Source organism: Nicotiana tomentosiformis, chromosome 4 (assembly GCF_000390325.3).
Source record: "Nicotiana tomentosiformis chromosome 4, ASM39032v3, whole genome shotgun sequence".
NCBI classification, from domain to species: domain Eukaryota; kingdom Viridiplantae; phylum Streptophyta; class Magnoliopsida; order Solanales; family Solanaceae; genus Nicotiana; species Nicotiana tomentosiformis.
In genome coordinates this window covers 83,836,351-83,908,439 of record NC_090815.1, presented here as the reverse complement: position 1 = coordinate 83,908,439, position 72,089 = coordinate 83,836,351, and the positions used below count along the sequence as shown (strand labels likewise).

General features: G+C 38.4%; 1 protein-coding gene and 1 long non-coding RNA gene across 2 annotated transcripts; both read left to right on the top strand.

Annotated features, from left to right (window-relative positions):
• Window positions 1-27,267: 27,267 nt before the first annotated feature.
• Window positions 27,268-66,788, top strand: LOC104104701 (uncharacterized). Its single transcript, XR_011415497.1, has 4 exons — window positions 27,268-27,674; window positions 52,825-52,882; window positions 52,966-53,034; window positions 66,248-66,788. It is a non-coding gene; the product is annotated as an uncharacterized lncRNA (long non-coding RNA).
• Window positions 66,789-68,874: 2,086 nt separating this feature from the next.
• LOC104104704 (uncharacterized) lies at window positions 68,875-69,803 on the top strand. Its single transcript, XM_070201273.1, has 2 exons — window positions 68,875-69,225; window positions 69,309-69,803. The coding sequence occupies exons 1-2, from the start codon at window positions 68,875-68,877 to the stop codon at window positions 69,801-69,803; spliced, it is 846 nt and encodes a 281-aa protein (XP_070057374.1).
• The last annotated feature ends 2,286 nt before the right edge of the window (window positions 69,804-72,089 follow it).

Below are 72,089 nucleotides of genomic sequence, written 5' to 3'. Positions count from 1 at the left end.
AAATATGACCAAATGAACAAACTATCGATATCAAATTTTTTTGCCCAGTTGTTCTGCCTCGTTTCGTGTGACAAATGATCCCCAAACTTGATTTTGATACCTCTAATGGATTTCTTGTCAAAATTCCAGTCAAGTTAGACTTTTGAATCACTCCATTTGACATTATAATGAAGGAGATATGTTGGTTTCAATTGCAGATTTTAAATACGAATTCAGTGGCAATTTCGTAATTACTTTGGAAAATAATCTAGCCACCCAATTCTTAGTAAAATGATTATAAATTCCTTATACGATATCGAAACTTGATGATTCCAGTTGCTATGGTTCCAAAATTTATGATACGGATCTAATGCTTCAATCAAAATAGAAATTGGAACGCATTTGCTTAATGTGGTATCATTTATTCTTGAAGAAACGAAGTCGAAACATAAAAAAAAACAAGTGCAACACAACCCAAACATATCCCAAACTCACCCGAGCCTCTCGGAACCCTGTCCGAACATACCAACAAGTCCCATAACATAACATTGACTTACTCCAGGCCTCAAATCATGCATAACAACATCGAAACGACGAATCATACATCAAATCAAACTTAATGAACTTTTAAACTTTCAACTTTCATAACTCGCCCCGAAATATATTAAATCAACTCGGAATGAACTCAAATTTTGTACACAAGTCCCAAATAACATAACGAAGCTATTGCAATCCACAAAACCACAATTCGAACCCGATATCCTCAAAGTCAACTCTCGGCCAAACTTATGAACTTTTCAAACCTTCAAATTTCCAACTTTCGCCAATTAGTGTCGAAACCTTTTTGAAATATCCAAATGCAAATTCGGGCATACGCCCGAGTCCAAAATCACCATACGGACCTAACAAAACCATCAAAACTCTAATCCGATGTCCAATACTAAAAAGTCAAACTTGGCCAACTCTTCCAACTCTAAAGTTTCAATCATGACATTCATTCTTCCAAATCAATTCCGAATAACATGAAAACCAAAACCGACGATTCACACAAGTCATAATACAACATATGATGTTGCTAAATACTTCAAATAGCTTAACGGAATACATATTCTCAAAACGATCGGTCGGCTCTTTACACATCTCATAGAATCAGGAGTCATGAAAACATGAGCAACTAGAGTACGACATATATGGTGTGAAACAAAGTACAACTGTCTGAGACTAAGTAAATAGTAAAATGGAGAAATAAGGGGACTTCAAGGCTGCGGACGTTGTGCATATATACCTCAAGTCTTCGAGTGTCATTGGATCCGAGCAGAACACCACCAGATGCCGTTGGGACCAACATCAGTATCTACACAAGAGGTGCAGAAGTGTAACATGAGTACAACCGTCCCAATGTACTATGTAAGTGTTGAGCCTAACCTCGACGAGGTAGTGACGAGGCTATGACAAGACACCTACGTAAAATCATGTACATATATAAATATAAAGCAACAAAAATAACAAGTAGAACAATAAATTTAATTAGGAGGGGGCATGCGAAAGGGGAAATATCATAAGAACGACAAGAGCGAGGTCACCAAATAATATCTTTCGAAATAAGCAATATGTAACCAAGTAAAACACAAATCCAGGAATCAAATAAGGCAATAAAATAAAGATGACACGACATCATCCTTCGTATTTTTACTCTCATCCTCACCATGTAATATCATAAATAAAATGACACGACATCACCCTTCGTGTTTTTACTCTATGGCACGACATCATCCTTCATGCTTTAAATCCCTACAACCTCTCAATATATGATGATGAATGCAAATAAGGCATGACAACACCATTCGTGCTTTTCACTCTTCCTAACCAAGCAACAATACAAATTCGAATAACAAATGAAAGGCGAAAAGCAATTTCACTTCAATTATAGTGTCAAGATAATAAACTCAACTTCCAAAATTTCTAACACATTCAAAATAAACAATAAATATGAGGCGAGTAATTAAAAAGTAATATTCCAACCTAAGCATGGAGAACATAGTCAATGAAACAATATAATACAAAGAAATAATTCCACCCGCATGTTTTAACCCAATGACAACACATATATACTCGTCACCTCACTTATACGTCATTCCCACACATAATACACGTAGCAAATAGACCAACAAGTCCTAGTCCCTCAAGTCAAGGTTAACCACGACACTATCACTCCTCAACCAAATCAAGGCACAACCGCGGCTTTTTCTTTAGAATTAGCATCCAAACCAATCAAATCTAGCCAAATATAGTTCAAAAAATTTAAAATAGGCTTTAGAAATTACCTATGAGTAAAAAAAGATTCAATATTTAATGATTTTAGAAAAAAGTCAACTCCAGACTCGCTTGGTCAAAACCTGATATTCAAACCAAAACTCAATTACTCATTCACCCTCGAGCTCGGTTATGTAATTAGTTTCGAAATCCGACCTCAATTTGAGGTATAAATCTCATTTTCTCGAAATCCCCAATTTCTACCTAAATCCCTAATTTCTAGCATGAAAAATCATAGATTAAAGGTTAAAATCAATGGGTGTTTATGAAAATATAATGAAACAAGTAAAAATCTACCAACCAATAAAGTTGGGATGAAAAACCTCTTCAAAACCACCTCTAGGCCGAGTTCAAGCTTGAAAATGGTGAAAAATGACTCAAATCCCGACTTTGGAATGTTTAAATCACTGAGCGTCAGGTGTTCTTTGCGTTTGCGAAGCACCTGACGCGATCGCGATACACAGTGGCCAAAAGGCCTGCGCGTTCGCGTAGGCTTGCTCCCCCTACCTTCGCGTTCGTGTGCCAAGGACCGTGTTCGCGAAGAGTAACGCCTGACTCCCCCTCCCAGATCCTACAACCCATCGCATCTGCGGGAGGAAGGTCGCGTTCGCGAAGGGTAAACCCCTCATTACTTCGCGTTTGTGACCAACTTCTCGTGTTCGCGAAGAAAAGAATCGTCTCGGCCCCAATTTTCCCTTCACGGTCGCAAAGCACAAGGCATCAGACACCATCAACAGTCAAAAACCGACAACTTTCTAAGTTCAAAATGGTCCGTCGCATATCTAAAATTCACCCGAGCCCCTCGGGGCTCCAAACCAAACAAGCACATAAGTGTAATAACATCATACGAACTCGCTCGCGCATGCGATCAAAATACCAAAATAACACTTAGAACTATCGAATCAAACATCAAAATGCATGAAATTTTCAAAGAAACTCAAGAACTCAAAAATCACAACCGAGCGTCCGATTCCTATCAAACCAACTCCGATTTGCACCAAATTTTGCAGACAAGTTTCAAATAACAAAATGAACCTATAACAAGTGCTAAAACTAAAATCCGAACCCGATAGTCATAAAGTCAACTTACGGTCAAACCTAGAAATTTTTCAAACCTTCAAATTACTAGCTTTCAGCAAAACAAATCAAATCAAGTTAAGGACTTCTGAATTCAATTCTGGGCATATGCCCAAGTACAAAATACGATACGGACCCACCAGGATCGTCAAAATATTGATCTGGGATAGTTTGCATAAAATATTGATCGTAGTCAACTCAAGTTGTTTTTAAAGCCAAAAATCATATTTTCTTCAATTTTTCACATAAAATCTTTCTGGAAAAAGTCACAGACTGCGCATGCAAATCGAGAAATACTAAATGAAACTAATAGAGGTCTTGAAACACGAAAATAAAGGCTAGTACTCAAAACGACATATTGGATCGTCACAATTCTCTCTTGTGTTTTTTGCTGAGTATTTAAAACATTTCAAGGTATTCAAGTAAACTTTATCTACTTATTTTTGTCTTTCAAGGGGAAAACTAAATTACAACCTTTGTATCTTAAAAATTAGTCGAGTCAATTTTAAGAGTTTAAATATAATAATTATGTTTGCCAAAGGGAGAATATTGACATTTTTTTATTAGTGATTTGGTACCCATATCAACTTCCAGATAATTTTTACTTCTATTGCCAGAGGAAAAAATGACTAATAAGCCAACGTATTATTTGGATGGTTGTTACCCATCCTATCGTATTGTATTGTTGCCCCAAATACAATATTTATTTTGACTGTTAATATAAAACTAATTGTATCGTATTATTAAATTTATTGTTCCGGAATAATGAAAAACCCATTTTATAAAACAACCAAATCGATATAATGGGATTGTTTCCTATTACGCTCATACTTATTATCCATATTTTTATTTTACTCTTCACCCTATTATTTATGTTACTTCACCTAACTACATACTTAGTCTCCATTCTTCTATCGTGCACTATTTTGGTTAGTCCCCCCCCCCTCCCCCCCCCCCCCACAATCTTTGTATTTTTATCTCATCTATGATCTTTGCAAACTTTTTGCTAATTTTAAGTACATATATAATTTGCTCAGGTTTCTGCTATTCGAAACTACATGTATTTCTTTTACCAATGATCATATTTTTTAATTTTCCTTATTGTGTTGAAACTATATTTAATTTTTGAGATTTTTATTTGTATGAAGTAAGATTTTCTCTATGTTCTGGTAATATCAACTTAGTAGGTTGACACCGCCTGAAACGACAAGAATTTTAAACATGAAGTGCATGGCTTGTAACAACCATCCATGTACAAATCTATGAACCATGACGTGTTACTGATACAGAATTATCCTAACAATTGTTGTCAAACTTTTCAATATTAATTTTTGGATAACTTCATGTGAAGTACAGTACGTAGCCTCTCTAGATGAAACCAGTAATATTGTTCCAATTAGTTTAAATACTTGAAGTGGAGTTCAGCCACATGGAGTAGTGAGATTCTTTAATAGCATCAAGATATTAAATGTTAGATTGATTCGTGTGAAGTTTACACGAAGAGCTTTTATGCTGAAATATTATTCTATTGAGTTTCTGGCTTTGAATAGAATTCTCTTTTTTGTACAATCCTATTTGCATGTATCTGGTTTCTCCTTTCATGCTTAACGATGTGTTCTATGAAGAAGGGTTCTATTTTCGGTTCATATTTACTTTTACATAGTTAATTGGTTGATGCATCTCACTTAACTTTATTATAGATGACTGATCGGAATAATTAAAATAATACACAAATATTGAGACAAGTGAGCTTTTTATCTGCATATGTTGCTTGCTTAGTAGTTATTTGATTTTAGACTTATGTACGTGAAATTGTAAATGATTGACGTACGATCGCACATGATACAACTGGAAAGTGAATAAGTTAGAGATGAATTGTTGAGTCATTTATTCTCAACTGAACTTTATCTTAATATTATAAGAATAACCCCTTTAGCTTTTACTGGTTTATGTAAGATGTTAGTTAGAGAGGGTGATCTTAGACCAACACTTCAAGCTACAGTTGAAGAGCAAGTTGCAAAAACACTTTACTTGTTAGCACATAATGTGATGAATCGCGAGTTAACTTTTATCTTTCGACGATATGGGCAGTCCGTCAGTCAGCATTTTCATATTGTCCTGCGAGCGATCTTGGGGCTATATGAAAAATTTATTAAACAATCTGATGGCTCCAAAGTTCCTTCTGAAATTGCCAACAACCCATGATTTTATCCATATTTTAAGATGAACACAATTATAATTTTATTAAATTTTTAGCTAAATTCAAGATTGTTTGTATATAATTCATTATTATAATGTTAAGATTGTACTGGTGCAATTGATGGAGCACATATACGTGTTAAAGTTCCACAAAGTGAATCACTCAAATACTATGGAAGAAAAAATTATCCAACACAAAATGTATTGACTGCATGCACATTTGATTTAAAATTCACATATATATTAGTTCGATGGGAAAGGACAACATCTGATTCAATAATCATGAAGGAAGCGTTAAAAGATAAGACCAACTAAAACTTTTAGAAGTTAAATGTTTCATATATTTATCTCGGTAGAAGAAGATGTGATGAATAAATAATTGAAGCTTGTATTTTTATATCTTTAGGAAAATACTCCCGTGTTGATGCTGAATTGATATTGAGAAGTGGACTTATTACTCCTTATCGGGGGAGTGATATCACTTGAAAGAGTATTCAAGAAATCCATCTCGAAATCCTCGTGAATTATTAATCTGCGGCACACATCTATGCGTAATGCTATTGAACGTGCTTTGGGAGTTTTTAAGAAAAGATTTCCTATAATTTCTAGTTCAGTTGAGCCATCATATAGTGTTGAAACCCAAAAGCTTATTATTTTTGCATGTTGTGTTTTGCACAACTACTTAAAGAGGTGCAGATCCAAATGATGAGTTACTTGCACAAAATTTAGCAAGTGTTATGACACCTTTCAAAATGAGATAAGCGAGCTTGCATGTGATTCCAGCACAAATATGTGAAATGTTGAATTTGAAGTATGAGATCAATTAATACAGGTAAATTTATTTTTAGTAGTTTTGTTCTTCTTTTTTCATCTTATAATGTTTATCTCATTTTCTTCATTATTGTGTTGTACTTTTTTTTTTTGTCTAGGTTAAGCATGAAGTTGTTGAATGGAGGAACAAGACGATTAAAAATTATGATAAGCTAATTGAGCTAGATGGAAGGGATAGAGCTACTGAAAAATATGCTGAGACTGAACGAGACATGGTAAGAAGGGGTGCTCGTAATAATTTGAGAAGATCAAATGATAGTTCATTGACTATTAATGAGATAGATGATCTAATTTTCAAGAAATGTTGCCTTCGTGGAAAATACCGAAGACCATGGACAACATGAACAATTGTCATGACTCAACTCTCAACAAGTCGTGATGGCGCCTATCACGGTACTAGGCAAGCTTACAATCATAAAATTAACTACGCATTTTATATTAAAAGCATGATGTGATAAGTTTAACAATGAAAAATTCTCATAAATAACCGATAAGCACAACTGCGACTCAATTACAAAATCTCCCAAAATCCGGGTAACACCGAGTACATGAGCTACTAAGTGTCAACACAATCTAAATCTCTAATACAATTGTTTCAAAGATAGAACAATACAAAATAAACTGAAAGGAAGGAAAGTTGAGGCATGCAGACGTCATAACAACTACCTCAATAATCTCCAAGCAGATACTGCACCAAGCCTAGCAACCACCGTGCCCAGAAGTACCTGGATCTGCACACGAAGTGTAGAGTGTAGTATGAGTGCAACCGACCTAATGTACTCAATAAGTAACAGGACTAACCTTGGGATGAAGTAGTGACGAACTCAAAAAGGTACAATCCAAATCCTGATAATAATAGTACAGATATAACATGGAAATGATAATAATAACTCAAAGAAATACCATAATCAATTCGTACACAGTGCAGAAATGTAGACATGTTTTTAAGTTTAACAATTTAAGCTCAACATTGATAAAATATGCCAAGTATAACTGACATGAGGAATGTTACATCTCTATGTCTACATGTCAAATGTGCATGTCACATGTAGTGCATCACAATAGTAAACTCATGTACTCACACTCTCAGAGTACTCAATCTCACTATCTCGCACTCCCACTCATTATACTTGCATCATTCTAAACTTCTTTTAGGATCAACTGAGCCATATAAACTATACATGGAATACATAATATAATATAACTATAACAACATGTACAAACAAGGCCAATGAAAGTGGCACCTTCCTCCCTTATATTACATATATATATATTTCATAGACCGTCCTTAGTGTTCACATATCATATTATACACATATGTGTCTCATAGACCGTTCACAGTGTTCACTTACACAATACAAATACACCTATTTAAGGGCTTGGAAATACGAAATGAATATGATGAATCATAGCAACAATAAATGGGCTTAGATAGCCGTTAACGTTAGGCAAATTTCATAGCAACAATAAATGGGCTTAGATAGCCGTTAACGTTAAGCAAATTTATTTAGAGCTTTCATTAACATTTATAGATATTCAGTATGGGATCCTCTATAACCACCTTCACACAAAGTGGCCCTGTCGCCTCACCCTAACATATGCGGTGGAGGTGTATCACAATACCACAATTCCTATACAAAGCGGCCCCACCGCCTCACCCCAATATATGCGTGTGGAGGTGTATCACAATACCACAATCCCTATACAAAGCGGCCCTACCGCCTCACCCTAATATATGCGGGTGGAGGTGTATTCCACAATACCACAATCCCTACACAAAGCGGTCATGCCGCCTCACCCCAATATATGCGGGTAGAGATGTATTCCACAATACCACAATCCCTATACAAAGCGGTCATGTCGCCTCACCCCAATATATGCGGGAGGAGGTGTATCACAATACCATAATCCATACAAAAAATGGCCCTAATGCCCCACCCCAATATATGCGGGTGGAGGTGTATTACACCATACCACAATCCCTACACAAAGCGGTCATGCCGCCTCACCCCAATATATACATGTGAAGATGTATTCCACAATACCATAATCCTTACACAAAGCGGTCATTCCGACTCACCCCAATATATGCGGGTGGGGGTGTATCACAATACCATAATTCCTACAAAAAGCGGCCCTACCGCCTCACCCCAATATATGCGGGTTGAGGTGTATTGCACAATACCACAATCCCTGCACAAAGCGGTCATGCCGCCTCACCCCAATATATGCAGGTGAAGGTGTATTCCACAATATCACAATCCTTACACAAAGCGGTCATGCTGCTTCACCCCAATATATGCGGGTGGAGGTGTATTCCCAGTCACAATACCATGTATAAACTCAAAGAGACGTAGTTTGTCATTACAATTAAGGTCATAATTTCTCATATCATTGGAATACTTCATGTTCATGCTCATCATGGAGAAACACAACTCATTACATTAGCACATGCATGGTAAATCAATAAGTCGATTTCAATGGCACATGGGCCCAATTTCTTTTTCTTAAGGTTCATCATCATCTAACAAAGGGCATATCCCTTCCATCTCATTATTCACTCCCTTGACCTCTTTAGGTCATTAGCTAGGTTCGTGACTCTTGGGGACTTAACAATCGAAGTTATTTACATACATTATTTCGGAAACATACAACTATAGTTGAAACCATTGGGACATACAACACTTCATAATTCTCATTCAAGCAACGACCATATTTTATATTCGTACTATCACTTACTTGTAATTGCCATGGGTGATCATACAATATTAAGAGCATTTAGAACAGTTAGGAACATCATAGTCTTTACTCGCAAGAACGTATGGGCTTATAACACATTGGAAATAAAAGTATAAATACGTACATCTCATAACCTTTCACACCATATATCACTTAATCTGTACTTTCAACCACTTACAATATTATTATTTCATTGGCTCTCTTGGCCATACATATGATTCTTCTTTCATGGCACAATGGACGTATTACATATTCCATACTTTCATATATTTCCTTTCATGGATCATCATCATAAATATCAACATATATAATATTCTGAAAATCACAACTTTAAGTTCATTAGTAATGAAAACTTTAAACACAATGGATTCCTTTCCAAAAAATGAAGTAAAATGATTGGCAATCGAAGCACAAGTTAAAATCATAAACAAGTAACACATCATTTATTCTTGAAATACTTTTTTCCCATAAAGGACCATGCATAATTTTCACTCACGAATATGTAAGAATGCAAAACACATTGAAAATACTCACTAAACATAGCATTGGCTAAAACAGCCACATATGGGCATCATTTGAGTTCATAAGCTTTTAGGCAATTCTATTTTCAAAGTCAATATTGAAATAGTTGAATCAAACCTCATTTCATAATCTTTCTCACATCATCTCATTTCATTGGCACCATTGGCCACAAATATAACTTTTACTCTTGGCACGTTGGCCATACTTTATATCCCAATTCACTTATTTCACTTCCAACCATCTTTATAGGTTATCAACAATAAGACATCAAGACTTTAGGTACACATATGAGCAATTAAGAGTCTTAAGCATATTAAATTTTCTCTCACAATTTGACATCATAACCTTCATTTGAAACACCACTCAAAGACATAGCATTTTAATACACATGTCATTCTTGAACACATTCCCAAAAGATAACATAGTGTGATAGGAACATTCGGAACACGTTTTGAATACATAATTCTCGATACTTTGCTTATTCGGGACATTCTAATTTATTGGGAACAACCTGGAACATAGAATAAGGAACTTGAGACATCTATACTTGAAACTTACGGGAACATCATTGAATTCAATTCTAAGAAGGAAGTTTAGCCAACATACCTCACTTTGAGCTTTTCTTAAATTACTATAACATTCTGGAAATTCTAGCAATCTCAATCTATTTTGAGATATAACAAAATTGAACCATAATTAGGAAGATATTCGTATTTTCAGCTCATTTGAACATTTTATCAAATACTAGGTGTGCAAATTTGACTACAAGGTTCTTCTACAAGATTTTCTTCATTTCACAACCCAATCTTTACTTATTTGAGCTCAACAATCTTCCCACAAACTTTATTGGTACATGCATGTAAAAATAATACTCTTACACCCAAAAATCATACTTCTAATCAACCATCTTCTACCTAAATCCGAAATTGAAAACTAGGGTATGGAACCTTACCTCTTAGATGAAGAACTTGAGGGATTTCTTGTTGGATTTCAATGCTTGAGCAAGAATTGATGAACAAGGGCTTAGAAATTCCTCCTCTAACTCTAGGTAACTTTCCCCCTCTCTAAAATATCATATCATCCATCCAAAATGACCCCAATATCGTTTATAGGATCTAGGGTCGGGTTATGAAATTAGAGAAACGGACCCTCAAAAATCCGGACCGAGTTACAGACCAGGCTAGGCATGATCTGTAGAGAGCTACAGACCAAGCTTCGCGAGCTCTGTAGCGAGCTACAGACCAGGCTTAGCAAGTGATATAGCACGGTCTAGCACACTACAGACCTGGCTTCGCGAGGGTTATAGCACGGTCTAGCACACTACAGACCTGGCTTCGCGAGGGTTATAGCACTGTCACATTCTTCCATCCTTTGTTTATTTGGTCATAACTTCTTGTAGGAGTGTCCAAATGACGAACGGGTTGAAGCGTTAGAAACTAGACTCAAAGGGCTTTAATTTGAAAGGTATACCACCTCCTAAGTCATTGTAGTTCAGTAGCTGCATGCATTTGAAGTAGGATCATGTGCGAATTGATACATCTTTTCCACTTAATGTATCCAACTTGTTTCATACGAATTCTTGCCATTCACAAAACTCCTTAGTATGTTCCAACACACCTTAAACATATATTTTACATTTTAAAATAATTTGGTTCTATCCCATGGGTCTCCTTTAATACTCGAACACGTTATTCTCAAATACCGTTGGCGCACTTTAAAATCTTAAATCATTAGGAAATGTTTAACTGGGCCTTATAGGTACCTGCGCGCACTGCTGGTATGTCAGACTTCGGAGGGGCAAATCCTGCCCAAGAGCTAATATAAAGCCAATATGGTCTACTACGAAGTGCAACCCTATCCCATAGTAATAGATAAAGCATATAAGGCCTGCTGCGACGTACAACCCGATCCATAATAATAATATGTATAAAGCCAAGAAGGTCTGTTGCGGCGTGCATCCCGATCCATAAACCTCACTAACAACACTACTCTCATGCCCCAACTGAGTTATCAATATCTCCAGTCTCTTAGGCTCACAAATCTTATGCCAATCAGCCCAAATAATGATAATATGATGTAACAATAAGAAACAACAAAGACTGAGATATGATATGCAAATGATGGATGTGATTGAGTACATAATTGCAACTTAAGCAAATAATTCAACAACAGGAATGACCTTAGTGAGCCCAACAGAATAAATATATAACGTAAATATGAATTCTAACATGAATTGCAACTAAATTACTGTAACACGTAGGGATTACATGAATAGCAACAAGGTTTGATAACTACACGATACCACATCATTAACCAAGTCATAATTACCACAATGCACGCCCACACGCCCGTCATCAAGCATGCGTGTCGTCTCAACACCAACCACATAACACGTATTTCAAGGATTCATCTCCTTAGTACCAAGTTTAGAAGTGTTACTTACCTCAAACCGCGCAAATCTCAACTCCAATGTGCCATTGCCTCGCGAATCGGCCTACGAACGACTCGAATCTAGTTACAAACAACTTAATACAATCATACAAGCTATAGAAATTGATTCCATACGATAAGCTAAGTTCTTTAACAAAAGTCAAAAAGTTAACCCCAAGCTCACGTCTCGGAAACCGGCAAAATTTATAAAATTCAAACACCCATTCAATAACGAGTGCAACTATACCAAAATTATCCAATTCTGACCACAAATTGACCTTCAAACCTCTAAATCTCACTCTCAAATCCCTCGTCCAAAGTTCCCCAAATGTCACCTCAAAAACACCTAATCTAGGTGGGAAATTCAATGCATATTCAACGCTAATGAATAAAAATGACCAAAAGGTTCTTACCTCTTGAAATCTAATAAAACCCCTCTCAAAAATCGCCACTAGCTGAGCTTGCAAAGTCCACAAATGAAGATAACTCGAAACCCTTTCGAATTATAACATTGCCAGAACTTTTGCACCTGCGATACCTCATCCGCTTTTGCGGTAAAATTTTTGCACCTGCGGAACTTACTTAAGCTCCACCTCTCCGCTTATGCGCCCTAAAGTCTGCACATGCGGCATCGCTCCTGCGTGTGCCAACCACATTTACGGATGCGCTTCTGCGCAGAAGAGTCCGTTTCTGTGGAAACACCTATCCATCTCACATCTTACTCAATTACGCTTTTGCGACCTCCTCCCCGCAGAAGCGACTCCGCTTCTGCAGATACCCTTTCGCATCTATGATCCAACAACCCCAGCTCACTTCTGTATCTGTGCATTGCCAGCCGCATCTGCGGCTTCGCACCTGCCAAATGAAGAAAACTCGGAACCCATTCGAATTTTAACACTGCTAGAACTTTCGCACTTGCGATCCCTCATATGTTTCTGTGGAACTGCATTTGCGGTAAAAACTCTGCACCTGCAAAACTCACTTAAACTCTGCCTCTTCGCTTCTGTGCCCTGAAGACCGCACCTATGGCATCGCTTTTGTGTGTGCCAAGCGCATATGAGGACGCGCTTCTGCGCACAAGAGTCTGCTTCTGCGGAAACACCTAGCCATCTCACATCCCACTCAATTCCGCTTCTGTAGATACTGAGCTATGGTTCCAAATTTACGATACGGATATAATGGTTTAGTCGAAACATGAATCAAATGTCGTTTGCTCAATATGGTAACCTTTATGCCCAAATCGACGTCGAAACTGAAAACAATCACCATACAACCCAAAACTTATCCAAAACTAATCGTACTTTAACCAAACTTTGTGGACATGTCCAAAATCATCATACAAACTTATTGGAATAATTAAAACCTGATTCCCAGTCTGTTTACCAAAAAGTCAAACCTTGGTCAACTCTTCCAACTTAAAGTTTCTAAAATGAGAATCATTCTTCCAAATAAATCTCGAACCCCTCGAAAACTGAAACCAACTATACACACAAGTCATAATACATAATACGAGGCTACTCAAAGTCTCAAACCACCGAATGGAACGCTAAAGCTTAAACGACTAGTCGGATCATTATAAATAAAAATATGATTTAACAATAAGTGACAACATAGACTGAGATATGATATGCAAATGATGGATGTTATTAATTATAAGTTTCAATGATGAAAAATAATATATCACATTTGGTGAAGGATCACAATGAATAAAATAAAGTAATAAATAAGCAATACCAGTCAAGAATAGATTAGGGAAATAATATATTAATGGGAGCTCTAAAACCAACACAAGGAAAAGAATCATTGATTAGCGCTGAAAAAGGAAGAAGCAGCGGAGATCCGGAAGAAGATTTAATTAGTGATTATGTAAATGATTGGCGGAAGCTATTACTGGAAGGTTCCAAATCAAAGGGAAACGAGATCACAAAGGGATGCACTGAAGATCGCTGAAGCTGGAAATCAAGGGATCTATCACAAATCACTCAAGTAATGAAAAGATATGTCTAGCGAATGAAAAGCTCGTCAAGACCACAAATCAAGGAAGATCAACGGAAATGTAAACTTATTCTTGAAAATAATCAATCTATGATTCCTTTCAAGGATTAACTCCCTTGGGTTTGCAATCTCTCAAGATTCACGAGTCAAGAAGGCCTCATGAAGTGTATATATACATATGTTCCAGACTTGAAGAGGACATACTTTGAATGAACCATTTTCACTCCTTTTGTTCTACTCCAAACAAGCATTGTAGTTCTTATAGATCTGATGTGTAATTAGTGAGAGAAGAAAAAGAGATAAACACTGGTGCGACATTATATCAATAAGAGAAAAGTAACATAGAGATCAAAATGTTGGTGCAAAGCTACATCAACCATTATGTACTCAAGAAACTTCGATCACTGAAAGACAACACCCTTGCAACCTAAGGGGACTGGAGTAGGATTCACATTGAATCCGAACCAGTATAAAATTCTGGTATCTTTATTTCCTGTATTTTATTTCTGCATTACTATTATCCTATTTTTATTTCCAGTCGACTAATTGGTAAACTAGTCAACAACTTATAATACATTTTTTAAATAGGCAATTCACCCTCTCTTGTACTTTCAGACGTGACTGAGTACATAATTGCAATTTAGGCAAATAATTCAACAGCAGAAATGACCTCAGTGGGTTCCAACAGAATAAGCATATAACTAAACGTGATTTCTAACATTGATCGCATCTCAATTACTCTAACACGTAGGGATTACATGAATAACAACAAGGTTTTACAACTACATGGTACCACAAAATCAACCAAGTCATAATTACCACAGTGCACTCCCACACGCCCGTCACCTAAAATGTGAGTCACCTCAACACCAATCACATAACACGTATTTCGGGGATTTATACCCTCAGTACCAAGTTTAGAAGTGTTACTTACCTCAAACCGCGCAAATCATAACTCCAACATGCCCTTGCCACGCGAATCGGCCTCCGAACGACTCAGATCTAGTCACAAACAATTGTTTATAATTAACACAAGCTATAGGAATTGATTCCATACGATAAAATTAAGTGTTTTAACCAAAGTCAAAAAGTCAACCCATGGACCCACATCTCGGAACCCGGCAAAATTTATAAAATTCGAACACCCATTCAATAACAAGTCCAACCATACCAAAATTATCCAATTTCGATCACAAATCGACCTTCAAACCTCTAAATCTCACTCTCAAATCCCTAGTCCAAAGTTCCCCAAATTTCACCTAAAAAATACCTAATCTAGGTGGAAAATTCAATGGGTATTCAATGTTAATGAATACAAATGACCAAAAGTTGCTTAACTCTTGAAATATAGTGAAACCCCTCTCAAAAATCGCCACTAGCCGAGCTTGTAAAGTCCAAAAATGAAGAAAACTCGAAACCTTTTCGAATTATAACATTGCCAGAACTTTCGCACCTGCAATCCCTCTTTCGTTTTTGTGGAACCGCATTTGCGGTAAAAACTCTGCACCTGCAAAACTCACTTAAGCTCCGATTCTACGCCTTGAAGACCGCACCTGCGGCATCGCTCATGTGTGTGCAAAGTGCATATGTGGACGCACTTCTACGCATAAGAATTCGTTTCTGCGGAAACACCTGGCCATCTCACATCTCACTCAATTCCGCTTCTGCGACCTCCTCCTCGCAGAAGCGACTCCGCTTCTGTAGATACCCTATCACATCTATGATGTAACAACCCCCATCTTACCTCTGCATTTGTGGCTCCGCACCTGCGGCCAAATTCACGCATGTGCGGTTGCTCTAGACCTGATCACACTAGCACTTCCACAAGTCCAAAATTCAATCCGTTCCAACCCGAATCACACCCGAGGCCCCCGTGACCCCATCCAAACATACCAACAAGTCCTAAATCATGATACGAACTTAGTTGAAACCTCAAATCACATCAAATAAATATCGAAAATACGAATCACACCCCAATTCAAGCCTAAAGAACTATTTTTTTGATGAAGTAATATGTTTTATTAAGAAGGCATCAAGAAGATGCAAAGTTACAAGAGGCACATGAGCTAAATAAACTACAGATTACAGGAGAATATTGTTTGCCCCCAAACAAAGTCTCAATCTAGGACAAGAGAGCTAATATAGTCCCAAAGGTGCCCTGTGCTATTTACGGGGGATAACTTTGTCCAACAAAAAAGGTTGAGCAGACATTTATATTTGAGTATATGGTTTGGGGTTGAGGTGTCATTAAAGCATCTTCTATTCCTCTCGTTCCATAAACACCAAAAAATAGTTGCAGGGATCATAAGCTAGGTCTTTTTGATGACCTTATCAACCTCCCAAAGACTCCAGCTCATATGTGCCTCTCTCAGGGTCTGTGGCATTACCCAACTTAGACTAAAAATACAAAAGAGCATGTTCCATAGGTCTGTGGCTACTGGGCAGTGTAGAAGTAGGTGATTAATTATTTTCTGGTGTCTCCTACAAAGATAACATCTGTTGACCAGCTGAAATCCCCTTCTGCATAGGTTATCTTGTGTTAAATAGGCTTCGTGAAGGGCAATCCAGTTGAAGCATGTCACCTTCATAGGTAATTTTGTCCTCCATATCAATTTCCAAGGCCATGAATGCAATACCTGATTCTGATTGTTAAGTTGCCTATAGCAATCTTTAACAGTATAAAGACCTTTACATCCCCATCTCATGCTGTCTGGAACATTCTCATCAATGTTGTAGGCCTCTAATTTTGCTAGCATTTCCATCAAGTCTCCTATCTCCCAGTCTTGAACAGATCTTCTGAGCTGCACATCCCAATTATCATTTGCTCTGTTATGAGCAATAGAAGAATTCTTGTCCAAGGCAATGTTGAATAAGCTAGGATAGTCCTCTATGAGAGTAGTGTTGTTTAGCCATTTATCCTTCCAAAACTTAATATGACATCCATTGCCTGGTTTGAAATGAATATTCTGAAAAAATACATTCCCCAGTTTACTAATATGCTTCCAGGGCCCTACTCCATGGGATGCACTAACAGTTTTGGTGCTCCAATTGTCTTTAATCCCATATTTTGCATTGATCACCTTTTTCCATAGACTTGGTTCACATGTGCAATATCTCTATAGTCATTTCATTAGCAAACCTTTATTGTGCGTGTCTAGATCTTTGACCCCCAATCCACCTTTGCATTTAGGTTGTAAGACCTTATCCCATTTAATCAAGTGATACTTATGAGAACTGTTGTTTTCTTCCCATAAAAAGTCCCTCCTGATCTTGTCCAGCCTTTTAAGAACCTTTTTAGGGATGGAAAACAATGACTTGACAAAAGTGGGTATACTATCAAGCACGCTACTGATGAGAGTGAGTCTTCCTCCCATAGAGAGGTATTGTTATTTCCATGAAGCCAGTCTTTTCTCAAAATTCTCCACTACACCATTCCAGATATCACAACTTTTGAATTTAGTTCTCAGGGGAAGCCCCAAATAGGTGGTAGGCAATGACCCTATATTGCAACCGATGATCCCTGACAACTCCTCAATGTTGCTCACCCGATTGACTGGATATATAATACTTTTTTGCTTGTTGATGTAAAGTCCAGATAATGCTTCGAATAGCTGGAGTGTAAGATTTAGGTACATGATTTGGACTCTATCTGCCTCACAGAAGATCAGTGTGTCATCAGCATATAATAAATGGGAGATAGTGACTGAGTTTCCAATATTTGTGCCTACACTGAATCCTTGGATCCATTGCATCTATCTTGCTTTTTCCATCATTTTACTTAAACCCTCCATGGCTAGTATGAATAGGAAGGGGGAAAGAGGATCCCCTTGCCTAATTCCTTTCTGTGGTGAAAAGAAACCAACATGACCTCTATTGATTAAGACTGAGTACTTGACCGTAGATATACTGTATTTGATCCACTTTAACCATTTGTCTCCAAACCCTATTCTCCTCAAAATAGATAGCAAGTAAGACTAGTTTAATTGATCAAATGCCTTTTCTATATCCAGTTTACACATAACACCAGGTGTGTCAGTTTTAAACCTCTAATCCAACACTTCATTAGCTATGAGATTTGCATCAGTAATATGTCTGTGTTTAATGAAAGCATTTTGATGAGAAGAGACCAGCTTCCCAATAACCTTTTTCAGTCTTTCTGCTAACACCTTGGCCACAATCTTATAAACACTACCAGTAAGGCTTATTGGTCTGTAATCCCTAAGCTCAATGGCTCCCTTCTTCTTAGGTATCAAGGCAATGAAAGAGGCATTGCATGATCTCTCCATGTAACAGTGCTGCTGGAAATGATTTAGTGCTTCCATAATCTCTGCTTTGATGAAATCCCATGACTTATGAAAGAAGGCAATGGTAAAACCATCTGGACCTGGGGCTTTTATCTGGGGCACATGATTGAATGATAGCATAAATTTCATCTTCCTCAAAACCTTTTTCAAGTAGCTCATTTTCCTCCTCTGATATTCTGGCAACATCTTCAAAGTTGGAAGATGGTCTCCACTCTTCCTTCTCTGTGTAAAGAGCTTGGTAATAGTTTAATATCTCCCCCTTGATCAATTTTTTATCTTTTGTAATCTCATTGTTTATCTTGAGCTTGTTAATTGAGTTTCATCTCCTAGAAGAGTTGGCCAAAGACTGAAAGTATTTAGTGTTCCTGTCCCCTTCTTTTAACCATAAGCATCTAGATTTTTGCCTCCAAGAAATATCTTCAGCTTTAGCAATCTCTTCCAACTCCATTCTTAGAGTCAGAAACCTTTGTTTTTCTACTTGAGTTGGAGCTCTGCTTTCAGTTGCTTGTTCTAAGGCTAAGAGTTCATCAAGAGCCCTGTTTCTCTTAGTGTCTAATCTGCCGTAAACTTCTTTGTTCCATTTGGAGATGTCCTTCTTCAAGCTCCTCAACTTTTGAATTAGAACAAAGTCTGGGTTGCCACTTATTGTGTAATTTTGCCACCATCCTTTCACCATATCAATGAATCCCTCTCTTTGAAGCCACATGTTTTCAAATTTAAAGTAAGATGTTGTTGAGTCCCATTCTCCACTTTCTAGCAATAAAGGTTTGTGATCTGAGATGACTTTAGGGAATGCTAGTTGCTTGATGGCTCTAAAACTTTCATTTCATTCTGTAGAGACCAAGAACCTGTCAATTCTTGAGGCTTGAAAAATATCCTCCCCTCTCGACCAGGTCTATTGGGCTCCATGTAATGGCAAATCCATTAGTTGCAGGTCCTCTATAGATTCAGAGAAGCATCTCATAGCTTTGGTCCTTCTATAACAGTTCAATCTTTTAGATTCATACATACATACATTGAAATCCCCTCCAACAACCCATTGTTCCTCCCAAATACCTCTGACTGATCCCAATTCCTGCCAAAATTCTTTCCTTTCAGCATTGGAGAGAGGACCATAAACACCTGTAAACCCCCATATGAAGTCCTCTTGAAGGCTTTCAAGAAAGCAAGTATTAGTAAAGCATCCCTGGTGAGAGTCAATACACCTCCACAATCTCTTATCCCATAGAATAAGAATGCCACCCCTAGTGCCACTAGCCTTCACCTCTGCCCATTCAGCCCACCCATTCCCTCAAATTTGGTAAAGCATATTGGTTGGGATGTTCTCCATTTTAGTTTCTTGGAGACACAGAATATCAGCTTTCCACTTTCTAACTAGTGATGTGATAGTGCTCCTTTTATCCGTGTCATTGAGACCCCTAATATTCCAGCTTAGAATTTTAACCTTCATCTGGAAAGAGACTTGCCTTGCCTGCCCCTTTCCTTTTTATTCCTTCCTTCATAGTTGATGCCATAGATTAAGTTCTGAACCTCAGTTTCCCCTTTTTTCCTCCCTTTCCCCTTCTTACTAGTTGAATAGGGTGATCCCCTTTGTTGTAATTGAACCTGTCTTTTCTGGTCCATTCTCATGATTAAGTCAAAAATTTCGTGCTCAAATCCCGCTCCATTGATCCCTAAAGCCTTGCATACTTTACCCAACACCAATTTGGTCCATTTGGAGGTTTCTACTACTGTAGGTTGTTGAATTCCTTGTTGGAATCCCTGTAATTCTAGTTGTTCGTCATCGTGCCATGGTAGAGAAAGTGACTCTGTGTATGAATCTGTTTTTGAGTGCACTAATGCAGTAGAGGTAACATCAGACCATCCCATTTGTTGAGGTAGACCCCATAAATTAGAAAGAACATTTTCCGATTCATCATCAACTTCTGAGTGTGTTACATGGATTGCATGCGTTACTGCTTCAGAGAATGGCACTATGGATTGGGTCTGCTGACAGAAGGTTAAAGAAGAAGATGGAATAGCAATGTTGGGATTAAGCCGTAGATCCTGTAGAGGCCCTTTAGCGCTCCATACCTGATTAATAGTGGGTTTAGTTGCCTTCATTATTTGTTGGGCCTTCTTTTTGGGGCTTTGTAATAATTAAAAGATTGGCCTACCATATTTTCTTTAATGACTCCTGAGGTGCTCCCTTTATTGGGCCTGCTTTGGCTAATACTATTATTATTAGCCCGTTTATGGAGAAGGGATGGAAGATGGCCCAAAAGGTTTGAATTAAAGTTACCCTTTGACAGTTGTCCCCCCACGTGCAGCTGTCCCCCCCATGTACAGCTGTCCCCCCACATGCTTTGAACTGACAGAAAACCCTTCATGTTCCCCTAAACCCATCGCCTTAGTTTTGGCCTCTGTTTTTGCATCGGCTGGCCGGAAAGGTTTTGGCGACGCTGCTACCTCCTTCAGAATTGATATTTCGAAACTCCAATACTCCACATCGAGCTTTATCTTATTTGAACATTCATTATTACCATTGTTAACAAAGATTCTTGCCCAGAGATAGTGATTCTGATGCCTAGTATCTTCGTCAATGTCTATGAAGCTACCACACATGTCGCCAATGATTCTATATGTCTCGAGTTTCCAAGCATTAATGGGAATTCCGAAAGCCTTAATCCATTTTTGACCAGATCTCTGTGAGGCTAACTCAGTGCCCGCCACCGGCAACCACCACTCCAATGAAAGGCATCGACCGTTCGAGAACCAATCTCCAGCATGGACTCTCATTGCTTCTTTTCTTGATGGAAATTCGAAGAGAAATTGATTGTAGGACATTGGAGTTACTTTCAGACCCTCACAAACCTTCCACCTATTCAGAAACCATTTTTGTATCACCTCATGGTTGGGGCTGTAGTTGAAGGGATCATTGAGAGTGCCAACTAAGCACCTTGAGAGAAAATAGTGATTCCCGTCTTCTGCGCGTTGGTTAACTGTATTTACAGTGTTAACCATCCTGGCTGGAAGCTTCATCACCGGCGACCGAGAAATTTTTGTTGTGTCTGCATAGGCTTGATGAGTAGGAGGAAGTCTAGATCTGCTTGTACTTTGTTTCCCCAGAAAGTGTAAAATTGTGTTTGCTATATCTTCCCATCCTAAGTTATAATCTGCCTCAGGAATAATCACTGCTCTCTTCCTGTTCCCCAACCATGCTCCAATACGTATGAATCTACCATAGCTATTGAAATTTACAAAAGTTCTGTTATAGTATGACTGTGAACTCCACCCCCAACGTCTGTAGTAATTCCCTTCCCTTTTGGTTGCTTGTCTGAGTGCTGTGCAAACTCGCGTGAGACTTTCCTCATCTGTGTTAATATTACACGAAAATCTTCTTCCCCTTTCAACTATATTAAACCACCCCTCGCCGGAATCGATGATCTTAAAAGATTTCTCACCTGAAATAAAAAATATCTTGGCTTCCATCAGTGTTCTCACCTTAAATGATGTGTTGCTCGGATCCTTCAAAATTTTGCCGCACCCCTGTTGGAACTTGGAACGATTTGGGTGTAAGCCTAAAGAACTATTGAACTTCTAACTTTTAAAACCAATGCCGAAACACACCAAATCAACTCTAATTAACCTCAAATTTTGCACACAAGTCATAAATGACACAATGGACCTATTCCAACTTCCAAAACTAAAATCCGAGTCCAGTACAACAAAGTCAACTCTCGGTCAAACTTCTCAACTTTCTAAACCTTCAAATTTCCAACTTTCGCCAATTCAAGCCAAAATGACCTACAAACCTCCAAATTAAAATTCGGACATACTCCTAAGTCCAAAATCACCATACGAAACTATCAGAACTTTAAAAGCTCAATTCCGGAGTCATTTATACATAAGTCAACATCTGGTCAACTCTTTCAACTTAGGATTCCAACCTTGGGACTAAGTATTCCAATTCATTATGAATATCTCCGGAACCAAACCAACCACCCCGTCAACTCACGTAATAACAAACGAACATAGAATAAGAAATAAATAAGGGAAAATGGCTACAATACTCAAAACAACCAGCCTGGTCATTACAACAATATCAATCAACTTGGGAAGCACGTAAATCGAATGCTTATTCAGAGGCACCGACTTCTAGTAGGAATAAAAAATCTAAATAAGATCATCTTGAAGGTATGGCTGATATGTTGAGAGGTGGGATGAATAATTTGGCTAATGCAATTAATCGCCTCTTAATTATGTCACCCATTCATGAGAGTGAGATATCGCAAATGGAACAAGAGTTAGGATTTGGAGTCTAGTATGCACATGAAAGCTTATATATTTCCTTGAAAACATGAAGTTTTGTGCCGCACATTGATTGGGTGTCCATTGAAAAACCACAAATTTCTTTTACTGACCTTGATGTCATCACGTGACAATTGAGTTAGCCTAATATTATTTATGCTTTAGCTATTAAGGATTTTATAGATGATATGAGTATTTCGATATTAATTTTATATGTCACTGTAACGACCCACTTTGTCGTTTTAAGAATTAACACCCTGTTCATCGACTTAAGGTCCCGAGCAACTTCGTAATATGTATTATGACTTGCGCGTGTGGTCGAGTTTGGTTTTTGGAAGGTTCAGAATTTAATTGGAAGAACAATCCTTAGTTTTTGAAGCTTAAATTAAAAGAGTTGACCGGAGTTTGACTTTTGAGCAAACGACTCTGGAATAGGATTTTGATGATGTTAATAGTTTTTTATGGTGATTTCGGACTTAGGCGTATGTCCGAATTTTGATTTAGAGGTATGTAGGTCATTTCAACATAAATTGGCGAAAGTTAGAAAATGGAATTTGAAAGTTTGACCGGGAGTTGACTTTATCAATATAGGGGTCGTAATCCGATTATGGAAGTTGGAATAGGTCTGTAATGTCATTTATGACTTGCTTGCAAAATTTGAAGTCTATCAGAGTTGTTTTGATATAAATCGGCATCGATTTCGGGATTTGGAAGTTCATAGTTCATAGGATTGAATTTGGGTTGCTTTTTATTGGATCGAGATAGTTTTGATGTTGTTATGTGTGATTTGAGGCCTTGAGTAAGTCCGTATTATGTTATGAGACTTGCTGGTATATTCGAACGGGGTCCCGAGTGGCTCGAGTGAGTTTTGGGGTGGTTTCGGACCACTTTTAGGCCTTTTGGAACTGCTGCTAACTGGTGTCGGAAGTGTGCTATGCGATCGCGGAGGTCTGGGATGCGATCACGAAAAGTAAAGTGCAATCCATGCCTTGTGAAATACGATCGCGGAAGGAAGAGCCGCGATCGCGTAGAAGGAAATTCTGCTGCAGTGGCCCGACTTTGCAAGATTTTATCTTGCAATCTATAATGAATTTGGAGATGATCCAAAAACGAAGGTTGTAGCCCTTTATGTCTAGTTTTCAGAAAACTAAACCTTTTGAAATTTGGAGTTGTTTATATAAAGTTATGGTTGATATACTATAGACTATCTGGGAAGAGTTTGGAAATCGCGAAAACAAAATTTCTGCTGTACATGGCTGATTTTGGAAGCTTATATCACGCAATCTATAAGGAATAAGGAGATTATCAAAACATGAAAGTTGTATCCCTTGATGTCTAGTTTTCATAAAGTTAAACTATTTGTCATTTGGAGTTCTATATAAATAGTTATGGCTATTACACTACATGCTATCTGAGAAGAGTTAATAGAATTTGTTCATCGTGATCGCGGGACAATGGCCGGGATCGCATAGAGTAAAATTGTTCTGAAATTTTTTTTTGCTTCGCGATTGCAAATAATATTCCGCGATCGCGAAGGGTAAATCCCTGGACAGAACATATATTGGGGGTTTGGTCATTTTCTTTATTTTTGGATTTTTGGACCTCGATTTTGGGTGATTATGGAGGGATGTTTCACAAGCTTGATTGGGGTAAGTGTTCTATATTCGAAAGTGATTATATTTCATGATTATATGGTTATTTTCATCAATTATTAGTGAATCAAATGGAAGAAATTATGATTTTTACAAAATCTTTCAAAAATGAAAATTTAAGATTTGGAGGTCGATTCGTTATCGAAATTTGATAAAATTGGTATGGTTGAACTCGTATCGGAATGTGTGTTCGGATTTCTTAAAAATTATGTCGGGTTCTGAGAGGCGGCCCCGCGTTGACGTTTGGTTGACTTTTTAATGTAAAATTTTAAGTTGACGTTTTATTATCCGGAATTATTTCCGATAAATTTTAATGAAGTTTTACAATTAATTTGGATAGATTTGAGCTGTCAGGAGGTCAATTCAAGCAAAAAGGTTATTTTGGAATATCGACATAGTTTCAAAAAGGTAAGTATCTAGCCTAACCTTGAGTGAGAGAATTTTCCCTTAGGCATTGAGTCTTATGTGGAAATTGTGTGATTGAAAACCATGTACGCAAGGTGATGAGTACGTACTCGGTTTATATGTGCAAATTATATTAGTTGAAATTTATAGACACCCTTATGTGGAAATTGTGTGATTGAAAACTATGTACGCAAGGTGACGAGTACGTACTTGGTTTATATGTGCAAATTATATCAGTTGAAATTTGTAGACACCCTTATGTATTAAATCGAAAAATTATTGGAACTTAGTAAATCCTTGATTTGTCATGCCTTAGTCCTTGTTTGTCTAGTTTGTATTTTATATGATAATTTGGGGTGCTTGACACTTGGATTTTTATGTGAATTCCATATGCTTGTTGAGTTGACATTTTCTGAAAATAATTACATTATAGTTTTTTCATCTGCAAATAATTAATTAAATAAGTTTAAAATGAGGCATTAATATATTTATCAAAAATTTGGATTAAAGAAGGTGTTGTCCTATGCTGAGTTACTTTTCCATCTCTGTTATTGTTGTTATTTTTGAGGTTTTATATACATTGTGTGTGTTGACATCCAATTTTGTCCCTTCTTTCTTCCAAACTATTTATTTAAGCTTCTAATATTACTAATAATATAAAATAGGCATTCTATTATTTTTAACACAAATTCACTTATTTGTTGTTATTATTAAAACTATTACTACTATAGTTATTATTATTATTATTATTGCAAAATATAATTACTTTTCCTTTATATAATCAATTAATAATATATATTTTTTGTAATTCTACATTTTATAAATATTTAATCTTATGATGGCATTTTACTTAACAATTAGTGTAGGTTATTTAGCAAATTTTAGCTATCATGATTATTTTAAGGCACATTAAATAGTTTAATTAATATTAACGTATTAATATTATGTAGTATTATATAATATAGCTAATAAAAGTATTTTAAATCTAAATAGAAGCCTAAAGAAATATACAAAGAAGAAGGGAAATGTTCAGCACTCTAGGCCCAAATTTCGGCTAAACTAGCCTGCCAATGAAGCCTCCAAATCAGCCCAATTTGCCTAAAGACAGGCCCAACCCACCAAAATGGCCCACAAATTCTACCCAATCTGCTGAATGAACAAGTGACCAACAAAACCTAACTCTTTTTGGTTCTAGACTATTCTTTTTAGTAAAAATTACTTTTGTACCCCTCATTAAATGTAGCAAAAAGAATAGCCCTCTCTCTTTTCACGTGTAGAGCTATATCTTTCCTAAGAAAAACTTTTTGACTTCCCAAATCACATTGTCTTTTTCCAATTCAGATTAGGGCTGCTTATCGGACGGATTGGGCGGTTAATTACTCTTAATGGTTTGGCTTAACAGTTATCGGTTTTAAAATGTATTAATCCGCTAGCCACCCGATAAGATATCAAGCGGATTGGTATCGGTTTAGCTCTTATCGGGCGGTTTATCGGCCTAATTCAATCTATATTGCGTGCGTTAATTGTTTGTTGAACTCCTAGCATACAAATTCAGAATAGAAAATTACACATTGAGTCCAGACATACATGTCTGTTAACGTCTACATAAGAATGATGTAGTGTGTGATGTGGTGTAGAGTGAAAAAAGCAGAACACATTGTAGTTTACCTTACATCCCAAAGCAGACTATATGATATGGTGTAATTAAGGAAAAAGTAGTTCTAATGGATATGCCACTGTAACTCTTGCTAGCTATAACATGGATCATACAAGGATATCAAATTTCATTGAGATAACTATGTGATTGCCTGGGTTTAGATGCAAAGGAATAATTTCAGTAGTTTAGCTCATTAAATATAATGGTATCTAAGCTTTTATTAATTTATTCATAGCACAAACGAAGCAAAATTACAATAAATGTGCGGTCCTTCCATTTGTTTCTTGTTCATTTCTCTTAGAAAGGTAACAATATATTAATAATTAACACAAAGGCTGTGCTGGAGGCATATTTACAATTTTAAAAAGTAAAAATATGAGCTTGCTCTTCATACTAGGGCACTAAGATAGAGTGCTGGAAGCCTGGAAGTCGACGAGATAGAGTATTGCGGGTGGCTGCTGGAGTGCTGGTTGAATTTCTACTGAAGCTGGTTGAATTATGGTTGAATAAAGAGAACCATAATTCTGCTGGTCGCTGCTTGCTGAAGTTTAGGCATTAAGGTTCTGATTATTTAGGAATTAGGCGTTAGAATTTAGAGATAGAGTACTGGAAGAAGTGGAAGGGTTTTTGATATTTAATATATATATATATATATATATGGATAAAAATAAATTATATATATATATATTCTTAACGGGTTAACGGATTATCCGTTAAGAAAATTGAATAATCCGCCCCCAAACCGATAAGTCGTTAATAAAAAAAATTCAATCCGTTCCCCGTCCGTTAAACCGTTAACTCGATACCAATAAGCCATTAAGTTTCGGTTTCGGTTCGGTTTTCGATTTCGATTCGGTTTTGAACACACCTAATTCAGATAATCTTCCTTACTTTGACCTCCCATGGCAGATATTATGTCACACCATTTTGGTGAAACTTCCGGCCACTCTCGCTGCCAGCGGCAGAACGGTAATACTACCGTTTCAAAGTTTTGAAATTCAAAGTCACCAAAATTTCCGCCAAAAAATGCCCTAATTCGCACCTATAAATATCAGCGTTTGTGAAGCTTGAGCTCCCTTTTTTAACCTTTGTTTAGCCGCCATCCCTACCTCTCAAAATTTCCTTCTTTTAAATCTCTCAGTTCTGTTGTTTTTTAACCAAACCAGAAGCATTTTTTATTTATTTATCCCGGCGATTAACGTTGGTTCGAGGTAGCAAGTCCGAGGCCGGAGTTTGATAGTGCACCTTAGATCTCCACCTCAGTTCACTGCCCTAAAGCAGGTCCGTGATTACTATCTTCTTTTCGATTCAAAATTTAAATGTGGTCATATTCTGTGCGTGTTGTGAAATAATTTTAGCTTCTCGTTTTGCTTTTGTGTTTCGCCTATCCTAAATAAATTCCAGTATGCTGCTTGTTAACTTCCGTTAATTTGTTATCTCAAACCATATCTTTAAGAAAATATATATTCTGGCCATGTCACTAAAACACAATTGATCAATATTAAACAAAAATCTGGTGAGCATCTTACTTGTGTAATAATGCTCTGGGTCTCGCGGACTAGCTCGTCGTAACAGTATGTTTGGTCTCTTAACAATAAATACCAGCATGTCTTATCCTCTGCTTAACCGATTATATGTTTATATCTACCTCTGCATAAAAGACATGTTTTAAGATTTCATCTTTAGTTAACCAAATTTATCTGTCATAAAGGAGGTGTTAAAGCCGTAAAGTGAGTAGAAATCGTGTCTATAGGATTTAAATACTAAGTATTAGATTTTCCATCATCTAGAGACCGTGCCTCTAGAAAAATATATTCTGACATTATAATGTTAAAGCATGTCTAAAATTGTTATCATATTTGTTAAAATGATCAATGATGCTATGTTTACACTTTGTTAGAAACCAATTTTTAGGCATTTTTCTTGTTTCTGTTTATTATATGTGTTAGTGTTTGTCTAAGCATTTAGTTTTCTCCCTGTAGACTTAAAACTAACAAGAACCTCAAAAGGGTAATTGCTGGACAGAATTTAGTGTAGCACTTGAATTTAAGAGCATATTTTCTTTAATACTACAATCCAGTTATAGTATTTCTAAGTCTCAAGTTCATCAATAATGACGAACGGCCTTTCCTTGTCCAAAACTGAATATCCAGATATGAAGAACATCTAGCTATTATGGGTTAAGTTTTTATCTGTTTTTAGTCGCACTCTAAAAGGGGTTTATACTTGAAATTTTAAAATATTTTTTAAGTTCATATAATTGCCCATGCATTTCATTATCTGTTATACATAGGTAATATAAGTTTCATGGTAGCATAAATGATGGTAGTAATATGAGATGATGAGCTATGAGTGTACTATTAACTTATTTAGATAACTGGAACATCAATATGACTTGAACTGATTCTGCTTATTATTAACCTCTGCTCTTTAGCATTATAGGAAATAGATTTCTCTCTTCCCAATTCTTGTTTTATTCTCTCTTTCGCATATGCACCTGGAGCAAAATGGAGTCTCACTGAGACTCAACATCACCCCACCATGGAGTCATCACATCCCGTACCATCTTTCATAGAGTGCACCAGATAGCGAGAAAACAAGCAAAACGCTTGGGGACGCCCATGGCGTCCTTCTTTTATTTCTTTTGCCATTTCATTGTATCTTCCTTTTTATTTATGTGTTTTGAGGTTTATCCCTATTTTGGGATTTTGTTTTTTTGGAGCTCATTATTAACATAGGATTAAATAGCTATGTCTTATTAAATCACATAGTATCTCCACTCTAGTTATTAGTTTGCTATACTAATTTTTTAAAGTCAAGAGTTTGAAAATAATTTGCTATACTAATTTTTTAATAAAAGACGTTAGATTTAGGAGGCATCATTTGTAAATCAGTCTTAAACCAAGTTCCTTAGCACTTAACAGTCAGATTTCTTAATACAAAATTTGAATCAAATATTTAAAAGAAGTGAAACCATTTTTTCGTAAAACTTTTCTTTGAAAACAAGTTCTTACCGCTTCGTAAAACGATAGGTTTTCTTTAATCAGATTTTGATGGCTTTCTATTTTTACTTATTAATTAACAACCTAAGTTGGCCGGTTAACCGTAATTAGCGGATCATATAGGGTGCCTTAATAACCTTTCCTATAGGATTAATTGAGTTCACTTTAAGCAGGATTTAGCTAAAATTGGTGTCCTAATTCGCCGTTAAAATAATTAGGTGGCGACTCTCTTTAATTAATTAAACCTTGGTCTTTCCAATATGTTATACTTTGTTTTGACCCGTGTTAAAATGGGGTATAACAATGTGGAACCTTGGGCTATTTGTTGTGAAATGAATTGATTTTATTGTATCTTTGGAATTGGTTGTGGCCTATGGGTAATTTGTGATATGAATTATTGTATTGTGTTGTTGTGATAATACTCGGTGTAAATTGTTATATGATTTGGGTTACTGTTATGTGGTGTATCCACTATTGATATTATGTGCGTATAAGGGTGACATTTCACTGTAGTTGTGTGTGTTGAGATATTGTCAAGGCGGAGTGATATGGGTGGCTATTATTATGGAGTGATACATGTGGCTATAGGAGAGATAAGAGTGACTATTGTCAGGGATGATACGTGATGATGTGAGATTATTGTGTTGGTGATTTTTATATGATTTTGTGATTTTTCTGGTGTTTAATTTCATCTCGTTTTGTTGTTTCGGTAAACTTGATAATAAACTGATTCATGTTGAAATTGTGAGTCTGTGGCTATTGGCGGGCGGTTTATATTATTGGCACGTGAGTTGTCCTTGCGGTTATGAAAGAAATATGGGCATGGGGTGCCGGAAAAATATGATGATTTTATTATTGGCACGTGAGTTGTCCGTGCGGCTGTGATAGAAATATGGGCACGAGGTGCCGTGAAAATCTGAAAGTGGGCTGAGACCCGTAAAGAGTGTGAAATGAGGTGTCACATTGTGACTTTTATTTGAAAGAATTATATTCGAAAGATTTTATTTGGAAGAATTATATTTGAAGGATTTCACTTTAAAAGAATTATATTTGAAAGAATTATGATTGAAAGATATTTATTTGAAAGAATGATATTCGTAAGATATTTATTTGAAGGAGGTATATTCGAGATATATTTAATTGAAAGAATTATATTCTAAAGATTTTTATTCGAAAAACTTATAGATAAAAGATGCATATTTTGAAGGATTTGATTAATTGGTTGTGCTTGTGTCATTATTCACTACAACATAATGCATTTATAGCTACAAAACACAACATAGCAAATTATGAAAATTTCCGAGGCTAAACATTTTAGTCACAATATATTTTTCCGTAGCATCGTAGCAAAATGTAGCGTAGCTAAAAGTTAGTTACAAACTTTACATGATACGTGGCTAAAGATTAATACTTATTGCTTCATAGCAAATAATTTTTATACTTTTGCCATGATAAATATATTTATAGCAAATGATTTTACACTCTTGCCACAACAAATTAATTTGTAGCTATTTTTATATGGTAGCCACAAAGTGATATAGCGTGGCAAAAGATTTAAATTTATATGCCACGGAAGTATAGATATGTTATGCTTTCATATATTAGTTCGTGGCAAAAATATTTTTGTTTAGCTACGAATAAAAAGTTTTATGCTACAAATCATACAAAACAATCGAGGTTAGGTTATTTTATTATTATTTTTGACAGAATATTGATTTTAGTAGCGATGAAAGTTCCTATCACCCTGTTTCTTCGTTATTTTATTTTTGTCTAAAAATTTTCAATTATTCTATGGATGTGCATGTTATATTAAAACTAATAGTAATAACATATTAGCTTGAGAAATAACTTATTACACAAATTGACATTTTAAAATTTTCACTAAATAAATTTCAAGATACACATTTATATTAATCAATTAATAGCATCTGCAGTACATAGCTCTTTTACAAAAAACTAAAATTTGAAGAAAAGAACTAGCCGATGTAAGGCTTGATGGTAATAGAGATCAGAAATAATGTACGGCATTCCACATTAAACGAAGATAAGCATTTGCTTGATGATTCATATAGTCACCCCCGTTTGATCTTGATGATTTATTTTGCCACCCTCAACGCACCAGTTGATCTTTATGCATCCAAAAACATATGAAGCACTTTCCGTAATTACTAGACTGAAATATAAAATATAATGATCTTGTGAGAAATTTATATTTGAATTATCAGAACATATACCAGTTAGATGCATTTACATTTAATAATTAAAAATTCAATGAATCACGGAATAAGCAAAAACTTAGCCACGAATCAGGTGCAAAAAAGATCTAAACTTGTTTCAACACAAAAGGAAAAAAAAAGCATTTAAATAAACATCATAAAACTTAAGAAGGTGGAATAAAGAAGAAAAACTTACGGTTAGTGTCACGACCCAAAATTCAACTAGTTATGATGGCACATAACCCGACCCGTTAGGTCTATCCAATTCCAATAATAATTATTAAAGCAATTTAAGTAAATAAAGGTCTTAATCTTATACAATCCTCAAGAACTGGTAGTACAAATCATGAGCTTCTAAGAATAGAGTTTACAAAGCGGAAATGAAATAAATACATAGTCTGTTTGAATAATACATAAACAGAGCTTTCATAAATTTAAGGCTACCATGAACAAGAGGCAGCTACAACAGGAACGCAGGTATATCTTCAAATCCGGCAACCATCGAGCACAGCAACAACAACATCCAATATCTGCACGCAATGTGCAGAAGTGTAGTATCTACACAACCGACCCCATGTACTGAGTAAGTAACAAACCTAGCCTTAGGTTGAAAGTAGTGACGAGCTTCCACCAAGGTCTGGTCCAAAACCAATAGTCCACAACAGTCCATAACAACGTAAAGTAGATAATACCAAAAGTAACTCAGAAATAAAATGCTCAGCTAAATAATGATTTCAAAGATAATAGTTCTTCCTTTCAAGTACATCAGTGAAAACCCAATTCATTTACCGAACTTGCCAAAAATATGAATAAGTTTGAAAACAATAATTTTTTCAAAATCCTTTAAATAATAAATGAGATGTTTCATTTTCTTTCGAGATAACCCGTGTAAAAACAAATGCATCACTATGCCCATCTGTCAAAAATGTGTGAAAAATCATGAATGATGTGATGCTGTACAGCATGAGGAAAATACATCTCTATGCCTGTATGTCATGTGTGCATGCCAATGCGGTGCAACTCAGTGATAAAATCATAAACAACCCCTCGGGCAGACCTCACAATCACTCGTATACAGCCCCCTAGCTTACCTCACAATCACTCGTATACAACCCTTCGGGCTTACCTCACAATCACTCAAAAACAGCCCCTCGGGCATACCTCACCATCTCTCACGCCTCACAGTCACTCAACACTCGGTACTCAGCACTCGCACTCAGTAGGTACCTGCACTCAATGGGGATGTGTACAGACTCCGGAGGGGCTCCTACAACCCAAGCGCTATAATTTGCACGGACAACTCACGTGCTATAATATCATATCAGAATCCGCACAGACAACTCATGTGCCATAATAAGCCAATAAGGCATGCTGCAGGCGGGTAGCCCCGATCTATATAATAGTAATAATATATATAAATCCAACATGGCCTGCTGCGACGTGCAGTCTGATCCCAAAAATATCCTCATAATCAGGCCCTCGGCCTTCCTTAATCATCAATCTCTCCAGTCTCTCTCTCATGGGCTCACAATGTCATGAGAATAGCCCAAAAATGATGATATGCTGTATCAATGAATTACAACAGAGACTGAGATATGATATGTAATGAAATGAATATGACTGAGTATGAATTTTTAATTTAAAATAAATAATTCACAACAATATGACCTATGTGAGTCCCAAAATACTGGCACATAGCCTCAACATAATTTTTAATATGCTTGTCAGCTCAGTTTCTTTAACACATAAAACCGCATGGAGAATGCCAAGATTATTTAACTATAAAATTTCACAGAAATAATTATATCACAATTTCTATAGTGCACGCCCACACGCCCACACGCCCGTCACCTCGCATGTGCGTCACCTCCCAACGATTCACATAATACATACATTCAGGGTTTATACCCTCAGCTCCATAATTAGAAGAGTTACTTACCTCGAACAAGCCAAATTTAATGCCGAGCAAGCTAAACAATGCTCCAGAAATCCCATTCTGCGCGTATCCATTTCTAAACAGCTCGAATCTAGTCACAATTAATTTGATTCAGCCCACGAAAATTATAGGAATTTATACCACATCAAAATACTAATATTTTCCATAAAATTCGAAATTACGCCCCAAAAATCATCCGTAGGGCCCACGTCTTGAAATCTGACGAAACTCACAAAATACGACAATCCATCCAATTACAAGTTCAACCATACTAAATTCACTCAATTCCGACTCCGAATCGGTATTCAAACTCGAAAAATTCGTTTTGTGACATTATAGAAATTTCCTTCTATTTCTCTTGAAGATTCAATAATCTTACACCAAAAATGAAGATTAATTCATGAAATATAACCACAAGGGAGTCAAGAACACTTACCCCAAGTTGTGTGGAAAAAATTTCTCTCCAAAATCGCCCAAACCGTGCTCCAAAATCTGAAAATGGGTGAAAATATCGAACCTTCGAACTTAAAGGATTCTGCCCAGTCGATCCGCACCTGCGAACAAGATTTGCACACCTGCGCCTCCGCTTGTGCGAGCAAAATATCGCATGTGCGGACTTCACTTGCCTGCCCAGTTTGCACATCTGCGAGGAAACCATTGCATTTGCGAGGCCGCATCTCTGGGAAAGATATCGCAGATGCGAAAATACCCAGCTTCCAGCCATCTCGCTTCTGCGTGCAATCTTCCATATCTGTGCTCACGCAGGTGCGAAATTTCCCTCGCACCTGCGACCAATGCCTCACAGTCCCTGCCCGCATCTGCGCTTGCCAGGCTCGCTTCTGCGAGCTCGCACCTGCGATGGAATTTTCGCAGGTGCGATTGCATCGGATGGCAGAAACTTCAGCTTTTTCTCCAAAGTCCGAATTGATCCGTTAGCCATCCGAAACTCGCCCGAACCCCTCGGGAACCCCGAACCGAACATACCAACAAGTCCCATAACATAACACAGATCTACTCGAGGCCTCAAATCACACCTAACAATATCGAAACGACGAATTATACCTCAATTCAAAATTAACGAACTTTGAACTTTCAAATGCTACATCTTGTGCCGAAACATATCAAATCAATCCGGAATGACTTTAAATTTTGCATACAAGTCATATTTCACATTACAGACCTATTCCAATTTTCAGAATCGGATTCTGACCCCGATATCAAAAAGTCAACCCCCGGTCAAACTTTCAAAAAAATTCAACTTTCGGCATTTCAAGTCTAATTCTACTCCGCAACTCCAAATAATTTTTCGGACACGCTCCTAAGTCCAAAATCATCATACTGAGCTATTGGAATTATCAAAACTCCATTCCGGGGTCGTTTACACATAAGTCGACATCCGATTACTAGTTTAACTTAAGCTTTAAACCTTGGAACTAAATATTCCAATTCATTCCAAAACCTCACCGGATTCGAATCAATTACCCCGACAAGTCACACAACAACTATAAAGTACAATTTGAGCAGTAAATAGAAAAACAGGATTGTAATACTCAAAATGACCAGCCGAGTCGTTACAGTTAGGCATTAGAAGAGAATACAATTTCTCAAAGGCACTTTTCTCTTGAGCATCCTGTAAATCAAAAACAAACAATTGAAGCAGAAACCCAAGTCAATTAGGTGTAAGTCACAAAATCTATCAAATCTTTAAAATTGTACTCGCCACTTATAAAAAATAAGGCATAATATCTATCAAATTGCTAGAATAACCCGTATAATTGAACTAAAAACCTCAAACTCAAGTAGGTATAAGAAAATTCAGAAATACTATGATATAGAGACATGATTTTACCTGGGAAGAAAATTCAAAAATACTATGATATAGAGACATGATTTTACCGGAAGAGACGAACCAACAAGTTAAAATTTCTGTCAATAAATGGAGATCGCAATGAGGATACACTCTTGTTGATCCTCTTTGTCTTTCTCGTAGCCTTGAATTAATGCCGACTACTAATGGCAAAAGACAGAAATAAGAAAGTGGGGAGGGAGAGTGGCGGCTGAGGGAGAATTAGTTTAGGTTTTGGTTTAGGGTTTTAGTTTGTGTTTCTTTTATTATATATTTTGCTTTATTTTACTTCTTAATACAAATACCATAAATATAAGGGAAAAAAAATACAAATACCATAAATGCAAATAAAAGTACCTATAATAAAACAAAAGAGTTACATTTAACTAAAATAGAAAAAATCAACTATTTGCATGAAATAAAGATATTCTAAAATATATTTTTCTTACCATTTTTTTCTTCCAAGATGATATTGTTTGTTTTGTTATACGTTCATATTTCAATAATATTAGCTTCTTTATTTTTAGTGTTAAATTACATTTATGATAATTATTAAGTTATTAAAATACTATTAGATCATTAAATCAATAACTCTAATACTTATCTAAATGGAATATAACTAGCAAGCAATATAGATATATACAAGCACATAATTGCTTAAATGTAATACATTCAGATATTTAAATTTAACTAATTATAATTATATACTTATTTAAAGTATATTTGAAACTTTCAAGTAATATTTTGTTTAGAATGAATTATGATATTTATTATTTACCAAAAAATAAATTATTATATACTATTTTGTTTTTGTTATACACCCCCTATATCAGTCATATTAAGTTCTTAACTTTTATACTAAAATAAATTTAACAATGGTTAAAATATGTAACTATTTTTAAAGGCAGGTTATACTAAAAAAATAAGAGTAATTATAGTGAACATACGACTATTCTTAAATATAAATAATACTCACAAGAGAGACAAGATCTCCTTCATGTGTAAGAATAATATTAAAATTTTAATTTTTAGATTTAATGTATAATTAATTTATGATAATCAATAGTTATTAAGATAGTAAATCCATATCATTATAACATATTTTATTACCTATAAATATATATATAATTAGTTATACAATGTAATTGGTATAATACTACTGATGTTTAATTCTATATATTTAAAATGACTTCTTAAATATATATGATTAAGTGCTTTAAAATTAATTAAGGACCATATACATAAATACTACAACAATTAAAGTCTTCAATATGAATACCTTTTTAGAAAATGTAAGTACACTTATTTAAAAATAATAAAGTATATACATACATAAATATCTATATATATTAATAATAATTTAAAATTTACATAAAAATTTATATAATTAACAACAAGTGCAATCAAATAAAATATGAGTTTGATAAGTCTAAGAAGTCAATTGATAAGTTTTGCTGCTATAAGCAGGTAACAAATGATCTACCTAAGGTAAATTATATCGACACTTCCAGAAAGATCGTTATTGGGTTATGGTGTCGTACTTAAGATAAATGGTGTTACTAGCCTTATGTGATTGTTAATGGATTATAGTTCCTACCTATGATGAATCATATCGTTGACCTCCAGAATTATCATCATCATGATATAGTACTTAAGATGAACTATATCAGAATAGAAGTTCCAAAGTTTTCCAGAGAATAAGATTATTCGAGCAATATTGTGAAGTGTCTTAGATTGGGGTTCCTTATCGTCATAGAGGTTCCTTATGTTGGGAATAAGCCCCCACAAAAATAATATTCACTGTAATAAAAATATAATAATAATGTAGCACCGAGATACGGTAATTAACAAGAATAAAAGAGTGACAACGACACCAAGATTGTTTACGTGGAAAACCCTTTTGAATAAGGGAAAAAATTACGGCCCTAGGAGGAGCACTGATTCACTATAACAAGAAATTTTTACACTTTGTAGGTCCGAGTAAAATACTCCAAACACCACTACAATACTCAAAAGAAATAATCCTCTTTTGATATTCCCACCTCATTACAATATCGTTCACTCTCTATTTTTCTCACAGACTATTTTCTTATACCCTGTCTATGATGCCTCACTCTTTCTCTTCTCTATTTGTTGATGTGTTTAACAATGAGAGCAAGACACCTATTTATAGTGTTTAGGATTGCTTCATTGATATCATGAGCTTGGCAAGAGTCAAATATTAATTGTGAAACCAATGAGATATTTGCCATAAAATCTTCCTTACTATTCCTTTAGTTGGCTTGACATTTCAAAGTCAAAGGAAGATGTCTTCCTTACACATGGGATGGACCCATCAAGTCTCCCCCTCTAGTCCCATGCACCTGAAGGAAGTAACTCCATTTTTTCATATAGAGTTCATGCCGACAAGTTCTTTGCATAGCTCGAACTTGTCTCTTGGTATCGTCTTGGTCAACATATCAGCATGATTTTCACTCGTGTGAATCTTTTTGACCTGTAAAGATTTATTCTCCACCTGATCACGAATCCAATGATATCTCACATCGATATGTTTTGTTCCGACTGCTGAACAATAAAGAACTCTAGCCATGTTCCCTTTCTCCTCCACTGTTATAGGACACATCTTCTTGCTCAACTTTAGATGACCAGCAAGAGGTGTGCCGACTGGCTTAGCACTTTTCATGTTGAAGCGTTCCAGTACACGTTCAATGTATTTTTCCTGAGATAGCCATAACTTTCTGCTTGTTCGCTCTCGAACTATCTTCATCCCTAGAATTTGTTGTGCTGGGCCCAAGTCCTTCATATCAAATGACTTGGACAAATCTCTCAACTTTGCAATCAGCTCCTTGTCTTGTCCTACAATTAACATGTCATCCACATACAACAATAATATAATAAAGTTATTCTCAGAAAATCTTTTGAAGCATACACATGGATCAGAATAGGTTTTTATGTATGTTTGACTTTTCATGAATGAGTCAAACTTCATGTACCACTGCCTTGGTGCCTGCTTTAATCCAGGAAGACTCTTATTCAATTTGTACACCATGTGTTTCTTTCCAGCTACTTCAAATCCTTCTGGCGGCTCCATATAAATCTCCTCTTCCAAATCTCCATGAAGAAATGCAGTTTTCACATCCAACTGCTCCACTTCAAGATCTAGACTAGTTGCTAAGCTCAAAATTATTCGAATAGAAGTCATTTTGACAACAGGTGAGAAAATTTTGTCAAAATTAATACCTTTCTTCTGTTCGAAACCTTTAACCACCAATCGAGCTTTGTATCTGATCAGTTTGCCATTTCCATCTTTCTTGAGTTTAAAGACCCACTTACATTTGAGTGGTCTTTTACCCTTTGAAAGTTCAACCAGCTTGTACGTGTCATTTTTCTGTAGAGATTTCATATCTTCTTGCATGGCTTTCATCCACTGGTTCTTTTCTGGATGGGACAACACCTCCTTAACACTTTCTGGCTCCCCCTCATCACTGATGAGGACATACTCTATGAAAGGATACATGCATGACTCTACCCTTGGCCTTTCTGATCTCCTCAGAGGTTGAGGTTGTTCTTCTCCCTGAGTGGGATGCTCCACTTGCTCGACATCATCATGAAGTTGCCCCCCGCTCAATAACCTCATTAGGTTGCTCCCCCCACTCGGCAACCTTGTCGGTCCTATTTTCTGCACTTGTGGGATTGTTAGAAATAGAAGTAATAGTAACAAGGTTAGGAATTATACCATTCTTGGCCTTCTCTAACATATCATAAACAATTCCAACTTCACTTTCTTGGAAGACTATATCTCTGCTTCAAATAACCTTTACAGGATCGCACAATCTATATCCGAACTCTTCATTTCCATATCCGATCAATATGCATGGAATAAATTTATCATCCAGCTTTGTTCTCTTCTCTTTTGGTACATATGTAAAAGCTCTACAACCGAACACCTTCAAATGCGAGTAGGACACCTACTTGTTGGTCCAAACTCTCTCTGGGATGTCAAACGCCAACAGAACTGATGGACTCCTATTGATCAGGTAACATGTTGTCTGAACTGCTTCACCCCAGAATGACTTAGGCAGTTTAGCCATTCTGAGCATGCTTCTCACCTTCTCAACAATGGTGCGGTTCATTCTCTCAGCTACACCATTGTGTTGTGGGGTTCCAGGAACTGTCTTTTCATGTCTGATCCCATGGCTCGAACAGTACTCTTCAAATTCTCTTGAAGTGCACTCATCTTCATTGTCACTTCGGAGACGCTTTAGCTTTTGGCCTGTCTCCCTTTCCACCAGAGCATGAAACTTCTGAAAAACTTGAAATACCTGATCTTTGGTTTTCAAAATATAAACTCATAATTTTCGTAAAGCATCAACAATAAAAGTAACAAAATATTTGTTACTGCCCATCAATTTAATTTCCATTGAATCACAAATATCAGAATATACCAAATCAAGTATATTCAATTTTCTTTCAGATGATGTCTGAAATGAGACTCTATGCTGCTTACCAAATAAATAGTAGTCACAAGGTTTTACCATTGTACCTTTGGCATAAGAAATGAATGATTTCCTGGCAAGAATCTTCAATCCCTTCTCGCTCATATGACTGTCACGACCCAAAATCCCACCTCAGGCGTTATGATGGCACCTAGTCTTAGGGACTAGGTAATCCTAACAATAATTAAAACAACAATATTATTTAAATAGAAACTTTTACAATTCCCAAAACTGGTAGTACAAGTCATAAGATCTATAGAGTATTTGCAAGAAAACTTCTAAATACAACTGTCCAGAAATAAGAATAAACAGTGCAAAACGAAAAGTTGAAGGTGACTCCAAAGCCTGCTAACGCAGCGACAGGTTTACCTTCAGTCTCCGCAGCAACAGTCCACACAGCTAGCTAACGAACAATTACCTGGATCTGCACAAAACAAATGTGCAGAAGAGTAGCATGAGCACACCAAAGCGGTGCCCAGTAAGTATCAAGACTAACCTCTGTGGAGTAGTGACGAGGAACAGTCAAGACACCCACTGGTCTAATAAACTGAACAGATATAAGTACATGAACAACAGAAGTGTGATGTCTACATAAAGACTATACAATATGGCTCACAATACAGTAATGGAAATAAGGAAGGAAATAACAAGTATCAGCGGAATATCATGAAAATGACACCGAAAGGTGAATGGAACACAACCTTAATCCGGAATCACAAATACAACAAGGACAAATAATAACTCAGCAACTACAACCGCTTTTACATCAAGTTTTAGTCAACAACTCCACGAGGTACCGAACCTCGGGCAAATCACAACTCACGGGTCTCAATACCTGAACTCTAACACTTAGCATCCTGTGCCCTCATAACATCTCATAACCACACTGACGACTCACGTGCCAATAGAGCTATTCTCACATAGAATGCAAGTAAACAAGGGTGAGAATCTATGCTCAACAATATCAAGAACACCTCTTATCCGATAAGAGTGCTTAACTACGTGTATGCTTGTGCAAGTGTCCTACCATAGTCCATATCAGCAAATAAGCATAAGGAAAAAGAACGGACAACACGTAGAATATTTTCTCACAGCTTTCACAAGATAAAGCTCACACATGTATGTATACCAATATCAACAACAAGAATGCCCCCAGGCCACAAATCATCACAAATCAATCCCTGACACAGCCCACCTTGTCTCGCCACTTGTGCAATAGTAACATAAATTCCCGCCTTGTCTCACCACACGTGCATAATAATGTTCCCACCTTGTCTCGCCACATGCGCAACCCATATATATATATATATATATATATATATATATATATATATATATATATATATACGTACCTTGTCACGCTGCATGTGCAAATATCAATAGTAATAATAGCACGGCAAAAATCTCGTGCAACCCCATAACAACAACCGCATGGCAGAAACCTCGTGCATCACAATAATAACAACCGCACGACAGAAACCTCGTGCATCACCACAACAAATACAACAACAACAATGGCAATAATACAACGTACGATAAGTAAATCAACTCAAGAACTTTTAAATCACAGAACAATATGGGACCAAATCACAAGGAATAACCACAGTCTGAAATGCTATGTGTAAAGCGAACATCTCGACAAAGGGAAAACTAAGGTGTAGCAAAGAATCCCACAATATACACTTCAACAACAGGGAAGCTAACACGAATCCAATAGTTCCAAATAAAACAAGTCGACTAAGATATATGATATCTAAATTCTTTTATGGTTGAGGAAATTACGAAGGATATTCAACCATTCAATTAAGGATAACAGCGAAAAAATAATCATAACCTCAATTAAGATTGAACAATTATAGGATGAAATAATATAAATTCCAAATAAAGATAAGTAGTTATGAAAAGATAGCATGGCTATAAAAGAGATAACAGTTACAATTAAGGCACATATGAATCAAGTAACGATAATAGTGGATTATGAAGTAATTTATTCTAATTAAGCAGGTATATGTGAATCTAGTAATTAAGATATATAATCATAACAAGAACAACTGCATATTCAATGAATACAAGGACCTAAGAACCCTAAAAGGCCAACTTTCCACAAATAAGTCCGTGCACGCACTCGTCACCTCGTATACACGGATTTCAATCAACATAGAAGACTCGAATCCTAAGGAGAAGTCCCCCACACAAGGTTAGGCAAGATGCTTACCTCGAACCAAGCTCAAACAATCGGTTACAATGCCTTTCCATGAATATCCGGCTCCGAATGGCCCAAATCTAGCCAAATATAACTGCATAACATGAATACAACAATAATAGACTTATCTAATCAATGAAATCAATATTTTAATAAAAATTCCGAAATTCGCCCTAAGAAGTCGACCCGGGCCCACGTCTCGGAATCGGGAATAAATCACAAAATATGAACACCCATTCACTCACGAGTCCAACCATATAAGAATTACTCAAACCCGACCACAAATCCCCTTTCAAAACGTGAAATCTTTATTGAAGAAGTTCTTCCAATATTTCCCAATTTCAACCCTAAAAATCCGAAACTAAATGGAGAAAACAACTCTAGATTAATGGAATACAACCAAAAACGAGTTAGGAATCATTACCCTAAAGCTTCCTCTGAAAATCCCTCGAAAAATTGTCAAATTCCGAGCTCTCAAGTCCAAAAACAAAGAATGAAACCAAACCCTCGAATTTCTCTTTTCTGCCTAGGCGTGACCGCACCTGCGACATAATTAGCCGCATCTGCGCGACCGCAGGTGCGCACGTCCGAACCGCACCTGCACTTCCTCTCGCTTCTGCGCACCAAAATCCGCTTCTGCGGAGCCGCTGATACGCACAAATTCTTCGCACTTACAGAGACTGTCAAGTCCATCTCTTCTCGCACCTATGTCTTAATTTTTTTCCTCGCACTTGCGACCCCTGGCACTCCTCCACTTTTCCACTTCTGCGCTTGCCTCTCCGCACGTGCGCTCCCGCACCTGTGGTCTCTTCACCGCAGGTGCGAAAATACCAGAAGCCTGAAGACTTACCAACAATACAAATCAAACTTTTAGTCCGTTAAGCACCCGAAATTCACCCGAGGCCTCCGGGACCTCAACCAAACATACCAACCAATCCTAAAACACCATACGAACTTAGTCGAGCCCTCAAATCACATCAACTAACGTTGAAACTACGCATCGCACCATGAATCAAACTTATAAATTTTTAAATCTTTCAACTTCTAAAACCCGTGCCGAAATCTATCAAATCAACCCGGAATGACGTCAAATTTTGCAGGCAAGCCCCAAATAACATAACAGATCTGTTCCAACTCTCGGAATCGCATTCCAACCCCGATATCAAAAAGTCCACTTCCGGTCCAAATCTCCAAAAATTCGACTTTCGCTATTTCAAGCCTAAATCAGCTACAAACCTCGGATTTACAGTCCGGACACGCTCCTAAGTCCAAAATCACCCAACAAAGCTAATGGAACTGACGAAACTCCATTCCAGAGTCGTCTTCACATAGTTCCGACTACGATCAAAATCCTAAGACTTAAGCTTCTGTTTTAGGTTATAAGTGTCCCAAATCACTCTAAAATATCCGGTAACCGAATTCAACCATGAACGCAAGTCAATACACATAATATGAAGCTACTCAAGGCCTTATGCCGCCGGAAGAGACTTAAATTTTCAAAACGACCGGCCAGGTCGTTACATCCTTCCCCTCTGAAACAAACGTTCGTCCTCGAACGTGCTAAGAATCGCCTCGAAGTTTTCGAATTCATTGAAAGTACATATCCAATATACACCCCAACCCACCTAAGCCTGAGGACACCATTCCAACAGTAATTTATCCTTTCTATCAACACCGATAATCCTTAGAGTCAACATTCTCACCTTCCATCTATCTTCAAAAGACCCGATTCTAAATCCATAACCGGTATCAGTCTCAACTAGCTGTAACAACTCATGCCTATGCCCACAAGGTACGACCACACAACAAGACACACCACAAATAAAGCCCATAATAACATTTCTGATCACAATAGCTACCCGAAATCAAAACCATCACCGACAATTAGCCTCATAACCGTTAGCAACCCATTTCAAACCTTCACAATGCTGACAATGATGCAAGAAACACGAAGACCTCATAACTATACACCCGAATCAACAAGTCACAACTGACACCACCGGGCACACACCCCGCAAGCCAAAACTCAAGAAGCACATAACGAAATTGACTAAATATGTAAAGAGAAACACATAAGATAAATATCAAACAAGCTCGACAGGAAGAACTCTCTAACAATACCCTACTACGAATCAATTCAAAAGGAAAAATCAAAGTACATGAACAATTCATAAGGATCTCATCCTGGTAGCACCCTCCACCGCGGCACGCAACCCGGCTCAAACATATCAAATCATATGGAGTCGCGAGGGTCTCACCCTCAACTCTGAATCACAAGTCGAATACACATCATACCAATGGAAATATTTCACTAATTCAATTCTACCAATAAAATCACAACACTTACTAAACCCTCACCCCGATAGAGTATCAAATTACAAATCGTAACCAATTTACTCAGGAATCACATCAAACCTGCCATAATGGAGAACATGAATTCACTTCTAGTCTCGTAACTTTCAAAAATGAATAGAAACAAATGATAGACACGGGATACCACTCATAGAGTCTCCCAACAGGGGTACACACCTAAACATAATACTAAGTCATGAATTTACCCATAGGTGGGACAACAAATAGGGGAACCCGCCCCGATAAGCAGAACCGAATCAAAATACAAATGGTGCCTCTCTGTAACAAATCAAAAGCATATATGTATGACATCATCTGGCGCAGTGGCCTCAAGCCTATTATATGAAACATATCAACGGGTCGGGCCTTCCCCTCTTAGGTGCCCTCTACTCACTTGAATACTCCACTATGACACACTTGTCCGGAGTCTAGGACAATCTCTCACCTTACGGCTGGTATCTCCACACTCGAAGCAACCTCTCTGCTGATGTGGCTGGGAGAACTGTGCGGTACGGGTACTCTGTGACTCATGAGCACCTGAAACACTGTGCGAAGCCTGAAGTGCAAACTGAACTGGCTGACCCACAAAACCTCTACCATGTCGTACCCTGCCTCCAAAATAAGGACCAGTAGATCTCTCTGGTCTACGAGGCCTCCTCACTTTCCTATCCTCTCTCTCCTGATCTTGCCTGTACTCTCTCTCTCATGGCCTCGCCTATCTTCTCTCTCCTGGTCCCACATGCCCTCTACTCGGCGAGCAATCCCTACCACCTGCTGAAATGAAACATCTGACTCTAACTCACGAGCCATGCTGAACCGAATATCATGCCTGAGTCCCTCAATGAATCTACATACACGCTCTCTAACTGTGGCGACCAAAGCAGGCGTATGCCTGGCCAAATCACTGAATCTCACGACATACTCTGACACTGACATAGTGCCCTGGCGCAGCTATTCAAACTCCGCCCGCCATGCATCTCGAAGGGACTGAGGTACAAACTCTCTCAGGAACATCTCTGAAAATTGAACCCATGTAAGTGAAGCTAACTCGGCTGGGCTACCCAACTCATGTGCCCCCCACCACTGGTAAGCAGCTCCCTTGAGCTGGAACATAGTAAAAACAACCCCGCTCGTCTCCACAATACCCATAGTACGGAGAATGCAGTGACAATCTTCCAGAAAACCCTGTGCACTCTCTGAAGCCAAACCACTGAATGTAGGAGGGTCATATTTCTTGAACCTTGCAAGTCTAAGTTGCTCTTCCTCAGATGCTGCTGCCATGACCACAAGCTGAACTGGAACCACAGGCTGTGTCACCATGACACCTGGAACCTGACCAACATGAACTCGCTGCTCTGGGGTGTGGGCGGCGGGAGTCTGGGTTCCTCCCCCGGTCTGTGAAGCAGTTGGTGCAACCGGAATCAACCCCACCCGAGCCAACATACCAAACATACTCAGGAACTGCGCTAAGGTCTCCTGAAGTCCGAGGGTAATAATAGGCACCTCCGGTACCTGCTTCCTAACTGGAACTACTGGCGGCTCCTCAACTGCTGCTCTGGTAGGTGCTCTGGCTGCGACACTTACTCCTCGTCGGCCTTTTCCTCTGCCTCTAGCGTTACTTGCTCCAGGAGCAGCGTTGTCTATAACAGTAGCTCGTGTCCTCACCATCTGTGAGAGAATGGAATGATAAAAGTTCAAACTCCGAGATTAATAAGCTCGCACGATAGGAATGAAAGAAGTGAGATTGTCCTAATAGTTATGTAGCCTCTCGAAGATAAGTACAGACATCTCCGTATCAATCCGCAAGACTCTACTAAACTCGCTTATGACTCGTAGCACCTATGAACCTAGAGCTCTGATACCAACTTGTCACGACCCAAAATCCACCTCAGGCGTCGTGATGGCACCTAGTCTTAGGGACTAGGTAAGCCTAACAATAATTAAAACAACAACATTATTTAAATAGAAACTCTTACAATTCCCAAAACGGTAGTACAAGTCATAATCTCTATAGAGTATTTGCAAGAAAACTTCTAAATACAACTGTCCAGAAATAAGAATAAACAGTGCAAAACGAAAAGTTGAAGGTGACTCCAAAGCCTGCGAATGAATCCCACAATATACACTTCAGCAACAGGGAAGCTAACACGAATCCAATAATGCCAAATAAAACAAGTCGACTAAGATATAGGATATCTAAATTCTTTTAAGGTTGAGGAAATTACGAAGGATATTCAACCATTTAATTAAGAATAACAACGGAAAAATAATCATAATCTCAATTAAGACTGAACAATTATAGGATGAAATAATATAAATTCCAAATAAAGATAAGTAGTTATGAAAAGATAGCATGGCTATAAAAGAGATAACAGTTTCAATTAAGGCACATATGAATCAAGTAACGATAATAGTGGATCATGAAGCAATTTATTCTAATTAAACAGGTAGATGTGAATCTAGTAATTAAGATATATAATCATAACAAGAACAACTGCATATTCAATGAATACAAGGACCTAAGAACCCTAAAAGGCCAACTTTTCACAAATAAGTCTGTGCATGCACTCGTCACCTCGTGTACACGGACTTCAATCAACATAGAAGACTCGAATCCTAAGGGGAAGTCCTCCACACAAGGTTAGGCAAGATGCTTACCTCGAACCAAGCTCAAACAATCGGTCACAATGCCTTTCCATGAATATCCGGCTCCGAATAGCCCAAATCTAGCCAAACATAACTGCATAACATGAATAAAACAATAATAGACTTATCTAATCAATGAAATCAATATTTTAATAAAAATTCTGAAATTCGCCCTAAAAGGTCGACCTAGGTCCACGTCTTGGAATCGGGTAAAAATCACAAAATATGAACACCCATTCACTCGCGAGTCCAACCATATAAGAATTACTCAAATCCGACCACAAATCCCTTTTCAAAACACGAAATTTGTATTGAAGAAGTTTTTCCAATATTTCCCAATTTCAACCCCCAAAATCTGAAACTAAATGGAGAAAACCACTATAGATTAATTGAATACAACCAAAAACGAGTTAGGAATCATTACCCCAAAGCTTCCTCTGAAAATTCATCGGAAAATCACCAAATTTCGAGTTCTGAAGTCCAAAAACGAAGAATGAAACCAAACCCTCGAATTTCTCTTTTCTGCCCAGGCGTGACCGCACTTGCGACATAATTAGCCGCATCTGCGCGACTGCAGGTGCGCACGTTCGAACCGCACCTACGCTTCCTCTCGCTTCTGCACGCCAAAATCCACTTCTGCAGAGCCGCTGATGCGCAAAAATTCTACGCACCTGCGGAGACTGTCAAGTCCAGCTCTTCTCACACCTACGCCTTAATTTTTGCATCTGCGGGCATCGCAGATGCGGAATTTTCCTCGCACCTGCGACCCCTGGCACTCCTCCACTTTTCCGCTTCTGCGCTTGCCTCTCCGTACGAGCGCTCCCGTACCTGCGGTCTTTTCACCGCATGTGCGAAAATACCAGAAGCCTGAAGACTTAGCAGCAACACAAATCAAACCTTTAATCCGTTAAGCACCTGAAACTCCCCGAGGCCTCCGAGACATCAACCAATCCTCAAACACCATACGAACTTAGTCGAGCCCTCAAATCACATCAACTAACGTTGAAACTACGCATCGCACCATGAATCAAACTTATAAATTTTTAAGTCTTTCAACTTCTAAAACCCGTGCCGAAACCTATCAAATCAACCCGGAATGACGTCAAATTTTGCAGGAAAGTCCCAAATAACATAACGGAGCTATTGCAACTAAGGGTGTTTAACAGGCGGGCTGGACACAAAAAAAATCAGCCCGTCCGTTTAACATTGCGGGCTGTTAACGGGCTGAGTTAGCGGGCTATTAGCGGGCTGTACTTTTTTGGATTTTTTTTTGTTCGTCCGGGTTCGGGATTAGCAGGTTGTTAGTGGGCTGTTAGCGAGTCGTGAATTTTTTTTTAAAAAAGTAAATTTTATTTTTCTTATTCAATGTTATTGATACTTAAGTGTTTAAAAACTTTTAAGGCTTAGAATTAAACTTTGAAGTTTAAAATTTTTGAAATTTGAAATTTATAATTTTAAAATTGAAATTTGAAAGTAAGTGGCTACAAAAAATTATTTAATAAGACCAATTAGCAAATATATAAGGATCAAGTTCCGAATACTTTCATTTGATATTTTTATTGAATAATATATAATACTTCAAATTAAGTTGCAAGTTCTTTTTTGATTTTGTTATTTTTGAACTTGCAAATTAAAAGTTTACCACAATTATAAAATAAAAATAAAAATAGTACATCACGTACTTTGCATCATTTTTGTAAGTTCATCCATGTCAACATGAGGTTCTTGGTTTCCGGCATTGGTTGAATCAACACCATAAACCATTATATCTCCAATTTCTTGGTCCTCCGCTTCATCTACCTCGTCACGCCCTTGATTTTGTCGTTATGATCTTATCCAATCTCTGAAACACACTAGAATTTCTAAAGCGTTGCTACCCAATGAATGACGGGTATCTCCTAGTTGCTGCCTTACTTGGCTAAATGCGCTCTCTGATGCGACTGTTGACATCGGCACATTTAGCACGTCTCGAGCCATGGCCGAAAGACTATGAAATTTATTTGAGTTTCTCCTCCACCAACCCAGTGGTAGAAATTCCTTTGTGCGGGGCTCTGCTGACTTTTGCAAGTAGAATTGAAGTTCATCAATACTCCTGCTACTGGTTTGTTGATGCTCCCCTAGTGTAGAACAAATCAAATAATCTTCAACACCATCATTATCATCCATAGCACTGGTCCCAGATGTTGAAACTGAACTTGAAGGAATATTTACATCTACAGCAGAAGAAGCATCAACAATATTAGCATAATAATTATATAATGTTTCTAAATGTTTGTGTAGATCAGAAATACAAGTGTCAATATCAGGAGTTTCAGTTAGTCCATTAAATTGTTTTTTTTTATTTTAAAAAATCGTTAAAAAACGGGCTGAACCGGGCTGTAGCCCGTTAACAACCCGTTAACGGGTTAACGGGCTGAACCGGACTGTAGCCCGTTAACTACCTGTTAACGGGTTAACGGGCTTAGCGGGGTTCGGTGCACCGGTATCAAAAAACTATTCGTTTAAAACCTGCTCCCCGCCCAACCCGTCCCAGCCCGCCCCCCACGCTACAGTACCAAGCTGAACCGGGCTGTAAACGGGTCAGCCCGGCCTGATTAACAGGTATAATTCCAACTCTCGGAATCACATTCCGACCTCGATATCAAAAAGTCCACTTACAGTCCAAATCTCCAAAAATTCGACTTTCGCTATTTCAAGCCTAAATCAGCTACAAACCTCGGATTTATAGTCCGGACACACTGCTAAGTACAAAATCACTCAACGGAGCTAATGGAACCGACGAAACTCCATTCCGGAGTCGTCTTCACATAGTTCCGACTACAGTCAAAATTCTAAGACTTAAGCTTCCGTTTTAGGGACTAAGTGTCCTAAATCACTCTGAAACATCTGGTAACCGAATTCAACCACGCACGCAAGTCAATACACATAATATGAATCTGCTCAGGGCCTTATACCGCCGGATGGGACAAGTGTATGCATTCCTCTTCCTCATTTATAAAGAGGACAACATTATCATTGTTTTGCACCATGGCGGTTATGTTGTCGTCATTCTTCTGGCCACTGCTTTCACCTTTGCCCTTCTTTGGATTTGGGCAATCTCTTTTGAAGTGACCTGGTTGATCACAATTATAGCAATTTCTGGCTCTTGATTTGGATCGGTTCTCACACGAGCTCCGGATCTACCATAGTTGCTCGAAATACTTTGGTAACTTCTGCCTCTACCTTATGTTATGAGAGTCTGTTCTTGATTTTCAGTCTTCTTTCTCATCTTATCATTGAGTAGAAGAGCCGATGTGACGTCTTTCAACTCAATGGTAGTCTTACCGTGCAAGATGGTTGTTGCCAGATTATCATACGAAGATGGCAACGAGTTCAATAGCAAGATGGCTTTATCTTCTTCCTCGATTTTCACTCTGAGGTTGGCGAGCTGTGTGATTAGTCCGTTAAACACATTTAAATGTGAAAAATAATTCGTACCTTCACCCATGTGTAGGGCGTATAGTTTCTTCTTCAGGTATAATTTATTTGTCAGTGTTTTGGACATGTATAGGCTTTCCAACCTTGTCCAAATGTAACATGCGGTGTCTTCATCAATGATGTCATTTACCACATCATCTGATAAGTGCAACCTGATTGCACTAGCAGCCCCTTCATCCAAGTCAGCCCAATCCTCAGCTTTCATGGTATCAGACTTTTTGGCATCAACATCTAGTACCTTGTGTAATCCTTGTTGGATGAGTAGGTCCATCATCCTTCTTTGCCATGTTGAGAAACCACTATCTCCGTTAATTTTGCTACCTCGTACTTTACTCCGGACATTTTTATTTTTCACCGAGTATAGTACTACCGATAATGAATAGTATTTTTGTGAACGAGCAGAACCTGTGCTATGATATTAGTTGTTGGGAATAAACCCCGTCATAAATAATATTCATGGTAATAAAAGCATAATAATAACATAGAACCGAGATACGGTAATTAACAAGAATAAAAGAGTGACAACGACATCAAGATTTTTTACGTGGAAAACCCTTTTGAATAAGGGAAAAAACCACGGCCCCTATAGGAGCAATTGATTCACTATATCAAGGAATTTTATACTTTGTAGGTCCAAGTAAAATACTCCAAAGACCACTACAACACTCAAAAGAAATAACCCTCTTTTGATATTCCCACCTCACTACAATATCGCTCACTCTCTATTTTTCTCACAGACTAATTTCTTATACTATGTCTGTGATGCCTCACTCTTTCTCTCTATCTCTTTGTTGGTGTGTTTTACAATGAGAGCAAGACACCTATGTATAGTATTTAGGATTGCTTCATTGATGTAATGAATGATGTCATGAGCTTGTCAAGAGTCAAATATTCATTATGAAACCAAGGAAATATTTGTCATAAAATCTTCCTTACTATTCCTTTAGTTGGCTTGACATTTCAAAGCCAAAGGAAGATGTCTTCCTTACACATGTGATGGACCCGTCACCTTATGCATTATGTTCAGACAGTCTAGTCTCTTTTTAAGTGTCAAGTTTGCATAACACAATATAGAGTTCCTTATGTTTGTCGATATGTTAGACTCCCTTTCATGAGAAGCTTATACTTTATATGTTAAGGCAAGTGCGCCCACAATTTTACGATTTCAATAGATTATGTGTGTTCAGACTCCGAATGTCTTGTGTTAAGGGTCATAAGGGCAGTAAGTATGTAATGGCTATCTTGTTTCCGTTTCCTTGGCATGACTCTATATCACGTGTTTCCTCCTAAACGAATTTCTAAACAACGAGATGTCATGAAGCTTTCATTCATATACTTGATATCCCTTATCTCCCTTCAACAGAAATTGATCCTATAGTATTTGAGCCTTCGTACGGTTTCGTAAAATTCCTAGTGTTGTCAAAGTATTTAGATTTCTTTATATGAAGGATCTGTAACATACTTGTATGAAGGAATTGTTCACATAGATTACTACTTTAATAAGTTATGAACATGTTCCAGAAGCTATGAAACAAGAACCTTGTTAAGTTACCATTATGTATATTTATCTAGATGATATATGAAGGTCGTGCCTCGCACGAGGCCCAATAGGGTCTATTTATCTATATGATATATGAAGGCAGTGCCTTGTATGGGGCCCAATAGGGTCTATTTATATATATAATACTCCCCCGTTTCAATTTAGATGAGGTACTTTAACTCGGCACGGAGTTTAAGAAAAATAAGAAGACTTTTGAAACTTATGGTCTTAAAATCTTAAGGGGTAAAAGTTTTGTGGGGCCATGATATTTGTGTGGTTATAAAAACTTCTCATTAAAGATAAAATGGGTAAAATGAAAAGTTTAAAGTTGAATTATTTCTAAATTTAAAAATGTATAATTTCTTTTGGAACAGATTAAAAAGGAAAGTACCTCATCTAATTTGATATGGAAGGTCGTGTCTCGCATAGGGCGTGCTCGGGTATATATATATATATATACATATAAAAGAATGCTTTCACATGTTATGTACCCTACATGGTTTATTATATTCCAGAACTGAAAGAATCTACAAGTTAAGTAATGGTTCATATTAAGATAGGACAACAGTGCTCTCCCCGGTCATAGGACAACATTAAAGAATCTACACTGTTGTAGCTGTCCAAATTCAATGCCTTTGTAGAAAAGATTTTATTTTCAAGCTAAGATTAAACAATTATAATTTGAAAGAGGGGCTTGACAATTTTATAATATCATAGGTTATCATTCCAGACGAGAATTTAAAATTACAATACCAAATCAAGGATAGAGAAAAAGGTATTATAATTTAGGTTATTTTAATTTGTGATCCACATTAATGTGTAGTCTGTAAATAAGCTTTATTTCTGTTGCTTTTGCAGGGGAAAATCTTATTGGAGGTTGAAAATGAACCAAAAAAGCAGAAGACAAAAGGAATTATCAAAGAAAAGGTAAGTTGATTTAGAGTTTAATAGATACATAAATGAACTGTCCTTTTTAAACTTTAAAATTGGACATGTTAAATAGAATGTAACTTTTCTTTTCCAAAAAACACACAGGGATCTGCTGATGTCTCATTGGATAACTTGGAAGACTCCGAGGAGGATAAACATGTCACTGATGGTGTTAAGAGAAGAAAGAAAAGGAACCTAATCCTATATAATTCTATTTTTTCCGCTCAAAGTTGAAGCTTATATGTGACTTTCATTAATTTAAAGTTACTGTTTTATTGTATCTTTGTTATTTCTGGGGACCCCTTTTAAATAATGTACTTGTTTACCCGAAAAATCGGATAGAGTTGGATTTATACGCAGTTCTAAAGATATGTGGTATAACTTTGACACAAATGGCTAGAGGGAAATAGAAATATCCAATCTTGACTATAAAGAATGAAAGATAGCACAGTATAAAAGAGGAAAATAAATGAACAAAACAAGATGAAGTAATGGAGCTCAAAAGGTTAATCTTTCAATATGAGAAAATAGGATTCTTGTTACAATGTGAACAAAAAGATGCCTTTGCAGAAATGTAGTCATCCTCTTTATAGTGGAGGATCCTACTTTAGATATAACTAAAAATACATAGTGGGGAACCCGTGATAAATCAACTTTTCCCTAATTTCCGCCGAGATTCTCTCCCTTAGTGCGATTGCAACGGCTTTTGTCTGTGAGTTGGAGCTTGATCGGACTCGGTGATGGTCGGCATTATTTTTAGATCTCGATGCGGACTTTAGCTTGATGCTGACCCGGGGTCTGGTAATGACTTGGACTCGATGTCGGTTGGCCTTTGTCCTTTAAGCTCGATTCCATAACATCTCATCATAGTTCGATTCGGACCCGAGCTCGAGTATGACTTCGAACTCGGTGTTTGATTTATCCCCAAACATCGAAGCTCATTCGTGCCTTCTTCGGATCCCATCTCGATATTATAAAGACTTTCTTCGATCCATTATGTTTCGATCTCGATCAGACGTACGAAGGCCAAAATCAGTTTCGACCGTATACAGATAGTCTCCTCGTTTCTCGGAAAGGATGTGGCGAGAAACGATATGATTTCTCAATGGCTTGATTGGATATGCACTGACGTTCGCATCGAGCCCGTTCATGACTTACGTGATAGATGTCCCGTCAATTTAGTTTACCAAGGCATTTAATGCATGCCAGAAGGTGGTCGGCCACCGCTGATATTGAACCGCCATTGCTTTAATCTATAAATAGCCATCCCTTTTACCATTTATCACTTTTACATCTTCAATCTTCCAAATTTTTCAAGTTCTTTTTCGTATCCTTTGAGTTTATTCGCAAATATGTGATTCCTCTCTGCAAAAATCCTTCTTCAAAACTACCAAATCTTTGTCACTTTCTTCTATTCTTGACCTTTAAATTCAAAAATGGCGAAAACATCACATACCATTCCTCAAAAAGATAAAGCTTCTTCTTCACAGTCTGCTGCCGACGAAACACCAGTAGAGCCATGACCCGTGGAGTGCGTTCCTGGGGCATGTGTTCTTACCTCTGATTTTAAGGTTGATAAAGGCTCATCGGTTCCCGGCCGATGTTAGCCAGTATTGAGGTACATGTGTTCGATAACCGAGAGGCACCTCAAACAGCTAAAGAAAGATAACACCACTTACGTGAAAGGGTTTTAAAGTGTGTATAATTACCCTTTCACTCTAGGTCCCCTCGACCCCGTTATTATTGACTTCTGCCATCAATACCAAATAACCCTAGGCCAGGTCCATCCTTCTTTTTGGCGGATCATTATTTTGATCCGATACTTTGTGAACAAACTTGAGGGGATGCCGTTCACCCTCGACCATCTCATCCGATTGTACCGTCCTCGCCTTTTTCGAGGACGGTTAATAAAACTTCAGCGTAGGGCTACCAAGGCTTTGTTCTCGAGTATATACGAGGACAGGGATCAAGGCTGGATGGGAAGGTTCATTCGAGTAAGGACTTCAGACCTATTTCCAACTGAAAAGATGCCTTTTCCCGAGGAGTGGAACATGAAGCGTAAGTGTAATTCTGCTATTATTTCCTACTATTTTGCCCTTTCATTTATTTTCTCACCGATATCCCCCCTTTTGTGATGCATCAGTTCCCTGGATGCCCGGCGCAGTTCCCGATCTCAAGAACTGGGTACGAGATCTAGTTTCGACCTACACATACGCCGAGCGCTCATGGCGTGATTTGTCAAAGGGCCAATAGGAGACCAAAAATCATGGTAAGCCCCTTTCTCATATCTTTTGGTAGTTCGAACGAGATGCTTTCCATATACTTCAATAAATTTTCCCGTATGTAGGTGTGGGAAAAGATGCAGTTTTGAGGCCTTCGTCCGTCGAGGAAGAGGCTTCGGCGCCCGTTCCAAAGATGGTGAAGGATAATAAGAGGAAAAGGGCCTCCGTTCCCGAAGATCTAAAATCGAAGAAGAGGACGGCTCATAAGCCGAAGAAGAATACCATTTCTTTGACCGTAGAATCAGTTCTGCATCTAAGGGATGACGATGAAGAAGCAAAAGAAAATGGCGGGCCCGTGCTGGCAGCCTGAATGAAGAAAAGCACCGATGCCCCAAAGGCGGCTGAATCGACGGTGATTTATAAGGATCCACCTCGAACCGAGGAGATATCGGAGGAAGGTTCAGGCAAAGTGCCCGAGTCACTCGAGATCGAGGATGCTTCCTACCGAAGTCAACAAACGGTGGGTACATCGGAAGGGGCCAATCCTGAAGCTCTCCGAACTGAGGAGAACGCCCTAAGAGAGTCGCCTGGGGAAATAGTAATCGAAGAGTCACCCACTCTCCTTGACTTTTCTGAAGGGGCTATGAGAGAAGCCCAAGCTTTATGGGCCCTCGAGATGAGCCAGTCTTATAAAGGGGAGGACCCTTTCCGTGATCTGTTTACTGGGGTCGAGGACGCTGCTGGCCCTAGTGATGTGTCATGCCTTCTCTGTGAAGTGCAGCTAGCTCTAAATTGGGTAAGCTCTTAACTCTCTTTGTTGATATTATTTTTCATGTTTTACTATTCTTTCCTAACTTCTTTTCTTCCTTCTTCGTAGGACGTGGCGATTCATCAAGAAGGATGTTCTCGATCTCGAGCTGAGCTGCATCGGTTCGAGATCGATCTTCAATGGCTCACGGAGGAGAGAAACTCCTTTAAACTCCTCTTAGGGCAAATGGGAGAGGAAATGAAAGACCTTTGAGCTGAGTTGGCCAAGGCTCACCAAGATCAGACCAATCTGTCTGAGCAGGTAATGATACTTTTAAAAGCCTATGGGCCCGATACCGGAACGATGTCTAATATTTCGGTCTCACAGCTACAGCAGAAAATTTAGATGATCGGGAAACTTCGTGAGGAGGTTGATATGAGAAAAGCGGAGTCGTTGAAGTTGAAAGAAGGTATGGACCGCTTTGCTGCAGAGAAAGAGGCTGCTCGAGCCCAATTGTCATCGACCGAAAACTAGCTTCAAAGTATGAAGGAGAAAAGCTTGGTTCATGTAAGAAGAATAGAGGAGCTCGAGGCTCGGTTGGCCTCTGAACTCGCTAAGGCCGAATCTGACGCCGAAAAGGCAAAGGCCGATGCGGATACATTTGTGGCTGTTTATCGGGCTGATGCTGAAGCTGCTCAGGTACAAGCAAGAGAGGCAACTGAGATTGCCAACACTCAAGCACATTGAGTTGCTGAGCTTGCTAAGTGCCGATCTCGGATGGAGACCCTCGAGGAGATCCACGCTCGAGGTTTTGACCTTACTGAAGAGATAAAAAAGGCTTAGGAGCTCGAAGTCGATGTTGAAGCCTTGGCTTCTGATGATGATGATGATGGAAGCAAGAGCGCGTCCGAGAGCGGGGAGGAGCCCGATGGAGAAGATACCGCCCCCGGAAATAATCAAGAAACTTAGTCCCTTAGTTTCTATTTCGGATGTTGCAAACAATCATGTAAACAATCCTGTAAATATATACAAATATATTTTCTTTTCCCATCTTGCCTCTATTTTATTTTCTATCTTGTGAAGGTTTTATTTTATTCATGCCTTATGAATGTTTTCCTAAGGCTTTAGGCAATTTAATCGAATTTGGACTTTGTAGCCTTTATATCCGAGTGAGCTTTTTCGAACTCGAAGTAATGTAGCCCGTAGGCTTAGTGATTTTGAACTTGAAGTATTGTAGCCCGTAGGCTTAGTAGTCAAGTGAGTGATTTCAAACTCGAAGTAATGTAGCCCGTAGGCTTATTAGTCGAGTGAGTGATTTCGAACTTGAAGTAATGTAGCCCGTACGCTTAATAGTCGAGTGAGTGATTTCGAACTCGAAGTAATGTAGTCTGTAGGCTTAGTAATCGAGTGAGTGATTTCGAACTCGAAGTAATGTGGCCCGTAGGCTTAATAATCGAGTGAGTGATTTCGAACTCGAAGTAATGTAGCCCGCAGGCTTAGTAGTCGAGTGAGTGATTTAGAACTCGAAGTAATGTAGCCCGTAGGCTTAGTAGTCGAGTGAGTGATTTCGAACTCGAAGTAATGTAGCCCGTAGGCTTAGTGATTTTGAACTCGAAGTAATGTGGCCCGCAGGCTTAGTAGTCGAGTGAGTGATTTCGAACTCGAAGTAATGTAGCCCATAGGCTTAGTAGTCGAGTGAGTGTTTTCGAACTCGAAGTAATGTAGCCCGTAGGCTTAATAGTTGAGTGAGTGATTTTGAACTCGAAGTAATGTAGCCCGTAGGCTTAGTAGTCGAGTGAGTGATTTCGAACTCAAAGTAATATGGCCCGTAGACTTAATAGTCGAGTGAGTGATTTCAAACTCGAAGTAATGTAGCCCGTAGGCTTAATAGTCGAGTGAGTGATAACTCGAAGTAATGTAGCCCGTAGGCTTAGTAGTTGAGTGAGTGATTTCGAACTTGAAGTAATGTGGCTTGTAGGCTTAATAGTAGAGTGAGTGATTTCAAACTCGAAGTAATGTAGTCCATGGGCTTAATAGATCATCCCCGAGTGAGAATGGTTGCTCGAACTCAAGTTGGTGTAGCCCTTGGGCTTTATAGTTGAGTGAGTGTTGCTTGAACTCGTTGATTTATCTTAAGCCTGTTTGTATAATAAATCTCGAAATAAGGGAATCTTTCTTGGATATAAGATATCGGTAAAGAAGAAATTTTTCTTTGTAAGTCATTATACATGTGTCCATGTTTTGCGTCAGGGCTCGAGCCAACTATATGAGCATGGTTCATTTTGACCATTTGGCTCTTATAATTTTTCCTATCAGAACCCTGTTGTTATGAAGTAACTTTATTACATCAAACTTGATATATTTGAGGGCTAATACCCCGCCAGTATTCAAGGTCGATTGTAAAGAGGCCTCGGATACTGTCGAATTGTTTCTAAGTTAGCACAATCAATGGTTGCCTCATTAAAAACCTTGCCGAAAAACCCATTTGGGATAAAACCGGTCTAAGGGAAAAAGAGTGCAACGCGTGCTTTCAGACCTAGGGCTTCATATTAAAGGATCCATCCTAGCTCCTGATCGGACTTCTGCAGGGGTTAGTTTCGAAATATAAACGAATATGGGAGGGTCGTACCTTAGAAATAGTATCGTTTTAGGTGCGACATATTCCAATTGCTTGATAGTTGTTTGCCGTTTATAATACCGAGCTTGTAGGATCCTTTTCCGACGTTTTCGAGAACCTGATACAGTCCTTCCCAGTTTGGACCTAGTTTTCCTTAGTTTGGATTTCGGGTACTGAGGGTGACTTTCCTTAGCCCTAAGTCCCCGAGTTTAAAATGGTGAAGCTTGGTTCTTCGATTATTGTATCTTTCTATTCGCTGCTTTTGGGCTGCCAATTGGACGAGAGCAGCTTCTCATTTTTCATCCGATAATTCGAGGCTTGTGTTCATAGCCTCGTTATTTGACTCTTCTGTTGTATATCGAAACCTGGGACTGGGTTCCCCGACTTCAACTGGAATCAAGGCTTCTGAGCCATATACAAAGGAGAACGGGGTTGCCCCCGTACTAGATTTTGATGTTGTTTGATATGGCGAAAGAACTTCGTGTAGGATTTCTCTCGATTTTCCCTTAGCGTCGTTCAGCCTTTTCTTTAGGTTTTGAATGATAGTTTTGTTCGTTGATTTGGCCTGTCCATGCCCACTAGGGTGATAAAGTATTGATAATATCCTTTTTATTTTGTGGTATTCGAGGAATTTAGTCACTTTGCTACCGGCAAACTATTTCCCATTTTCACACACTATTTCGGCGGGTATCCCGAATCGACATACGATATGATCCCAGATAAAGTCTATGACCTCTTTCTCTCTTACTTTCACAAACTCTTGTGCTTCAACCCATTTAGAGAAATAGTCAGTCATAAATAAAATGAACTTAGCTTTACCTGGGGCCGATGGCAGAGGGCCAACGATATCCATTCCCCATTTCATGAATGGCTATGGGGATAGGACTGAGTGAAGTTACTCTCCGGGCTGATGGATCATTGGTGTAAATCTTTGACATTTGTCTCATTTTCGAACAAACTCCTTTGCATCTTTGTCCATATAGATCCAATAATACCCTGTCCTGATTATCTTTCGGACTAATAAATCGGCACCGGAGTGATTTCCACAAGTGCCCTTGTGTACCTCACCTAGGACATAGTCAGTGTCTCCTAGACCTAAGCATACTGCCAATGGTCCATCGAATGTCCTTCGGTATAATGTTCCATCTGCAGCCAATGTGAATCGAGTAGCTTTGGTTCGTAGGGCCCTCGAATTCTTAGGGTCCGATGGGAGCTTTCCATTCTGTAAGTATTCAATATACTTATTCCTCTAATCCCAGGTTAAGCTTGTAGAATTTATCTCGGCATGACCTTCTTCGATTACGGATATCGAGAGTTGAACGACAACCCCTGAGCTTATCTTGCCTTCCTCGACCAATGATCCCAAATTTGCAAGTGTATCGGCCTCACTATTTTGTTCTCGTGGAACATGCTGTAAAGTCCATTCTTTGAAATGGTGCAAAGTGACCTGCAGTTTGTCCAAATACCTTTGCATTCTATCCTCTCGAACTTCGAAGGTTTTGTTTACTTGATTTACCACCAGTAAAGAGTCACATTTGGCTTCAATATCTTCCGCTCCTAAGCTTTTAGCTAGCTCGAGACCTACAATCATGGCCTCATACTCGGCCTCATTGTTAGTCAACCTAGTAGTTTTGATAGATTGCCTAATGGTGCTACCCGTGAGCGGCTTTAAAACGATGCCTAGCCCGGACCCCTTTACGTTCGAAGCCCCATCGGTAAAAAGGGTCCATACACCCGATGATGAACCAGATTTCAATAAGAGTTCTTTTTCAAATTCGGGTACGAGTGTCGGCATGAAATCAGCCATGATGTTCGCTAAAATTCGAGACTTGATGGCCTTACGGGGTTGATATTCGATATCGTATCAACTGAGTTTGACGGACCATTTGGCCAATCATCCTGATAGTTCGGGCTTGTGCAAAATATTATGAAGTGGGTAAGTGGTCAATATGCATATGGGGTGATATTGAAAGTACGATCTTAACTTTCTAGAGGCGCTTATCAGTGCAAGTATCAATTTTTGTAAGTGTGGATATCTAGTTTTTGCTTCTCCTAAGGTTTGACTTACATAATAAACGGGAAATTGCGTACCTTGCTTTTCTCGAACTAGGACACCACTTACCGCGATTTCCGATACTGCCAAGTACAAGCAAAGTTTTTCGTCTGTTTTTGGATTATGAAGCAGTGGTAGGCTCGATAGATACCGCTTTAATTCCTCTAATGCCTGTTGGCATTCCGGGGTCCAAGCAAAATCGTTCTTCTTTTTGAGTAGAGAGAAAAATTTGTGACTTCGATCTGACGACCTTGAAATGAATCGGCCTAAGGCAGCAATCCGTCCCGTTAGCCTCTGCATGACTTTTACACTGTCCACAATAGCGATGTCTTCGATGTCCTTGATTTTATCGGGGTTAATCTCGATCCCCCGATTTGATACCATGAAGCCGAGGAATTTGCCCGAACTGACCCCGAAAGCACATTTCTCGGGGTTGAGCTTCATGTTGTATTTCCTTAAAATCTCAAATATTTCCTGCAAATGAGCCAAATGGTCCTCTGCGCGCAGGGACTTAACTAGCATGTCATCAATATAAACTTCCATTGATTTAACTATTTTTTCCTCGAATATTTTATTTAGTTGGCATTGGTAAGTAGCTCCTGCATTTTTTAGCCCGAAGGACATCACATTATAACAATATGTTCCATACTTGGTTACAAATGAAGTCTTTTCCTGGTCTTCCTGGTTCATTTGGATTTGATTATACCCGGAATAGGCATCGAGAAAAGTAAGGATCTCATGGCCGGCTTTGGCATCGATCATGCAATCGATGTTAGGCAGTGGAAAAGAATCTTTGGGGCATGACTTGTTTAAATCCTTGTAATCTACATACATTCTAAGTTTGGGAATTTAAGAACCTGGTGTAGGTTTGAAGGTACAACTCTCATGTTCTGGATCCATGGCCTTCCAAAAAGGGCGTGTACCTCATGTCGCCTTCGATTACGTGAAACTTCATTTCCTGGATGGTCCCATCCATGTTTATCGGCAGAATTATCTCGCCTTCGGTGGTTTCACATGCCATATTGAATCCGTTTAGAACCAGGGTTACGGGTATGACTTGGTCCTGTAGACCGAGCTGTTCTACAACCTTAGATCTAATGATGTTGGCCGAGCTACCTGGATCAATTAACACACGCTTAACTTTAGTTTTATTCATAAGTACGGATATTACCAGTGCATCATTATGAGGTTTTATGACCCTTTCTGCATCTTCATCATTGAAGAACAAAGTTCCTATGGGTGCGTAATCCTGAGTTCGAGGTCACTTTTCTCTCATAATCTATGTCTTAGTGCGTTTAAGCACCGACCATTGAGGGGTATCGACGTCGCCGATGATCATGTGGTTGACATTTTGTTCGTTTTGTTTGCCGAAATCCCTGTTTGTGAAATGGTTCTTCGCCTTTTCACTTAAAAAATCTCGAAGGTGCCCTTTATTGAATAACCGGGCTACCTCCTTTCTTAGTTGTCTGCAATCTTCCGTTCTGTGGCCATGGTTGCCATGATATTCGCATATTTGATTGGGATTCCTCTGGGCAGGGTCGACTTGCATGGGTCGAGGCCATTTAGTGTCTTTGATGCGTCCGATAGCCGACACGATGGCAGATACATCAATACTGAAGTTATATTCCGATAACTGTGATGCTTCCTTAGATCTAGTAGGCCTATCGAACCCACTTTTGTTCATCATCCCCTGAGACCCTTGACCTCGATCACTTCTTTTTTTGCTTTGTCTGGGGTTACGTCTCAATTAATTGATTTTGTGGTTTTCATTATACGGTCGGTATCGGTCCCTGATCGGACCTTGTTCTCGATTGATATCCCTTCGAGCAGCGAGTTTAGACCCCAGCTGATCATCTTCGACTCTAATTTTTGATTGGTACCGATTATGCATGTCGGCCCAAGTGATAGATGGGTACTCGATCAGGTTATGCTTCAACCGTCGTGAAGCCGTCGAATTTTGTTCGTTGAACCTTGAGTGAAAGCCTTAACAACCCAATCGTCTGTGACTGGTGGCAGATCCATTCGTTTTGTTTGAAAACGATATACGAACTCCCTTCGCATCTCGTTATCCTTTTGTCTAACCTTGAATAGGTCCGACTTCCTGGTCTCGACTTTTATGGCCCCGGTATGTGCTTTTTCGAAGGAATATATAAGCATAGCAAAAAAATCAATAGAAGCAAATTATGATACCATATCATTGCTCCCTTTGACAGGGTTTCACCGAATTTCTTCAATAATACGGATTCGATCTCATCATCCTCTAGATCGTTCCCTTTGATGGCACATGTGTATGAGGTGACATGTTCGTTGGGGTCGGTAGTTCCGTTATATTTAGGAATCTCGGGCACGTGAAACTTCTTTGGGATCGGTTTAGGAGCCGCGCTTGGGGGGAAAGGCTTTTGTATGAATTTTTTGGAATCTAAGCCCTTCAATATTGGTGGTGCCCCTGGGATCTGATCAACCCTGGAGTTGTATGTTTCCACCTTTTTGTCATTTTCTTCGATCCTCCTTTATCCAGATTCTATTCATTTGGTCAGTTCTTCGAACGTCCTAGCAATTTTGGGATTAGTCCCCGACTCCTGCTCATTTGATTTCACTACAGCTGGTTCAGTAGTATGGGAGATTTCTCGGGGTTGACTGGGCTCCGACCTGCTCGGTATCTGGGTTTGAATTTGCAACTGAGCTATCGCTGCCTGTTGAGCTTGCTACATTTCGAAAATCATATGCAAGCTGTCACCATTTTCCTCGACGTTATGGGTATCTCGAGCTGCAGATCGAGTGCCACCATGTATGCTATTTTTAGGTTCAGAATGTAGGTTCGCCTCAATGGCCACATACGAATTAATGTCTATCGACACTTCGATTCGAGCTCCAACGGCGTTGACAAGCGGCCTTTTGGTACTTGGTGTCAAGTTGTTGTTTTCATCTTGAAGACCAACTTCGTTGTCGATTGGTAAGGCCATTTAATTGATAGTTTAGTCGTTGCTAATCCGAAATCAAAGACACTTTCAGACACAAGCGCAAAACGACGTGTTTTTGCAGATTCATATCAAATAACCACTATTATCCTTAGCCCCACGGTGGGCGCTAAACTGTTTACCCAAAAAATCGGATAGAGTTGAATTTATACGTAGTTCTAAAGATATGTGGTATAACTTTGACACAAATGGCTAGAGAGAAATAGAAATATCCAATCTTGACTATAAAGGATGAAAGATAACACAATATAAAAGAGGAAAATGAATGAACAAAACAAGATGAAGTAATGGAGCTCAAACGGTTAATCTTTCAATATGAGAAAATAGGATTCTTGTTACAATGTGAACAAAAAGCTGCCTTTGCAGAAATGTAGCCATCATTTTTATAGTGGAGGATCCTACTTTAGATATAATTAAAAATACATAGTGGAGAACCCATGATAAATCAACTTTTCCCTAATTTCCACCAAGATTCTCTCCCTAATTGCAACGACTCTTGTATGTGAGCTCGAGCTTGATCAGACTCGGTGCTGGTCGGTATTATTTTTAGATCTCGATGCAGACTTGAGATCGATGCTGACTCGGGGTTTGGTAATGACTCGGGCTCAGTGTCGGTTGGCCTTTGCCCCTTAAGCTCGATTCCATAACATCTCATCATAGTTCGATTCGGACCCGAGCTCGAGTATGACTTCGAATTCGGTGTTTGAATTATCCTTGAACATCGAAGCTCGTTCGTGCCTTCTTTGGATCCCATCTCAATATTATAAAGACTTTCTTCGATCCATTATGTTTCGATCTCGATTAGACGTATGAAGGTCAAAATCAGTTTCGACCGTATACAGTACTCATGAAAATGCAATATATATATATATATATATATATATATATATATATATATATATATATATATATATAATGTGTTATTTATTCTTTAACCTAGTGTTTTACCTTGAGCCAGAAGTGGTAACTTGAGTTGGGTTTAACATTTTACGTAGAGACAAAAGTTGGTAATTTGAGTTCTAGTTTCTTCTGTTCTTCTCACCACACTTTCAACAGGATTGGATTTGGTTAGTTGGATGCAAACCTCTATCCATCACTTCCCAAGGCTGGCATATCTCCAAATTCCTTTCAGACACTATTGCTCGAAGCTATGTATTGACTTCTCTGTGAAGAGTCCATTCAATTGGTCAATTCGGATGTTCATTGCCTTATTATGGAGCAGACGTGTATCCTTTATGATTGGTCTATTTTGATGAGTACAAGTAAAAGATTATTTTGATGGCACAATTTGTCATTTTTTGTGAGTGGTTTCATTGGATATATTCCACTAGAAGGTTTTGCAAATTGTCTTCAACAGAGTGCATAAAAGATAGTATATTTTATCTATTTGAATAGTGAATAAGGGCCTTTGGTGTTAATAGGTTTTATCACTTCTTCTGCATAATACAATGTTCTCTGCAAGTCAATTGTGCATAAAATATTGAGTGATCTTTTGTTGGTTTGAACAACGGACAACTAGCTTTAAAAAGCTTTCTTCCTAAGTAAGTTGCTGATGTTCTTACCAGTCAGAAAAAGTTGATGACGTTTTTACATATAAGTTGTTTTTCGTAATTGCCCATTTAATAGAGTTTCTCTTTATGGATACTTAATCTTCGAAAGCAGAACAGACTTTTAAGCGCTTCAAAACCCATGAGCGTGAGCTAATGAACAAATACAGTTATGTTGTTAGCTTGTTGGGAAGAGTTCATGATTTACGGTTTTTACAATGTTTTGCCAAATACCTTTTGCTCAATTTTTTTGCAAGATAAATAGCACTTGGTGCTCTATCATTCCAAGCTCTATGGAATCAGAGGTGGAGCTAGATCATTACTTATGGGTTCAGACGAACCCAACAACAATTGGTTAGATCTTGCATTTGTATTACAAATTTAATTAAAGTTGTATGAATATCTAATTGTGAACCCAGTAAACAAGACTAGATATGGATTCAATGACAAGTTCAGCTCAGAACCCAAAAGATTTAAATTTTAGCTCTGCCTCTGTATGGAAGGATTTGTTCTTATTTCAAACTCATTGATCTGCATTTGCTGCATAAGTTAAAACGATATTTTCCAGAAATAGTTTGATCTTGTTGGCTCTCGTTGTCTTAAATTTAGCATGTTTATGAAACCTTCTAGCCAATTTATTTCATGTTATGGATCCCTTCCAGATTTCAACTGTCAGTGGGGAACTGTGTTATGTGGATGCCTTGAGACTTGTCCATACCTTAGAGGATGCGGTAAAAGGGTTAGCATCTTTCGTTTGTTGTGTGACAATCACTGATGTGCTACACTACACTTACCCTTACCTGATATGTGATGACATCCTTATTGTTAGTCTTGCACTTACATGTGTAACCAATTTGAGATAGTACATAGTAGAATATCTTGATTTACTGCATATGGGAGTCACACGTGTATATGATATTTTACCGAGGACGATGCTTAGCAAGCATTAAGCAACATTAATTTGGCATGCAAAAGTGTCTTCACTTTTCACTCAACACGTGTTTCTCTCAACTTGTTTGCTAAAATGATCTTGTCTATTATGCAGGTTCGTAAATTATATTGATACAACTCTAGACAATCTCTATTAAAATATTGCATCCGGCAGAGGAATGTTAAAGTCGAGTTTGACATGACAATATATGATACCTGCTTTCCTAGTTGTTTTCTTTGTTCTTTGGCTTGTGCTAAAGCCTAGAAGAGCCAAGCCTAAGATCAGCTAAGACTTTCTTGGTGTTTTGCCTTCAAAATACAAGTAACTTAGTTTCCTCAAGTATGATTTCCTATCAGATGCTGGGAAATCTATTGAGCCAATAGAGCTGTCGTATGCAACCGGTGACAAGAGAGCATAGGCAAGACAAATAGAATAGCTATGATCAAATTCATATGGTGTTGTACTATTTTTGGTCGTACATTTTCAGCTCCCAGTATTATTTCATCTGAGTTTTTGCTCTGTACCATCAAGTCTTAATTTTCATGTTTGTTGCTAATTACTGTAGTTGTGGTCAGTGAATGCCTCAATACTGTGTAAATTCGAACAATGATCTCATTGATTAATGATAATAGCAATTTGAACTTTACTGCCCTTAGATGAGAGCAATGTTGGTTTTGTTTAGTGCTCAGTTATGAAGATCCCTTTGTTATAACGGGAGGAAAACACTCAATTTTTCTTATTTTATCTATTTTATTATCTTTTAATCGATATCGATGTTACTTTTTAAAAAAAAAAAAATCAGTTAATGCAGTTTAACCAGTATCTGCTTTACCTTTATCCTAGTTCATCATCTTTTTTAATGTTATCTGTCAGACTCTCTTAAGAGTTTATTGTTCCATGTGATAAGCTACATATCTTAGATGGGTTCATATGTAGATAATCTTCTATGGGTCAAAATTCATCTTTAGTCGAAATGGTATTAGTAAAACATTCCCCGGATGCCACGAGCCGAAGTAATCTAATTATCAGTGAAAGCCGCTGTCGAAGAGTGAGCAAGACTAAAGTTGAGGGGTTGTTATCGAGGCCGAGGTCGAGCACCCTTAACAGAGCTGTAACAATTAGTTTCGAGATATGATACAAAAGAGAATATTCTATTGAATATTTTAGTGAATATTCTCTATACTTGTACTATTAGGGTTTTAGGAACATGTTCCCTGTAAATAAAAACAGACATAATGATAGGGGACATGTGATATTCATTTGTAAAACTACTCTATGACAAATATTACCTTTTCACTAAGATTCTTGTCTCGAATCGGACTTCATTGCAAGTATACAAATATCACCTTTTCACTAAGATTCTTGTCTACACTTTTTCACTAGATTCGAGAATAACTCAGAGATTCAAAGGATTGTCCGTCATTCATCATTGTCAGAAAGAACATTCACTGATTCTATCCTTTATGAGGTGACTCATTCATTCTATTTACTTAAATAAAATTTATTTCTATTCATCAATATTTAATGCTATATTATTGCCTTTTATTTCTTGCATATTGACTGTATGCTGCCGTTGTTGTCAAGGTATACCTACGTAGTATTTATTGCACTTTTAAGAACTCTATCTTTGGGATATTATTGTTAACTAAGATTAACCCATATATATATATATATATATATATATATATTGAATTAGTTGAACCAAACTCTATATTTTCTGTCAAACAATTTGGCGTCGTATGTGAGGATTTCTTAGTTAAAATTTTAGTTTCCTCTAGATCTTATATTAACATAAGTCACTAACATCAAAAACCCCGAGATCTCCTTTATTTGTGCATACAAAACCCTACATGGCAGGTAACCAAGGAGAAAAGACAAAAATAACAAGTGACTTCCCAACCAACCTCATGATGTCATCAACGAAAACTCTGAAACAGTAGGTGAGGACATGGCGCCCAACGCATCCCCTAGGTGAGAGAGGTCACCTCCCCCACACTGCAGCATAACAAAACCCAGTGAAAAAGGGACCTCCACGTCTGTAGAAGAAAAGAAGCTCCGACTTGTGAAAAAACTCCTCGAAGCATGGTTGACCGACACGCTAGTGAGCATCCTCAACAAACCTGCTCCAGGCCTGGCTGCAGAAACAACAAGAGCTTGCATGGTATAACAAACATACGAGTAATGCAACTGACCAAACCCTCTAATGATAAGTATACTTCACAATATTACAAACAGTGCAGGTGACACTGTCTTTCTAAAAAGAATGAAAGAAATGGAGAATGAAACAAATCGCTCTGAGACCAGATGAAAGAACACCAAGAATGAGTTGACAAGATACCGGGCGCTCCTAAGCTTCTGCCTCAAAGGGATGCCTGCAGGTTCGAAGAGCTATTGTACAGCGATGATGCATCCCACATGCCATACCAAAGACCTTCAAAATGCCGCCCTACCTCAGGATATACAATGGAATGACCGATACTGAGTATCATGTGACTCACTACGTCACCGTTGTGAAAGGCAACGACCTCGCCAAGGAACAAGTGTCCTTTATTTTGCTGAAGAGGTTTGGCGAAACCCTTACGGGAGGGGCATTAACATGGTATTCGCATGCCTGAGCCAAGAAGGTCGAAGCAAGAGTAAATGACGTATTCGCTATTAATCAGTCCTTGGGAGAGGGACTTAGGGACTTCCTCGCCCGATTCAACAGAGTAAGGATGTCTTTACCGAACGTATCCGAATGGATGGCGATCGCAACTTTCCAGAACGGGTTGAGTAGAGATGGTTCAAGAGCAACTGGAAAACTGTTGAGCCGATTGATGAAGTATCCTCTAACCACTTGGGATGAAATTCATAATGCTTATTGTGCCGAGGTCCGAGCAGACGGGGACGACATCAATGGAAAAACTCAGCGGCTAACCTCAGTACAAGCCAAATTTAGAAACGAACTGAGAGACAACACAAGAAGTGACCACCCGATTCAGCGATCCAACATGGAACGACACCAACCATACATCAGGAAGGCCGCCGCGCCTCCCCCTGCTATAAAGAAGGCCCATCCAGGCCAAGGACATGGAATCACCGGAATGAAAGAGGTATGTCTCCCTTATTATCTGCTCACAACTTTTGCGTGTCACTTACAAAAATAGTCTACGCTCTTGAGAAACTTAGAACAAAGGTGAAGTGGCCACCGAAGATGAGATCAAGACCAAACACCGGAAAATTTGACGCCCTCTATGAGTTCCACCAGGAATGTGGGCACAAAATAGAAGATTGCATCGCCCTTAGACAAGAAGTCGTATACATGTTACGACAAGGGCACCTCAAAGAGATGTTAAGCGATAAGGGGAGAACCAACTTTGCCATAGGACGTGAATATCAAGGCCTGCCAAAGCCACCATCGCCAGCTTGTACTATCAATATGATTATCGGCGGTGGTGGCGACGCCTCTATGAATGGCATGAAGTTCACTACCACTTACATGCTCAAGCAGTCTATCACCCGCAAACGGTACGACAGACTCGTAGAAAGTATCATTTTCGACGAGTCGGATGCCGATGGTCTAACTTTTCCTCATAATGATGCCCTCGTTATTACTTTACGCATTTTAGATACATATGTTAAACGCATCATGGTGGACGATGGAAGTGGCACATGCATTATCCATCCTTGAGTGATTATCCAAATGAGACTCGAGGATAAGATAATGATACGCTGTATCACGCTAACCGATTTTAATAATACAATTGAGCGGACATCCGAGGAAATTACACTCCCCGTCTTGGCCGACGGCGTGACTCTGGAGACGACGTTCCACATCATGGACCAGTCCACTTCATACAATGCCATAGTGGGACGACCATGGATACATCCTATGAGAGCCATCCCCTCCAGCCTATACTAAGTAATTAAATTCCCAACACCATAGGGAATATTCAGCATACGCGGGGAACAATGCACATCCCGGGAATGCTACCGCATTTCCTTGGATAACACAGCCACCCAATAGAAAAATGACAAAGAAAAAGAGGAATAGCAATCCATAGGGTAGAGGTCGAAGCATGAAGATACCAGGGATGACATCATGGATCCCGACACAGTCGAGGTTGCAAATTTGACCATAGAAGACCTCGACCCCATTCAGTTGGACCTCAACGACCTTAGCAAGAAGGCCTATATCGGCTGCAAACTTCGGGAGCCATGTAAATTAAGGTAATTCTTAATAGCTAATGTAGATTTGTTTTCTTTCAGCCATACAGATATGTTGGGCTTCCAAAGGAAATCGCCACACATAAATTAAACGTGACCCATTCCACCCCCAGTACGACATGCCAGGCATAAATTTAACTTCTCCATCAACGATGCAGTCCACGAGGAGGTGGAAAAATAATTAGAAAACGACTCCATCAGGGAGTCGAAGTACCCCAAGTGGATCACTAATGTAGTGATGGTCAAAAATAAAAATGGGAAATGGCAGATGTGTGTAGATTTCACAGACTTTAACAAAGCATATCCGAAGGATTCGTTCCCATTACCCCATAACGACTAACTCATCGACGTAATAGCCATGCACGAACTATTAAGTTTCTTGGACGCTTACTCATGCTATAACAAAATTCATATGGAGGAAGAAGATCAGGAGAAGACCACGTTCATCACCCACCAAGGAACGTATTGCTATAGGGTCATGCCGTTTGGACTGAAGAACGCGAGGGATACTTATCAAAGATTGGTAAAACAGATGTTCAAATACCAGCTCAGCAAGGCCATGGAAGTATATATAGACGACATATTGGTCAACTCCGAAAAGGCAGCGGATCACATTGATCATTTGAAAGAAACTTTCGACATATTCAGATGGTGCAGAATGAAGATGAACCTAGAGAAATGTGCGTTTGGCATAGCCTCGGGAAAGTTCTTAGGTTTTCTAGTATCGCAGCGAGGGATCGAGGTCAACCCAGACCAAATCAAAGATATCGAGGGGATACAAGAACTTTTATCCACCATAAAGCAAGTCTAAAGGTTGACTGGTCGAATTGCCGCCCTATCAAGGTTCATTTTGTGGTCGTCGGATAGATTTCACAAATATTTTGGCGTACTCAAGAAGGAGAACGGCCTCAAAATGGACTCCCGAGTGCGCCTAGGCTGTACGAGAACTGAAGGCATACTTATCATCACCACCCATGCTTTCAAAACCTGAACCGAGGGACCAACTCCTCGTCTATCTAGCCGTCTCCCAGGTAGCGGTAAGTGAAGTCTTGATCTACAAAAATAAAGGTACACAATCTCCTATCTATTGCTTTAGCAAAAAACTCATCAACACTGAGACGAGGAATCTGCACCTCGAGAAATTGGCTCTGGACTTGGTCGTAGCTTCACTAAAGCTTAGATCCTATTTCCAAGCCACCCCATCTCGGTCGTCACAACCTTTCCCCTGAGGAGCATTTTGCATAAACCCGATCTACCGGGGAGACTGGCCAAATGAGTCATCAAGCTAAGCGGGTACGATATCACCTACTAGCCGTGAACAATGATAAAGTCACAAGTGATCTCCGCCTTCAGTTAAAAAATAATGTCTGAAGTAAAAAAGGAAGTCGTCCAAGCTTCCCTCCAAACACGAGACCTCTGGGTCCTATACACTAATGGCGTATCCAACGCATCAGGGTCCAGACTAGGACTCGTACTCGAGGTCCCTACAGGCAAAGTAATTCATCAGTCCATAAGGTGACCGGATATGACTAACAATGAGGCCGAGTACGAGGCCATAATTGCAGGGTTGAGGCTAGCAGTATGGGACGAAACGATTGAAACTCTATTGTGACTACCAAATCGTAGTCAACCAAGTCACAGGGACTTTCCAAATCAAGGAACAAAGGTTGCAAAAATACCAGACCAAAATCTGTAAGCTATTGCCTGAGTTCGACGAATGCCAGCTCGATGAGATCCCACGAGCATAGAA

Bases quoted from the DNA above. Each gene is read 5' to 3' on its own strand.
- LOC104104704 (XM_070201273.1), top strand. From the start codon at position 68,875: ATGGCGATCGCAACTTTCCAGAACGGGTTGAGTAGAGATGGTTCAAGA. The intron at 69,226-69,308 runs GTATGTCTCCCT...CTTAGAACAAAG, and splicing joins GAATCACCGGAATGAAAGAG to GTGAAGTGGCCACCGAAGAT.